We start from the raw sequence: 70180 nt of genomic DNA, 5'->3' as shown, positions 1-70180 counted from the left end.
TATATATATATATATATATATATATATATATGTATATGTATATGTATATGTATCAAGCATCAAATAAAATAATTATTCTCTGAACAAAATAATATAGGCATATGCATTATGTTTCAAATAAATTAGTAGTTTTTGTACATATCATACTCTGCATAAAATATTATTTTCTGCTTATTCATCTTTCTATAATAAAAATATTTGAAGCATGCATACAACAACGTGCATCTCTGCTTAGCCAAAGAATAGAGCTCTAGGTTCAGAAAACCCTACTGACAATAAAATAGTTCGCACCAAAACTAGTTACGGCCCAAAAGAGGCCAAGGTTCTAGAGACCTTTCCAGTACACAGTAGTGTGTAGGGCATACTTTCGTTATGGGATTGGCTCATGTACGAGCTTGAAATAAATTTACTCTCCAAGTGCGAAATAAATTTACTATCTGATAAATAAAACATGCCTACACACAAAACTTAAGATATTGATCTGCCACATTGGCGAAATGCTCGGATATTCAAAGCAATTACTGATTGGGTCGGGTACACATATAGGACTCTAGTTATTACTCGAAAATTGAGTACTTGGATTACTGAACTCTCATTTTGTCCTACACAGTGTAAGGCACTTAAAATAATTCATGTAATAAAGATAACCCTTATGACCCATTCTCTTCTAATCTCTACCTTAGACAAGGTAGATGGTACAACCCTGAGTGATTCTATTCTGATTTTTGTGAGTGAGGTGTCACAATAGTCTTCACTCACTCGTAGGTCTAAAGAGTCCAAGGATATCCACATGTCCTAGGTGATAGATCTTCAACTACTACAATATTCAAATATGCATCATACTTTTTGTTCTGCCTTAGCGGTAATTCTCTCGGTCACGGACCACTCGCTTTGGCTCTGCTACAGTCAGGTACCATGGATTAAAACATCTAAGAATAATACATCCCCAAAAATCTTCGACTGTTTGTGATGGTTTTCTCTCCACGTACCAGGGTGAATGGTTAATTATCGAAACAATGACCCATTGTAATCACAGTTTAAAATAAAAATAAGCCCTACTTATGCAAACAATTTTGTTTTGTATTTTGTCTTACTTTTCAGTAAAAGTGCTTTATATGAATTGACTGAATATGTTTAATATTCTAAATTACCGAAATTGGTTTAGACTTACTAGACTGTCAGAAATCTAACCTTTTAATGGGTTTTTGTTCAAGTATAGGTAAATGAATGCAGTGGGGTAGGAGCGACATCGAGGAACTAGTATTCTCCGGAGGATCCAGGGACCAGCTTGGAACTATCTGTATATCTTTTAAAAAATGATGTAAATAATATTTTGATTTTTCACTTTGATAATAACTTTGTCTTATTTAACCCATGTGACTCGCTCAAAATTTTCACTTGAAATGCTTAAAAAAGCATTGAGAATACAAAATAAAAAACACCAATTTATAATACAAGAGAGAAGAAAAGTGAATGGGGGCAACCCAACTAGTTATTGGGCTAGCCCCCAATGGTCATATATTTATGACCATTAGGAGCATCTCAATGACTAGTTGGGCTACCCAACAGCCATATTACAAAAATAAAATAAAATAAAAAAGAAAAAAACCATGCTTACTAGGTTGATACCTATTACATGAGTAAAAAGACTAAAATACCCTTGATGGGTATTTTAGTTTACATAGAACAATACACACACATATATTTGTAAACACATCTTAATTTAACAACTCCATGGTAATTTAAGTTTCGTGACTTATTTTACTAAGGTTGAACTTTAGTTCTTATATATTTAGTAGAAACTTGTTTAGTATGGATCGATCCTTGAAGATTATGTAGTTACTCAGAAAGGGATAAGTGTGAAATTAAATCATGGCTTCTTAGAAAGAAAATGATTTTCTCTTTTCTTCTAATAAACATTTTGAGTAATCTATTTCTTAGAATGAGTAGACAAAGAATTCATATGTTGAGTGAATTAGAAGAAACAATGATAAAATAAAGCAGAAATTAGATAAAACAAGGAGAACAAGCCAAAAAATTATTAGTTTGTTGAAACTATTATATTCAGGATATAGTAACCTGGTTGAAACTTAGAAATAGCTCTCAACATTGTGGCAATGGAGAACTGCCAACCACAAAATATCAATGACATCAATATGCTAAGAATAGAACTTTCTTTTCAAATAACATTTTCTTTTTGAGATTCACTAAATATTCCTGATTCCTTTTCTTATCTCCTTTGATCTAGAAAGTAAATCAATAGAAGAATATAAAGAACAACCATGTAGAACTATAAATAAGTATTAAGAATAAACAAGGAGATAAAGAATGAATAATGTGTTTGATTAAAAATGATTAAGTAGGAATCTAGGTTCATAATTAATTTACTTTGTAAGAAATTCAAAAAATGGCATCAAGATCTTTTTCAGTTGCATCATCTATTTCTTTTTTTCTTGGTAGAGAGAAAGAGTTGTCTCTGTTTATTTCGCTATTGTTTTTTTTATTTCCTTTCCATGTTGAACATAAACTATTGTGAAAAGCAAGAAGCTCATATATCTTTCTTACAGTTTTCTTTATTATGCTTTTATTGCTTTTTTCTACTATACATTAGGTCTTTGGAAAATGGAATGCAAGACTTACCCATATACACCATCATAAAACGTTATTTTGCCTTAAACCTATTCACCTTCCCTTCACTTTTAGTTTTACCCCAATATTAAACGAAAGAACAATGATTAATGTTAGAGTGAGAAGCACAAGCCTAGATAAGAGGAGAGGATCAGGATGGACAGAAGTGGAAAGTAAACACATTCATATACATGTCTGTTTATAAGTTAATTTTTGACATGTTAAAAATATAACTATATAAGAAAGAAGGCATGTTGGTAGCAGTTGAAAATACATGCAACAATAATTGGTCTTCTCAAAAAATTTACTGATATTAATAACTTGCAATCAGGCAAGTGATGAATTATGTAAATGGCCAACAACACAAGGGTACAAACATATATGTTTGTAAACAAATGCAGAGATAGTGCTCCTCTGCATTTATATTGATGGAATACCTTATTGAGAACCACTTTGACACTTGAAATTGCTCTTCCTAGAAATGCTCATTCTCCTCCTTGTTTACATCCACCATGTACTACAGTTTCTCTATTAACCAATTCATTGAACTTGCAAAAACAAAGGAGGACAACATCATAACACAATAGATCCAAATGTTGACTAGATAAGCATCATGTAGTAAGAGTAGTCGTTATGAACCCTGTAGATCATCCACATAGAGGTGATGAAGGGAGGTTCTCAATTGGTAGAAAAAACACACAACTCCATGGGGTGAGAGTACTAGAAGAATTTGCCCTTAGGCAACGCATATTTCAACCGCATTTTGATTGCACCAAATGTGTAATCATTGTTCTGGACATATTATAATGATACTTAATAAGAAGCAGTGCGGTGAGTGATGTGTAAGGCAGTTCATCTGGACTTGAACACAACAGGAGCAAAATTGGATGGATAATGGTACCACACATGGTTGTATCCTAGATCAGATGTCTTCCTTGATGCTCACAATATATACTTAGGTTGCATGAGATGTAAAGTTAGTGTTGTCTTTACTGTGATGAAACTGATTGGAAGCAAGTAATCAGTTACATGCTCCATCAAATGCCATCATCACTGGCTTAAAGATGGGGAGCACATGTACTAGCCCGATAACAGAACTCAAACCATCTACACAGTTTCATGGATGATCATAAAATTGAAATAACAAGTCAACTGACCTTGGGCGCATTACAGGCAAACTTTCCTGTACATAATAGATTTGTATCTCCCTATAAACATTTAAACCACATATATTTAAAACAAGATTTTTTGGTAATTTAAAGTCTATACAAAGAGGAATTTTCAATGAAAACCTTTATGCAAAATTACAAAACGTGCTCATGAATGAAATGTCAGGAAAAAAGTGGGATCCTAATATCATCACGTCATTGCGCCATCACCTATCGTACCAACCTAATCATCACTTGTACCCAATTAAATGAGCTAGACTTATGAAAATTTGGTAGGTGCATCGATATCAAACTTCAAAACAAAACTAACATATATGTTGTTTCTTTTATGATGTGCAGTTCACAATAAACAAAATGAGAATGATAATCTTGTTTTGATAATTACCTGTCTTGAGGGTATGCACAGAAAAAATATAAAAATAACTGAGACTATCTGGGGGTTTGTTATTCCATGTATTTTAATACCCCGGACAACTAGCTGAGTTCGCTCCTAAGGAGACAACCAATAACCGAGAAAGAATTCCCCAAAGACCATTTCTTCAAGGGGACGCATCCATACTTCTCTAGAAGTCATTGGGACCTACAACCTAGGATAATTTTTGGTAGTTTAGTCTCTTAACTCCGATGACTGAGAACACCGAGTCATTGCTACGCGAGGAGCGTAGTTGTTAACAACCTATTCATTGGAGTTTTTATACCATCTCATCATCTTTCTTGAAGGAACCAAAGAGACGAATGGGTATGTCAGATTATATTTTAATTGATGACTCATTCTACATGCTTTGGTCTTTCAAACCAAATCGAGCATCTTGCCTGTGAAGGCAATCATCACCATTTATGTGATTTTTCTTTAATCATTGTGCATTTTCATACTATGAGGTTACCATAAACCTCTCATCCAATCATCGTAGTACTAACATGTTATGCATGTCTGTTAGTACCACTATGATGAGAGAGATATCGATTTCTAAGAAAAAAACTCCAACATCATTTAGAAATTTTAAAGTCCCATGCTTTAGGCCAGGAAATATCCGAGTCATTTCAGATACCAAAATAATGGACCAAATGTATGTACCACTTAGGGCTACGTAGTTGAAGCCTTTCTGTTACGCAGATTTGAGAAAAAGTCTCAGTTGTGAATACGCAAGCACCAAATACTTATTTTTGCTTTTCAAGACAATGAATATTATAAGCTTTGAAATCTTGCAAATAAAAACCTTTTAAAAACAGAGACTTGGCGAGAATATGCCAATTTGCATCTTTAAATATACACATAATCTGAAGTAAGTAGGAGTAGATGTACCTTATAAAGTCATATATATATATATATAATAAAGCGTAAACCTATGCACATTGTAGCATAGTGGCAAAGTAATTCACATAAAGCAAGGCCCGATATGCAAAACCACATATTTAGCTAAATAAATTACGTAAGTAATGCACGATGTACGAAATCGTATATCGGTTAAATAAATTGTGTAAGCAATGCACGATGTATGAAACCGTACATTGGCTAAATAAATTGCATAAGCAGTAGTCTGTGCACATGACAGCGTGGCGGCAAAGTAAATGATATAATTCTAAATGAACAAGAATACGCAAAACTACGTCCTTGAGTTAAAAGCATATATATATATGTATAGGTTAGAATTATTCTGTCATTTGTCCTTGTATGTAACTTTTTCATACTACAGAGATGGTCGAACTCGTTGACGATTCTGAGCATAGGATTTTAAGCACTCATGCCTTGGTAAGCATGTCTGGTTCGTTACACCGATATGGTGCATTAAAAGTTATTTTATCATGTTGTAAAAAGCATGATGCAACAAACTTAATTTTGAAAAAATAAACAATGTTTGTGTCACAGAGGTCACACCTGAACCCAATTCAAGCTGACCGAACCGAGTCAGGCTCAGTGTAAGAAGTTGAGCTTGACTACCAGGCATAAAAAGGGTCAGTTTGGTTAGATAAGAAACTGAGTCAGACAACACACACGAGTCAACTCGAATTATGGAGCCGACTCAGATTACGCTCGGTGATAGTTGAGTTGGATCTAGCTCCCAAACAAGATAGGACCAAGCCTAGGCTCAGTCCTTCGACTAAGGGAACCGAGCTAAGGGTGGCAAAAAGAGGGGGAGGGAACACAGTGTTCTCAGCAACTCGTGGGACGATTGGCGCCTGATGTCAGTGAGTCGGGTCTAAGGGCGGTGACTCAGGCATGCAATAAGCCAGCACACAACTGAACAACAGAAACAAAAAAAAAACATAAGAGGGGAGAGGGGTTATTCGGGTGTTTATAGCATAATAGAAAAAGAAAGAGGGACCGACAGAGGTTGCATGCCTTCTCGCCTAATTGAAAGCAGAAGGACCAAGGCGTGGTCTGTTAGAGCTAGGCAAGCACGACTATTTCGGCAGGTGATGTTTGTAGTGAAGAAGCATGGTAGCTGAGGCAACTCACAGGCATTGGCTTTGGTGGAAGCCTCTGTAGAAACACTAGAAAGGGGGAAGAAGCTTGCCTGATAGAAGGGGCAACAGAGGAGCTGCCTCAGCCACCCTCTGTCGGTTGCCCCTACCATAGTAGCAACAGTAGCCTATGGCTGCTGCTGGAATAAAAAAAGGAAGGGGGGGGGGGGAATGCATGAGGGAAAAGAGAGGGAGCATTAGTCATTCGGTTGCTGTTGTCTTTGGAGAAACAGAGGAGGAAAAAGGGCACAGTGTAAAACCCATAAATTTTGATCATTTTGTTTGAAATCAATGGAATTAAACTTAAATCAAAATAAAGGTAATAATATGTCATTATTTGTAGGCATTGAGTCCAAATTAATAGACCCTGGATCTGAACCAAATCATGTGAAATCAGTAGATGGATCTGGATTTAGTAAATAGATTTGGACCCTGAATGGATCAAGAATCCAATTGAACCTCAAGAGGCCCAAATATTTTATACATATACATAAACCCAGTCAGGATCCAAGAAATATTTGAAAGGTTGTATAAACTCATAATATTTGGTAATTCAACCCAAAAACCCGAGATCCATTTGTGAGCCATATGTATATAAATAAAATTATATAGTGATAATCACAAAGAAAAAGTATAGTGGTGTTGTGGAGAGGTTCATTGCTTCTTGGGGAATCGATGCAAGTTCGAAACCCACCACACTCACATGCGGTTTTAATGAAGAGGAGCTATATTCTTTTTGACAAAAACACCTAACGCTTATACATGTTTAAGTAAATTAAAGAAGACTTTATTTGCAATGAAAAGAGTAATAGTGTAGTGGAGTGTTGTGTTGGCATACATAGATTTTCTTTTTGACAAAAGAATTGGAACTTTATGATAAGGTTACACGTTTCTAATTATGCAAGATATGGACCGGCCAAAAATCTCAAAATAAAAAACTTAACTAGGGTTTAAAATTTAAATCTTGAATTTTTACAACATGAAAGACATTTCCTATATAGCACATGTTTTTTCCTATGGGTTTTAAGATAGCATTTAAGAGGAATGGAAGGTTGAAAAACTTATTTGGGGAAAGTCATTTATTCCCTCTTCCATTTTCATGATTTGTATTGGTGGATTCAAAATGGTGGCCATGTATGCATAGTTGAAAAAAAAGGTAAAAGTGGAGAGAATAATGAGAAATGAGGAAAATGGGATATTTAAAGAAAAAAAATGGGCGTGAATTAAGAAAGATGAGGGGCAGTTTCAAAAAGTTTTGATTAGGGCAATAAACCAAAAGAAATAAAAAGAGGAATCCCTTGAGGTTGCCAAAACATACTACACTATTTTTTTTGTCTCACCTCTCTCTCTCTCTCTCAACCTTTCTTTCTCCCTCAAACCACCTACTACTAACACGATTTTGGATGTGGAGGCGGAAGTGAACGAGCGACTTATTGGGGGAAAAGCATTTTCAAACCTCGAAGAACCAACCGATAGTTCCGAAGAAGCGACGGTCATGACATCTTGTGGTTCAAGCTTGAAAAGTAGGTACCCACGATCTGTATGCATATATAACATGTTGGGTGTTCTCAGACACCTTCGATGCAGAAATATATATATTCGATACATATACGTGGTCACTGATAATATTCATGACTGGTTATGGGTCTGTCCAACCCCATTAAAAAAATAATAATACAACTTTGATTCAGTTACCTAACTATTTTTATCTACCTTGTTCAAATAGGTTTTTGAATAGTCCTATGTATAAAGAAACGTGTTCATGCAAATTTTTTTTTTCTATAGAAATCTTTGAATCAGTTTTGACAGATTGATGAAATTAGTGGTCATGCATATTGATTTGTTCACATGAAAAATATTTAATGGGTTTTGACAGATTGATGAAATTTGGGCTCACGCATAGTGATTTGTTCATGTTAGAAAACATGTTATTTTCTGGTTGTAAAAAAAATGCATGATTAGATGCTCATCGTGTTATAATACGTGCACTATCATGTTTCTAGTATGTAAGTTACTTAGATCTGGGCAAACAGAAAATAGAAATGCATGGTCAGATCTCATCGGGTTATAATATGTGCATTATCATATTATTAAGGCGTGAATAATTTTAGACCTGTGTAAATCGGAAACAAAAATGCATGATTAGATTTTTGTCATGTTTTAATATGTGCATTGTCATATTATTATGATGTGAAAAATTTTAGATCTGTGTAAATCGGAAACAAAAATGTATGATCATATTTTTAATATAATTTAATATGTGTATTATCCTATTATCATGTGGATTATTTTAGATCTGTGTAAAAAGTAAACATAAAAGATTGGATTAATTGTGATCTTATTAGACAACAAGTTCCTGTTGTTTATAAAAAAACAATGTGATCATATTAGAAAGTGTGTTATTTTCTTGTGTATAACAGGTACAACATGATTTTGAGACAAAATACTAAATTCTGGATATAAAGACACAATGTGTTCTTATGATAGCATGTTATTCCCTGTTTATATATATATATATATATATATATATACACCACACAATCTTATTAGATAGCATGTATTTTCTGTTTATAAAAAAAAATATACAACATGATCTGATTGGACATCATGTTATTTTCTGTTTAAAATATATATATATAGACACACACACACACACAACATGATCGTATTAGACATGTTATTTCCTGTTTATAAAAAAATACAATGTGATCTTATTCGAAAACATGTTATTTTGTGTTTTTAAAAAATGCAATGTGATGTTAATAGTCAGCATGTTTTGTTATCTAATATTGAGTTACCCTGGATCGACTTCTCCACTATAAATGGCTATTTAAAATTTGCCTATGTAAATCTGGTTGTCAACTGCATTCAAGTTTGAAAAAAAAAAGTTGGGTATCGGTGTTTTACGCCAAACCCACGAATATACACTTTTGTGACAGATCTATTTAGACCTTGTGCAAGTTTGGGTCCTGTACATGAATTAGCACTATTGTTAGTCGTAGTATTACTACAAAAACAAACACAAAATAGTTCAAATGGTTGGTTCAGTTGGGCATAGACTGTTCGGCTGTTGGGGTTTGCAGCAGCCAGCCGAACAGTCTGCAGCATGTCGACAGGTTGGGGGCTTGCATAATCCTCAGTCTACAGCTGAAGTTTTTTCCCTGTGCACATTGCAGTTCGGCCTGTTGTGTTGTGTTGATTAGGATGGACAGCGGCCGCTGCACCTGCTTAGGTGCAGTAGGTGGATGCATATCGAACCAGCTGAGTAAAGTGTAAAAAAAAGAAGTTACCAACAGAGCTTCACTAGTATAGCTAGAACAGTTAACTCACGACAGTTGTGCGAGACAAGTCGGGTTGCATATTTTACGGCAACTACGTAAGTAACAAAAATAATTAGAAAAAAAAATATGACTCAAGCAAAACAATATATATATCGATGTGCATGCCTTATAACAAAAAAATAAAAAACATAAGTAAATGGCCAAGTAAGATATCAGAAAGGATGTTCAAGTAAATGCACTATACTTAAGTTTTGATGGATGTCAAAAGAGGTTTTGGCACCCTAACCAATGATGCAGTGCAGGGCATTGTATACAAAATTGTGACACAACCTGAATCTTGTGAAACCGTTTGCCAAGATATGCTTTCTTGTTATTTGTATACATGCACGAGTTAGAAAGAAAATTGTGATGTCTTATGTACGCAGGGACATCTTATGTGACATGTCTAAAAGAGTTTTTTAAAATATTAAAGAATAATGACACACTCGTTTTACCTGGGTATGGGGATTCAAAAAATCTTTGGGGTTGCCATGACTGGCGCCAGGAAATTAATTAGAATAATACATGATCATATAACTTAAGATGTTTCGTTGAATATAACTGAAAGACGATAAATATTACCAGTTTTTTTTTGATATTTGGGTATGTCTGAAAGATGATATATGTTATCGGATGCGTGATCTACCTTGAAGATGGTAGATGGTACAAAGTCCGTGAGACATATTTGTTTCTTATAAGAGCAAGGCGTTTCAATCGGTCTTCGATCCTCGGAGTTAGTTGGGTCATGACTATTAATGCATCCTAGGTGGTAGATCCAAGTATTTTACAGAAATTTTGAGATGCATTTTATACTCTTGTTATGCTTTCAGAGAGTACTCTCTCGATCAAGGGTCATCCTTTTGAGGTATCCGTACAGTTAGTCGCACGGGATAAAAAAAATGAATGACATTGCATAATAAACTCCTGTGTGGTCTAGTCTACTACAATATCTTGTCTTGTGCGTACCCACCGGAATGGTTAACAAAGATAACGAAATAGATTTTAGTGAAATTAGATATCATGAGTGTTGTCATTTAATTCAAAAATATAAAATATGAGGAAATGTCTTGCTAAAAGAAAGAATGTTTCATTTTGTATGTCTATTAGATTAATTCTTAATTCATATAATTGTGCAAATTAACGATATTGAATGTTGCATGAGTAACCTTTGTTATACCATATAACTCGCCCAGCTATTTGACCAAATATGTTAACCAATGTTGCACTGTGATAAAAACAAATTCTAAATTTTTTAAGTCAAATCTTTGGAGCGTTAAACGCATTGGGGATGCGGCAGGGGCTGGCCCTATCGGGGCTGCCTCCAGCTAAGGGAAGGGGAGGCGGCAAGGGGTGCAACAGGGGCTGACCCTGTCGAGTACAACCCGAGGGGAAGAGGTCGGGGAAACCACCGTGGGTGGTGTCCAGTGACCACCACATAGGGAGGGAGGAACCCAAAAAAAGGGACAGGAGGGCCCTCCTGCCGGCAACAGGGAGAGAGAGCAGAGATTCATACTTGGGAGGGCTCCGACGAGCAGGGATCCCGATGGGGGTGAGGCATCTCGGGCTTCCAGGGTCCTCAGGGAAGAGCTGAGAGAAGGGGGGTTTCGGGGGAGAGTCAAGAGTGGGGGGTGGGGGGGCAGGGGCGGTCGGGGGTTTCGTGAGAGAGTCGATAAAGGGTCGGGTTGCGCCGGCGTGAGGAGGGGCTCTGGCGAGAGTCGGAAGGGGGCTCGGGGTTAGCAGAGGAGAGTTAGGAGGGGTCTCGATGTTTTTAATAAGGAAAAACCCCCTGTGGGAGGTTTAAATAGGGGGGGGATCCAAAACATTTTTTTTCTAAAAGCACGAGTCTTACAAAAGAACCAATGATTTGAAGGCTACACCATTTTTTTTCTACAGGTGTGGAAGCCCTGGGAACCCGATTTCTTTTACTACCCAAGACTTTCATACTTAGAAATCGAGAAATATTTACTGGAGCAAGCTCCATTAAATAACAATTTGCAAACTTGAATTTTTAAATCATTATAGATCATTCATTGGTAAGTTCGATTTTTATCAGTAGGTAGTTGGAGTGTTTTAGAGAACAGGAATGAAAAATGGATTGATTATTTATGCAAAAAGAATTTTCTATGAGAAGGAAACAGAACTATTAGCCTCACAGTCGTGAATAGTTGTCTGATAATGAGCTCTAGACAACAACTCTTCTAAAACCAAAATGTATGATTCTGTATATTTTTCACATATACGGGCTTTAACCATTCAATCACTGATGCTTTGCGGAGATTCATTATTAATGGGGGCTCTCTTTTACCTCCATATAACATATGTCTGGATTCAGGAAATAATTATATTCTTACATGCTCATCTAAATTGTTTCTTTGTTTATCTATTCTGTGATGTCATTCCCATGATCATTTTAGTGTCATAGTTAGATCATTCATCATGGTGAATTTGGTTGTATTACAGATATGGCCTTGGTTGGAGAGGTGGCAAATGGTATGCAACACGCAAATTCGCTAACGAGCAACTGAAATCGATCGGGGTGAACAAAATTCAGAAGTGGCAGTTCCTTAAAAGACCATTGTTGTCAAGGCCAGAATGGTTTCAGACACCAACAATATAAATGTTTCAGATGCCTTGCACAATGATTTTGTACCATTGACTTCTAAGCAAGCAGGTCATCAGATTTGTTAGTTTTGAGGATTAGCTTTGTTGGCTTGTGACTGTTGATATAATTCGATATATAAAAAAATGTGTAATTGCATGCTGGAGGACTTGGTTCCCTCCGAACTCATTAGTATTTAAGAAATGATATTACATTGAGTATATAATTCATTGCCGGAAGGTGGAACCCAATTCAATGGTTTATGTTTTAGCCAAGGTTGTTAATTGCGATGAGGCGAAGCGAGGCGTTGAAGCGTAAGCTTCATGATCAAAATAATAAAATATATAATGTTAAAAAAATAATGAAAATTTTAAAATAATGAAGATTGAGAAATCAAAGGCAAGGCAAGGGGATTGAACGTGCGAGAAATGGCGATAAATTAATTTTGAAAAAATAATACAATGTGTGACCGACCATGTGGGGCTAACAACCTGAACCTCATTGTCTGTAAGTCAAGGGTTAACAACAGTCGATTCCCAGAAGCACAGAGGATCGTTGGGTCGATGACAGAAGATCCAAAGGTTGAAGAGGGGGCTGACCTAAAAACATATTTGGAAGCCTTGTGGAAGCAGCGAGAACTATTAAGGATACGACAAGTAAGTGTGTGATGGATGAGAATCAAAGGGTGCAACATAGAAGGGAAGTCGGGGGAGGGTTTGTTCTGTTGGGATCATCTTCCATGCTGCAGTCACACAACAGAAAGGGTGTTCAAATGTGGCACCAGAAAGGAGGAGACGCTGTACATTCCAGTACGCTTCAGGTACTGAGTGTGCGCCTCAGTACCTTGAGTGTGCGCCTCGCCTCTGAGGCGTACGCCTCTCACAACACTGGTTTTAGCTACCTCAGTTTTTGACTATTTAAGATGTCACGTATCATTTTAAGAAATTGATCAGATAATTGCCTGAGTTACTTTTTCCCATTGAAATTATTTGCTTGCCCTTAAGGTTATGTTGGGGAGCCATGCATTGGAATGCAAATATGGTTTCCGGGTTTTGTCAAAACCGTGCAATGAAACTGTTGTGTTTTGTATCTTGTAAAATGATAGAAAATTCTGATTGATATTACGTGAAGTTCTTCTCAACATGGTATCAAAGCAATGAGCAATGCTTCATTTTTAATGGCCTTTGCTTTCAGCAAGTGCACTACAGTTTTCCCTTGTCTATTTTTCCTTTTTTATAGTTAAACGAGCTGAATTCAAGTAGATTTCATGGCCGACGATTCTACCAATACGTCACTAAATGGAGCAGGAAATGGTGAGCAAAACAATGATCCCTATTTCCTTCAGCTCTCGAACAATCCAAGTCAAATCCTAGTCTCAAACCCTTTGACTGGTGATAACTACCTGTCATATAAAGTTGAGCAGTGATAGTTCCCTTGTCAGCCAAGAATAAGATTGGCTTTGTTGATGGGTTTGTGATCAAACCCTGTTATCTCCCAAACTCACTGCATGGACCAGGTGCAATAATATGGTGCTTTCCTGGTTATTAATCTCCCTGACAACAGACGAGAGTGTTATATTTGGTGAGATGACACTAGATGTGTTGAATGATTTGAAAGAACGTTTCTCACCGGCCAATGGGCCACGAATCTTTCAGATCAAACACAATCTTGTGATGTTGCACCAAGAAAATTTATCAATAGCTGCATATTATATCAAGATGAAAGTTCTATGAGATGAGCTTGCAACTCACATTGTATTATTTACTTATACATATGGTGCATCAAAGGCGCTCATGAAACTGTATCATCAAAAAAAAATGATGCAGTTTATAATGGTGCTAAATGAATCCTATGTTGTGATACACAGTCAGTTCTTGATAATGGATCTCATTTCCACAGTAAGCAAGACCTATAGTTTATTGCTCTAAGAGGAACACCAAAGGGAACTTAAAGTCCCATCGAATCTTGAGGTCAACGTGGTTGCTGCGGTTGATAGCCAAGTGAATCAGACCACAAAATAAACCAACATGGTGGCGACGATTGATGGTCGGCCAACTCGTTTTATGAGAGATGGTTGGGGAAGAAGTCAATCTTTTTTAGAACAACCAAAATGTGAGCATTGTAGAAAACTTGGCCACACAAAAGAAAAATGCCATGAGTTGCATGGTTATCCTCCTAGAGTCAATGCTTCACAAAGAGGAGAAAGTTCAATGAGCAACACGGTACCTCGGTTGACCATGGAGCAATATTCACATATTATCTCTCTTGTACCGTCAAGTAAAATGTCTCTGATAGCAAATATGACAGGTAAATCTCTCTTAAACTCTATAACCCTTTTCTCTCAAATTTTTATTCTTGAATTGGGTGCAATCGACCACATGTGTTGTGATCCATCCATGTTTTTTTGCTTTGAATTTCATAAAATTTCAAAACCCGTCAAGCTTCCAGATGGATCCTGTAACCCCATCATTAACATCGAAAAGGTTCATGTGACCTAAAAAATCGAGCATGATAATGTTCTTTGAGTTCTATCGTTCAAATTCAACTTGATATCCATTGACAAACTCATTGTCTTTGAATTATCTTGTGACTTTTTATCTCTCTTATTATCATATTTAGGACTCTCACTCAGTGGAGATGATTGGAGCACTATATTATCTTGATTTGTAAAACAATAAGGTGGCAATGGTCTCCATCAATAGATCTAATGATAAATTGATCCATTTTAATATTTGGGGTTGGTATTCTATACCATCTCATTCAGGAACTCACTATTTTTCTCACGGTGGTTGATGACTATAGTAGAGAAACATGGGTTTTTTTAATGAGATTCAAATCCCAGACCAAGCAAATGATGCAATATTTTATCGTGATGGTAAAAAATCAATTCAATGTGCTAGTAAAAAGAATTAGATTGGATAATGGATTAGAATTCTTTTCACACAATGTTCAAATATTTTTGAAAGAGAATGGTATTTTTTATCAATATAGCTGCATTGCCACACCCCCAAAAAATGAAGTTGTGGAACACAAACACAAAAATTTGCTTGAAATAGCAAGAGCTTTGCTATTCCAAGCAAACTTGCCTCATGAATTCTGGGGAGAATGCATTCTCAAATGTGCATACCTCATCAATTGGATCACAACGACCTATTTTAAAAACAATTTAACACCTCATGAAGCACAAGGTCAGACAAACATATTGTCATTTAAAGGTTTTCGGTTGCTTGTGTTTTGCACACAATATACGTCACAAGCACAAATTTGATCCTCTTGCTCGTAATTGTATATATATTGGTTACCTATTAGGCCAAAAAGGATACAAAGTTTATGATCTTAAAAGAGAAAGAAATCTTCATTAGTAGAGATGTTGCCTTTCATGAAGAAATTTTTTTCTTACAAATCTGAAATCAAATCTCACAAAGAGTCTTGTTTTACCTATGTCTAACAACTCCATCAGTGATGCCATTTTCATTATGCCATTTTCTTTCATTCTCACAATTTTCTTCAAAACACAAAGCATTTTTCGTTTTCATGATGAGAAGTGGCGAGCTGCCATGCAAGCTGATATCCAAGCTCTCGAGCAAAATAAAACTTGGAGTCTTGAGAACCTCTCTCCCAAGAAAAAACCCATCAGATCCAAATGGGTATTCAAGATCAAATTAAACTCAGATTGGACTATTGAATGATACAAGGCCCGACTTTTTTTCAAAAAAGTATACTCAACAAGAGGGCCTTGACTACCATGATACTTTTGCCGAGGTTGCAAAACTTGTCACTATGTGATGCTTGTTATCTGTGGCAGCCAAATCAAACTGGCCATTTCATCAACTTGATGTCAACAACACCTTTCTTCACAGCGACCTTGACAAAAATTTCTCGCAAGAGGGGGAGACTCGTGTGTGTCGTTTACATAAATTCATATATGGATTGAAACAAGCATTAATGAATAGTTTTCCAATTTTTCAAATGCCCTAAATAAGGCTAATTTCAAGCAGTCCTTAGCCCACTACTCACTATTCTCTTTCATATTAGGTGACAAACGGGCGTTCGTTCTTGTTTATATTGATGATGTCATCATTAAGGGCAATGATGATGCCATGATACAAAATGTGAAACTATGTATGAATCAATGTTTCCTTATTAAAGACAGTGGAAAGTTAAAATATTTTTTTAGAATAGAGGTAGCCTGGTCCAAGAAAAGAACCTTCTTGAATCAACGAAAGTATACTCTTGAATTATTACAAGATGTTAGACTTCTAGGATCCAAGCCTAGTGAAATGCCTATGGAGCTAAATCATAAGCTTGATCATAGTGGTGAACTCGACGATTTACAAAAGACTTGTGGGACGTTCCATATATCTCACCATAACCGGGTCATACATTACATATGAGGTTCACATTCTCAACCAATTCATGCAAGAACAAGGCAATAACACTGGCAGGTTTCCATGAAGCTCATGAGATATTTAAAGAACACTCCTGGTGAAAGGATTTTACTTGAGCCCTAGAGCAAATTAAACTTGTCTTGTTATGTGGACTCTGACTGGGCAAGCTCTATGTTCACTAGAAGATCAACCACGTGATATTGTACCTAAAAGCAAGCAAAATATTGTGCCATAGCATCGGGGACTTGTGAAGTCACTTGGCTGAGATATCTATTAGAAAATCTTTGATTTTCACCAAAGGAACCAGCTCAAGTATTTTGTGATAATCAATCGAGTCAATCTTGTCTTTGATGAAAGGACGAAATATATAGAATTAGATTGCCATCTTGTGAGAGAAAGTTACATGACATTTTCACAAGGCAGTGATAAGTGATCAATTCATTTGGTTAAATGGCAAAATGAATATAATCCACACAGACTCATCTTGAGGGGAGTGTTGAACCAAATTCAAATGAATCCACCGATAAAGAATATCCAAAATGGAAACAACCTCAGCATATTAGTTCCTAAAAATAAGGGTTGAGATTTGTTACCTTGTTGTAGCTATAACCTTTTAGGATAGATAGAATTTGAATCTCTACAATTAATGGATTGGATACTTCACATCTAACTTCATATATATTGTGTTTTGTATCTTGTAAAAATGATAGAAAAATCTTATTGATATTACGTGAAGTTATGCTCAACAACTTCACGGAGTTACCAACTTCATACCTTGTTTGGGAGCTCTCCTTTGTTTTCAGGGGTTTTTAACATTTCAAAAAGTTGTTTTCTCCCAAACGAGTGTGACTTGCTTGAAGTAAAAAAGAGAAAAAAATGAAAAAAGAAAAACATGGAAGGATTTTGAAGCTGCCAAAACCCTCCCCATCACCCATGTTTGGTCCAATCCTAATTGTTGCTACAAATATGGAAGGATACAAATGTGGCATTCAACCATGTAAACATAAGGAAAAGTTAAAACTGTCATTTGAAAGGGTTAACTAGAGTCAAGTAACTTAGGTGGCTAAACCTAATTTGTCATATGTTAGACATCTATAAGTAAATTGCCCTGTAAAAAAAACATATGGCAACCATACCAACAGTCAAAGGTGTTCCAAGTGATATCCATTTGAAAAGGAAAAGATTTGAAATATAAAAAAGCTGGAAAACTGAAAAAACAAAAGTGAACTTGGTGAGCAAGGTGATATTTTCCCCGTTACCTGAAAGAAAGAAAATTTTATTGTAAACTTCAATTGGCCATTTTGCAACCATATAAATGTAAGAAGTGTACGGGTGCAGAAACCGGTGAACCCGAATGGAAGGCTGTACCTAGTTACGTAATAAATCGACATAGACAGATTTTTTGTTCACATCCTGTTGCCATTCACACTTGGTAGGCTGAGATTCTTAGATCTCATTTTTTTTTTCATATGTTCTAACATGGACTTGAAGATCCTTCTGTGATACTTGAACGGGGCTGGATTGGGACATGTTAATAGAGAAATGCTCATTCAATTCAAGGGTTGAATCCCTTGGATTCAAAGAGACTATATAACTATATATTAACATATATTGTTAACTTATGTTTATGTTCATTGTATGTCACTTATTAAACTTATTATATAGTCTCCAAAATCTTAGAAAACATGTAACCAATGGAGGTGTCCCTCCTTAACGATTATGTTATGGTCACATATTTTCAACATTTCTCACTTGATCATAAGGGGCAATTTGTATTACCAAGTTTGCTCTTACTTTTGATTTTTTCATTGGCACACTTTCTTGAGTTGTATTCTATTAACGTAATTCTTATAAACTTTATGCAATCCTCATTTTAAACTTATATTCAAATGAATGATATATAAATCAAACATACATGAATCTCATTGACTCATGTGTTTAGAGAAAACATCCTGTCATGTCACTTGATGGAACATAATTCATTGTATTTTTATTTTTTATAACTATGTCATGCACATCTTGATATTTGACCTCAATATACTTACTTTTAAAGATATTCACTCCTGTATGAATTAGATGTATGACAATTTTGTTATCATAATAAATTTAAACTGAATCTTTCAAAATATTCAATTTAAAATCAATTAAAAAGTGATTTATTCAAATATTAAATATAGCAGCCATGTTACAAGCTATATACAAGTATGGTGTGTTAAACATCTTTGCTTTTTGCATGACCATACTTCTAAAACAGATACATAGTCAAAGGTGGATCTTGCTTTATCTTTATCACTAGCAAAATCTACATCTAAATAACTCACAAGCTTTAGTTTATATGTTTCATAACATATCTTAAGTTCTTTTATGCCCTTTAGAAACCAAAATATTATTTTCATTGCTTCCTAATAAAAAAGACCAAGATTGCTCTAGTATCTACTTACTAGACTCAATGTAAGCTTAAATCAGTTTTAGTGCATAACATAGCATACATTAGGCTTTCAATTGTTTGTGCGCAAGGAACATTTAATTTTTCATCTATTTTGTGATCCATCATTTTTGCTTAATCTCAAACTTTTAATTACAAGAATTGACTTTACCTTGGAATTATCCATTCTAAATTTTCTTAAAATGTGGTCAAGATATTTTTCTTGACTTACCCTCAATAATAATGATTTCTATCTCTTTAGATTTTAATACTTAGGATATATGATGTTTCACTCATATCACGAGAACTCAGTTAAAACTTAGTTTTATTTATCGTCATTTTTTGCAATTAATATATCATCAAGAGACAAAATTCTAGATTTACTCTCATGGTTCTTGGCATATACATAGCGGTTTAATTTATTTGCTTTATAACCCAATTTGGTTATAGTTTATGAAAGATTAAATACCACGGACTAGGTGATTATTTAAACCCTACAATTTTGTCTAATTTGTGTTGAGGCGTTGTAGGTTTAAAACCCAATCGTATAGTTGTATTAGTGGTAGGGGTCTGCCTAACCCCAGCTGGACTATAAAAAAAAAAAACTGCAATGGAGGGAAGTGGCAGATGTCCAGTGATTTTTGTCTTTCGTTTCTAGTTTTAACATTAGAATGGTATCTCGTAGGGGCCCTACGATGGCCATGGGCTATATCTTGTTAATGTTCTATAGTCACTTGTAATTCTTTTATTTATTAATAGATTTTGTAACATAGTCTCCAGAGTTTCCTCTCAAAAATTAAAAAAAGTTCAGAGTTTCCTTTCAAAAAAAAATTGGGAGGTTCCTTACCCACGAAGCTAGTAAACATTAACCCTACTGTGTACATCTACATAGCAACATTTCCAAGAACTTTCCAAAGGAAGACTTGATTTTTCAAAATAGTACAAGATTTTCTCAAATGATAATATTCCAACAAGATCTGTGTCTATCTTTCGAAGTACGTGTTCAGCTAATCTTTGCCATGCAACCAACCCAAATTGACAATTATCGGGAGCATGTAATAACTGGTAGGGAACAATTCCAGGCTCATAATCAACACTTTTGTTTTGAAGTTAAATATGGTAGAAGTGGTATCAAAAAAGCCCAAGCACACCATCGGGAGCATGTAACATACATAATGAACTCTCGATGTCTACAGACTCCCCACCAAAACAAGGAACCCAGATCATAGCACCCACACATAGGGTGTGTTTCGGATCTTAAAGAGAACCGAGGTTTCGTAGATCGAGTCATGGGGACCACACTTTGATCCAACCTGGAGGATAACAAAATTTAGGCTTTGAGATCGTCATTTTAGGCCAAAACACACCTCTTCTCCCCAACCCCCACCCTCCCAAAAAAAAAACACGGGTTTTAAGTCGTCGGACTAGAGATCATCAGAGGTAATCAAACACACCCATAAAGAAGGCTGTGTCCATCTCTGAGATGGAGGGTGCCTGCAAAGAAGAGCCTGCTATACCACAACATGAATCCTGATTAATACCATAACTTAAAATCTCCAGTGAACATTATCCACAACTGAACAGAGCAGAAGGCACATATTGCTACTAATAAAATCAAACAAATATGTCCCTTCTCTGTTCTCATTTTGTAATCAACCCCAAAGAGCTGAGGCATAATTCTGTATTTCCTTATTCTGCCATTCATATACAACGCAGTCACTTGGGAAAAAATAAAATCCTGATAAATGTAGCTTTTATAACAACCGAAATTTACAAAACCACAAGAGGACAAGAGTTCAGTTACTCCAGCTATTGTGGATACAAGCAGCGTCCTTCGTCATGATGACAGCAGAAATCAACATTCGATGGAAGCGGTCCTGCAATTAACCCCATACATTCAGCTCTATGCATATGTGTGCGCACCAGTACATGCGCAAAATACTTGCCACAAAAAAATTTGCATGATTTGCATGAAACAGTAATGATTCGCATGTGGTAAGGCCCAAAACAACATGAGGACACGATTTTGTATCAAACTAAGAAATCGAATTGGAACAAGAAAGATGGATCAGACTGTGACCAATTGCAACTCAAGCACTTGAGCTAATCGGCTTAATGATCCAAACCAGCAGTGACCACTAACCAGTCACTTGGATCACTTGATGTTCAACCCACAGCCAGAGTCCAAGGATATCATATCGTGGGGTAATCTTATCATAAAAATTTGTTGGAAGACTAACAACCGTGCAAAAAGAGATGACGAAAGTTGAGTCTGAACCTTGTCAAGCTTTTCATATTTTTATCCAAGTCATCGATGTCATTTTGAAGGATTGCATTCGTTTTTGACTTCTCAACCGTCCCTGACTTTATGGTATCAGCTATATACTGAAGACCCTGATTTTTTTTTTAAATAATAAAAAAATCAACCACAAGTAACTTCAAGTATTTCACAAATTTACCTTCCACTTCAAGCAACAAGAACATCAGCTGTAAAATGTACACTTGGAGATGGGTGTGAAACAAACCTTGGCACCGAAACCGTGTGTGAATCCCAGCAGGCGCTTAGGAGTTTTCGGCTGTCCCTGCACATTAGCACAAGGCAACTGAGAGAGAGAGAGAGAGCACTCACAATCACGGAAGATGAAGGGCCAAAAAATATGAAAAGGTCTCAAGGCTGTTATAGTCAAAGTCTATCCAAAAGCATGGATTAGATTAATCTGCCTTTTAAAGCATTCCATGCTTCCTAAATAGGTACTGTTTTGTTTACTTGTCCAGATGAGCAAAGAAATACTTCTGTTAAAAAAGAGAAGTACAAAAATATGACGGATGAGGCATCACCATCACATAGAAGGAAAAATGGATTCTGAAGAAAGGGCCTGCGGGCTGTTACGCACAAAGTTGGCAAGAGCAGTATCAGCCACACATTAAAATCACTGAATAAATATGCTCCTTACCCTAGATGCAATTCTTGATTAATCAATAGGTCATTCTAAGGGTTTCTTTACTTTTGGAAGAAGAACAAGATACTTGTCCAAAGGACAAAAGTATAGAAAAAAGTTTAATGAGGCTTCACCATCCATATTAAAAAAGCAAAAAAGAAAGCCGCAAAGTCTTCCCCATGCTCATTCAATTTGTAAAATCCAACTATGTCCTTTCTGGAGCACTGGTCTCGTCAACAAAATCTAAACAGGCTCAGATATTACTCTACCAAAGCCTGCAGACAAATTACTGTAATATGTGTGTGTGTGTGTGTGTGTTTGTGATATGTATATATTTGCAATGTATTTTTCTTTTGTCTTTTTAATTTTTAATTTTATTTTTTGTTTCTTTTTTATTGTGGCTGCAACTAATCATTAGGAGTACCTAACGGCTCAGCTAGCTTTTAGGCACTCCTAAAGGTTAGTGCTTCATCTTCTTTGTCTATATATATGGCTTTGAGCCCTTCTTTTATTCCAAGGAATTATTGTGCACTTTATTTTTACCTGCAGAAATTCCGTCAATTTTCCATCCTTTGTGCCTCCAACAAACTGGCACAAGTACAAAACTCCAGCATTTGCAAAATCCTGAAAACCATGTTTAATTGGAAGCTCACAATGGTAAGTACCGAATAAAACAATAAGAGGACAAGTAACTACTTGCATTTTTAGTTTCATACAATTAACTATGAGAAGTTTGATCAGAGAGCAATAATTGTTCTGAATTAATGACAAACCTGAAGAAAAAGTTCACTGTGACAGGATGACCTCAAAATACTCAAAAAGAAACAAAACAAAATTGACTTAGAAACTACTCGTGGATGGTCATATAAAAGAGGAGGCAGTAGGACACTACAAATAACTACAAAGATATATTCATCTTTAATCAGGCTCAGGTCCCATCAGCAATCAGCATAACAACCTCACATTTCCATTCCTTCAAATATAAGGTTTCAGAACTACTTGTGAATTTGTGATTATGCTCATGAAACAAATTTTACAAGAGAGAAATAGGGAACAGTACAGAGAAAAGGCAATCAACATCCATCTTCGAATAGGCTCAGTCAGGTTGCACTAGCATTTGGACATGAAGTAGACAAATGTTTTAACAATCTCACATTCTATCAAGCATAAGATGTTTCATACCACAGGTTCAAGATCAGCAAGTTGAGAAATAAATAGGGAACTGTACAGAAAAAAGGCAATCAATCCATCACATAGGCTCGGTCAGACTGCACCATCATTTAAATATGACAAATGTTTTAACAATCTCACATTCTATCAAACATAAGATGTTTCAAGTCCTACTCTTACCCATGAATAAACATCAATTACATGCATGTTCATACTATCATTGTGAGACCTACTAATCAATCCAACCATTGATTTATGTTTAAAAAATATAAAAGTTAGGATTCCCAATATCTCATATAAAGCACTTTACAGTGTTTACACTACACAAAAGCTCAACTGTAAAGCTGAAACAAAATGTTATCCGCATGAAACTCTTGAAGTACTTGGTCGCCAGAGACCACCATATGGTTTTACTTTTACCACTTTCATATCTCATTCTTCTCCTCAATTCAAATTGCTGTGGAAAAACCGAAATACTGCAGCCAAACCACTACAAGCTGCAATAAGAAGATTTTAAGCCCCAAAATCGGAAGCAGATCAGGTCATGCTGAAAATGAGCGTTTTTTCTCATGCGGACATCGTGGCCATCCGATTTGCATTTTAAAAAGCTCAAAAGTCAACAAAACCATGTGGCATTCATCCAAAATGCAAACAGACGGCCAAGATGTCCGCATGAGCAAAAACGCTCATTTTCAGCATGACCTGATCTGCTTCCCCCAAAATCAGCTTTAACATTAAACTAAGCAAACCTTTTGTTGGTTGTTGTTAAAAAGGGAAGATTGGCCTTTAGATACAAAAATATTCATCAGCAGCATTTATTGGTCAGCTATCACTGTATCCTCCAGCTTTATAGCATACTATGAAGATCTTTTTGTGGGTTACTCAATACAGACCCGTCTTAGTCTTAACAACACTCTACAAAACTAAGTTGGTAGGAACCTCTTCGAGTCCAAATATTTGTCCACATGCCAGACTCTAATAGCAAGTGCAGATTTAGACTAGCCAACAGGTTTGTCTCGTTATTCCTTCACCAGGAATCAAATCCAGATTGCAAATAGTTCCTTGCTACACAATTTCACTTTTTGAATCTACAAGAAAGGTGACATCTGTGTGGTATAGTGATCATATACATTATTGAACACAACAAACCCAATATTAGATCACATACTAAACCGAATAATACATCACATACTTATAAATTAAGGCTATGGTTCTCATAATATTTGTCAGACTATAATTATAGCCTTAACGAACTTTAGAAAAAAAAGGTGAACTTAGAAAGTCATAGAAATTTCAATTTGTAAAGCAAACTATCTAGATCACCTGTTTATCCTCCAATGTACCGATCTTCCCACCCTGCAATACAAATTTTCGGATCTGTCAATAAGAATAAGACATAAAAAGAAACCACCAACATGAAGTTGATTTATGACAAACTCACCAATCCGCAAACCATTTTCTGTAAAACTTCTAAGTCGGTACCTATTTGAGAGACATCTGCTCGAACCTCACTGACCTGGTGATTAGTTTGTGCAGGTCAGACATCTTAACTAAAAAGGCAAAAGCAATTAAGAAAAATGCATTTGTACTCTCTCAGTTAGTTACTAAACTAGAAAGGAAAAGAACAAGTAATGCCCACCTCATTCTTCATTAGTTTTGTTAGTTCTTTTTGCTCATCCAATTTATCATCCAAGTTCTGAATCCTTTGTGTCAAATGCTTTTTTGTATCCTTACCACACAAATAGAAATCTCAAATTAGAAACACAAAAAGACTCCATACAAGGAGATCTTGGTACTAAATTGGATAAACAATAACTTGAAATTCATAATCTATGACTGAAAGTTTGGAGAATAAAGAAAATCACAGTGAGCCAGAATTAGATCCTTATACATTGACAGGGAAAGAAAGAACAGAAGATGCAATATTTTAGGTAAGGGAACATGAGCAACAACAAGATATTACAAACAAGAAATATCCAAAGTTTTTTTTTCTAATAAATCCAAAGCTTGTTAAAAACTTATAAAGCTATAAGAGCATCAAATGCAGCTCAGCCACCACAAGCAAAACAGACATAAATGTAGACATAGTAGAAAATTGAAAAAACATATTCTGGGCATAAATCTGAGATCAAGAAACAAACAGAAAATATCATCTAACACATAAAAAATCTAAATTATGCATGAGAACAATCAAACCAAGATCACGGTGGTTCCACCCCATTCTTCACACTAAACAATGGATTTATACGATAGAGAGTCTAGAGTCTAGATAAATTATTTCCATAGTTGCTTTAGCCATAAGAAAGAGATATAAAAGAAAAACAATGTCAAAGTACAAACTGCCTGAAAAAACTTTATTTATGTCCACTGATCACAAAAACAAAAGGTTAGAATCATTTCCTTTCTTTTCTCTGCATTTAAACATGTCCATAACATGATAAAGAAAATAATAACCAAACCCATATATGAGATGACTCCAACTTGTGAGAAAGGTGACACAAGCCTGAAAATGGGCCAGCTACAAGTACGAAGTGTATACAGGCCTAATAACCTATATGATGCAGAGCAAGATGGACCCAGATCCATACAGCAAGCAGAGTTCGTCTTGGGTCCGGGATCGGACCTGAGACCCGGATCCAGCTGAAGCCTTTAAAAGGCCCTCCTATGGTTGCGTGCAGGACAGAGATTATTCAACATTGCAGCAGCCGTTTTCTTCAGCAGTTTTCTTTCGTCATTTTTTTTATTTTTATCTTTTGCTAAGCTTTTCATTCCAGCCAGTTCGTTCCTTATTATTCTTTTATTTGCTCGTTTCTGTTTTTTGGTTAAGCCTTGTAACCCTTACTGAGTTCATATTAAACTTTTGATCGGATTGATTCATCCGTTGCCCTGCGTCATATTTCCATTGAGTATCTTGATGTTGCACGACTGTTTGTGCCTTGGAGAATTGGCATAACGTCAGCACCTTAGCCGACCACCGTCGATTCCTCCGCCGCAACAAAGAGCGTTAACGTGGCACCCATCAACGTGACAACTTCAAATCCCTCATTGCATCCACGAGTTCATTGTCAGTCCCCTGTGTGAAGGTGACGATTCCCATCTCACTGCATCAATAAGGTTGAGGTTTTCCCCTGTCATCACGTCTACCCATAGCATGACAGCATCGGTTCCTTCGTTGTTTTACGAGTAGCAACGTCGGCAACCTGATTGTGAAGTCTCGGTCTCTCTTTTGCTGCATCAAAGTGGTATCAAAGCCCAGGCATCCTCCTTTGGCAGCAGGATGGCTCAAGAGGCGAGGCATGATCCTACCGATGGAAAAGAGCGGAAGGAAACCGCCGTTAACGATCCGATGTTGCGGGTGCTTGACGCAGTAACCCAGATTCAGGAAAATCTACAACGCATCAGCAAAGAGGTCGTGGGTTTGTCGAGACGCGTGGACGGGATCAACGAACGGCTCGGGGCCGTCGAGTCATCCAAAGGTACGCGCATGACTTCAATGTTGAAAACAGGAGCAGATCTGGTGGACAACGCAGCAGATCAGGTGACTGCAACGTTCGCGGAAACAGGCCAGCCGACCCACTTTCTGACTGACTGTGTCATCAGCGCGCACCCGGTACCCCCTTTCCACCCCGATCCGGTAACAGTGGGCACGCGTCAGGCTTGTACGGGACCCCTGGCTGGAACTCCGCAGCACACGGGTGTGCCCCAGTCCAGGTTGTGACTCCCTGTGGGTGTGTCGCAGGCCGGGCCTGGTCTGCAGGATCCCAGCGACACGATGGGCCCTGCTGCAGGCCTGGGTGCGTCAACCTGACCCAGGAAGGAGTTGGTCCTTCCCCCTAATCCCTCGCGTGGAGGCCCTATGGCAGCAAACCTGCGGGCGGGAGCAGGGGGACCCGTGTGGATGGGTCCGGACCCAAGAGGGTCCAGACCCGAGTTCGTGAAAATGGGGCCTGGGTCTCGAGGACCATCCTTTGGGTCCTCAGGAGCGGGTCTGAGCTCCGAAAACCCCTACCCAGCCTACCCAGTTGGGTTTGGTTCGCGGGTTGCCCCGAAACAAACCCAACCCATTATGTTTGAACCCCAATATGGATCCAATGCCGACCAAAACCCATATCGGACCCGGACGGAGCTCCAGTTTGAATTTTAGCTGGGTCACAACCAGGCCCATAATCATATGGATCGTGGATAGAGTTCAAACCAAGCCTGTTATCCCCACAACTCGATCCCTGATCCAACCTACCCAAATTTGGGTCCAACGAGTAGCTTAGGACTGGACCCGATCCAGATCCAATCGGGCGAATCAACCCAATATTATACCAACCAGACCCAATTCCCGAACCAGAACCCACCCATTAACCCATTCCAGATCCAAAACCCAATATCATACCTGACCCAATACCACTGTCCTAACCCGATCCATAACCCAAACCCGTACTATCCAATTCCTACCCACCTAGAGCTCGAGACACGACCAGCCCTTCCACCTATCGCAGGATCACCTGTCATACTGGTGCCACAACGCAGGTCGCAGATGACGCCCCCTCACGGGCGAGCTAGACAGAGACAAATTCCTGTGCAGATTCAGCAGAGACTGGCGCGACCAGAGCGCCGACCACAGGTCATCGGAGTTCGTCAATATCAATTACCAGTAGAGCAGTATCGTGGTGAAGGAGATGAGATCGTGATGGATGATGATGCCTTCTGGAATGAATACCCCGCAGGCATGGTGGAGGCCCGTCAGCAGAGAGCACAAGAGCACCCCTCCACGTACGGGGTGAAGCTGGAGCTTCCAGAGTTCGCAGGCCGGTTCGATGCGGAGCAGTTCTTCGACTGGTCTTATGCAGTCCAGTTCTTCTTCGACTACCACGACGTCGTTGAGCACCGTCGTGTCTCCCTAGCCTCTACTTGGTTGAGAGGCCTAGCGCAGACATAGTGGGTTGAGCTGCTGAGGTCGAAGGAGCGGCAGGGACTAGAGCGCATACAGACTTGGGAGGAGATGTAGCGGTTGATGCAGTCTAAGTTCGTGCCGTCAGATCACGCTGAGAAGGCCTACAAGGAGTACTTGACCCTGCGTTAAGGCACCAGTACTATAGCGGAGTACACTGCTGAGTTCCATCGTCTTTCCCTACTAGTGCAGATCGAGGAGACCGTCCGCCAGCAGGTCACGAGGTATATTTCTGGTCTCTGTCTTGCTATTTCTGACGACTTCAGTTGTATCACAGTCGAATCATTAAATCAGGCAAGTAGTTATGCCATGAATGTGGAGAAAAAATTGAAAAGGAGGCAGGAACATAGGACATCCCATAATGATCAGTCCAGTCAACCCAAGTTAAGTTTCTCAACAATGGGAGCTCGACTGGGAAAGAAGACTCAAAGTCCACCCCTAGAGTCGACCCTAGCAAGCCCGATCAGTCCGGACCCGCGTACCACAGTAGATCCAAAGGTAAGCCCAGTGAGTCTACCATTTGTTGTTTTAGGTGCCAAGAGTTAGGTCATGTTGCGTCCAAGTGCCCCACTATGAGCAAGAACACTCATCTCGCAGAGGACATTGTTGAGTCAGTGTCCGATAGTGAGAGCGAGGGTGAGTCGCTTGTTGAGGGGGATGACGAGATGAAAGTCGTAGAGTTCGACAGCAGCATCAAAAATTTGTTAACCATCCGTCATGTTTTGACCACATCCCGAGAGTCAGCCCCGACAAAATGGTTGCGGAATAATATTTTTAGAACCCAGTGCAACTGTGAGGGGCGCGCGTGTGATGCTATCATTGATACTGAGGCGTGCGAGAATATGGTGTCCGAAAATGTCGTGTCCACCTTGAACCTAAAAACAAAAAACTGTCTCAACTTTATAAGATGGCATGGTTCAAGAAAGGGAACGAGGTACCTATCACCCTGCGTTGTCTAGTTCGGTTCTCCATGGGGGAGCATTACCACGATGAAGTGTGGTGTGATGTGGCCCCTATGAATGCGTGTCACATCCTTTTGGGACGTCCCTGGCAGTTGACCATAAGACAATCCATGATGGTCGTAGGAACATTCCCACCAAGGAGACCGGGTTTCCCCGACTCGCGGGCCTATTTTACCGGTCTTACCTCCTTGAACTGCCCGAAAATTGACACTTTTCTCTTATATTTAATGTGTCTAATCTAAATGCTTACTGTGGAGACAACAAGTCGTTAGAGTCGACTTCTTCCCAACCAGGGGAGAATGATGCAGAGCATGATGGACCCAGATCCATACAGCAAGCAAAGTTTGTCTCGGGTCCGAGACCGGACCCGAGACCTGGATCCAGTTGAAGCCTTTAAAAGACCCTCCTAAGGTTGCGTGCAGGACAGAGATTATTCAACACTACAACAGCCATTTTCTTCAACAGTTTTCTTTCGTTATTTTTTTTTATTTTTATCTTTTGCTAAGTTTTTCATTACAACCAGTTTGTTCCTTATTATTCTTTTATTTGCTCATTTTTGTTTTTTGGTTAAGCCTTGTAACCCTTACTGAGTTCATATTAAACTTTTGATCGGATTGATTCATCTGTTGCCCTGTGTCATATTTCCATTGAGTATCTTGATGTTGCACGATTTTTTGTGCCTTGGAGAATTGACATAACGTCAGCACCTTAGCCGACCACCGTCGATTCCTCCGCCGCAGCAAAGAGCGTTAACGTGGTACCCATCAACGTGACAACTTCAAATCCCTCACTACATCCACGAGTTCATCGTCAGTCCCCTGTGTGAAGGTGACGATTCCCATCTCGCTGCATCGATAAGGTTGAGGTTTTCCCTTGTCATCACGTCTACACATAGCGTGACAGCATCGGTTCCTTCGTTGTTTTACGAGTAGCAACGTCGGCAACCTGGTCGTGAAGTCTCGGTCTCTCTTTCGCTGCATCACTATATCACAAAGACAAGGATATGGGCATGTGTCCCGATGTGGTTTGCAAAATTCGGACATGGGGACACGTCGACACTATGTGTGTGTGTGTGCATTTAAAATTTAATCTATAGCAATAAATCATATGGCCTTCTACTCAAATTCTTGAACAACAATTATAAATCATTATGATTAAAAATATATTAAAGAATAAACCTAAGTTGAAAAGTGAAATATGATGTAATCAATGACAAACTCAAAGAAAAACACAAACACAAAATAAACAATCAAGATGACAGTAACAAAATTTAAGGACACAATGTTGACTGTGTATGGCAGAAGTTTGACCGTGTCCATTTAGGGTGTGTTTGATTGTTTGTCCAAGATTGGACAGAGCACATGCGCTATCAGTTTTGCAACAATTGTTCTTCATCCAGCGTTTGTTTTGACTCAAATAGAAAATCATATTTTTTCTATTTTAAAATAAATAAACTGCAAGAAAATAAATCATAAATAAACCAAAAAACACTAAGCTACAAGGAAAATAAACCATAAATAAACTATAAAATCAAAGAAACTATAAATAAACAATAAAATTAAATATAAAAGGGGCTAATTCAAACCCTAACCAAAGAAAATAAAAGAAAAAAAGCCCTAATCAAAACGAAGAACAAAAACCCTAATTAAAGAAACTTGATTCAAAGACCCAATCAAAGAAATTTCTTATTTTTTATATTTAAATTTTAATTCAAACCATAAAATTAAATCAAAGAAAATCTCTAATTTGAAACCCTAAATCAAAAAGCTCTAATAGAGAGAGAAAGAGAGAGAAGAAGAGAGGAACAAAGAAGGAGAGAGAGAGACATCAGAGCTCTATGCTTTGCCGTCGCCAGAGGTCCTCTCCTCTCATCGCTGCCGCTGGAGAGGTCGAGGGTGCCTCATCCAGCGTTAGGCGTGACAGCCCATGCAAAGCGCAGAACGCGCAATCAAACACACCCTTAGTGTCATCGTGTGACCAAGTATTGTGTTGTGTCGACACAGGATACACATGATATGTGAAGTGTGTGTGATATGCGAACATGTGCCATCTGATTCTCAACTTCTATAGCATGGACCAAAGAGGGAACCAAGACCAACATCCATCTGTTTTCCGCATAAAATCTTTACCAGTATTGAAGCCCCTATAAAAATTAACTTGAGATTCTAAATGAAATCATGACTAATAACTACACTTAGAACATGTTAAATCATAAAAAATGACCCATATGACATTTCATTGAATAGAAGCTCAATTTAACTCGTGGGCTGACTCTCACTAGAAGCAGTATCGCTATAAATAATAATCTGTACACAGCCAAAGAGATTCACACACAAAGATACTCAGTGGGCTGACTCTCACTGTAATACAACCAATTCTGTGAATTTTTATTTCTTGCAAGGGAAGATGAGCTCAACATCAGATATGCCTCAGAGTCTCAAATCATTAAAACATGGAAAGCTGAATTACAAATCTAAATATCAAAACTGTAGGGCATGACTCCCATTACCATGCCAATTACACATAGGGATGGCAGTGGACCGGGGGAAAGCGGAGCCCCGCCTCACCCCGTTTGGACCGGGATGAAGGGCATGAAACGGGGATGAAGGTTAAAATCCATCCCCGTGCGGGGATAGAGGCGGGGATGGACTTACGCTTTCCCCCGCCCCGCTTCGTCCCCGTCCCGATCCCCCCCTTGCCCCCGCCCTGCCACGCTCCATCCTTCTAAGGGATGACAATAGACCGAGGGGAAACGGGGCCCTGCCCCGCCTCACCCCCGTTTGGACCAGGGATGGAGGACATGAAACGGGGATGGAGGCGGGGGTGGAGGTTAAAATCCATCCTCGTGCGGGGATGGAGGTTCGGATTTTGAGATGGGGCAGAGGTGGAGACCTTGTCCGCCGCCCTGGTCCATTGTCATCCCTAATTACACATGAACAAGAATTTGCAGAATATAGGCAACTGCGTATTCGCACACTGAAAATTATGGTGAACCAGTGGCTATCCAATGACAACATTGCTTCCATCCAATCTCCATATACAAAAGACAATCCATACATAGAGTGGTCAAAGAATGTGTACCGCAAGATAAGCAGAGACTTGCTCTAAATGTTTTGTCATACTTGTAACAGCGTTTGCCATGTTGTGCTTGGTGACGTACATGAGATCAGAAAAGGACAACCCCTGAAGAATTTCAAGAAACAGTTACCCATCATATTTATATAAGTATGACCTCTCTATTAAAGAAAAAGTATAAGTTCAACAATACATATTTGATAAGAGAATACAAACCAGAACATCACAAAGGTTTACAGTAATGCTCCGGGAGCACCTACACCCACCTAGTATAGAAACCATAGATGTAGGTTGCAACTTCTCTATCAGGCTTCATAGATTTATTCAGCATAGTTTATTTGATAAGAACCATGCCTTGGATCAGGTCTTTCAGATACAAAAAATAAGACTTTTTAAATCATGAAATTTTGGAACATTGTGGGTCGTCCATGTTTGAATATCTTAAAAACCCTACATGTGTGTCACAATCACAAGATCCAAAACTTGTTTTCTACTAAAAAATGCATGGAGATCATATCTATGTGGACTCATCAAGAAAAAAACTTATGAAATTTGAAAAACTAAAACTTCCATTAGGTGGGAGAGCACCCTATCATTACTAATATATATATATATATATATATATATATATAGGAAAATGGAAACATACAAAATGGGCACGGTGCTAAATGAAACATGTTATTGGATCTCCGGTGTTTTTTCGAAACATGATTATATATAGAGAGAGAGAGAAGGTGAAAGCTGCTAACCACTTTTCTAACTAACCGCCGTGCTAACCGGGTTTTAGAAGGGTTTTCCCCATGTATTACTTAAATCTGACTGTACAGATGTATTCCGCATAGTCAAATTACTAGGAAACAACACTTGGTTCATGTTTCTTCAATGAAAAACATGATTTTTTAAGCCTTGAATATTTAGGAAAATCTTAGGCCAACGATTTTTTCAACCTTATAAAATCTTAGGCCGTTGGATGATCCAAGCGCTATGTCACATAGGCGTGCGTGCGGGTACTGTGATGCGGCACTTTAAAAAAGCTTGGGTGCGGGAGGGTGTATATATATATATATATATATATAAAAAAATTCAGACAAACTTGGCTCTGTATACCCAGACTGATTCAAACCTGGGCTTACTTTGACCCAGGTCTATGAGTCAAAGCAAACCCAACAGACCCGATCCAATTCAAACCTAGGTCTGCTTTGATGCAAGACTGAGTCTGACTTGGGTCAGAATAGGTCCAGGTCCAATTCAGATCTGGTCCCAGTTAGCACAACAGTTAGCTAGAAAAGTAGTTAGCATCTACCACTTTCTCATATACATGTGTGTGTGTGTTGCCATTACCTACAAACGTCTCTTTTTATTTTTAAATATTTTTTGTTGTTTTTCATGAAACCAATCTTACAGATCTGATCTACATGTTTTGTTTAGTGGGAATCAGCTTTTGAATCATCTTATTGTGACACGTAGGCAGTTTTTTATAAGGCTTCAAAAATCAACAGCCTACAATGTGAGATACTTTCTTGGGTCATAAAATCGTGTTTTTTCATCAAAAAACATGATCCAAAAGTTGATTCCCACTAATTTGAACATGTTGAATCCAACCATGAAGTCGGATTGGATCAAAACAACCCACACCATAGAGATCCAAAGGTGTTTGTACTTAATGGCACCATTACTAAATTAATACTATATAGAGAGAGATGAAAACATGCTAAATGAGTTTTTCAACTTTTATGGTGCTTTTTCATGATTATAACACCATAGATGTGTTTGTCATGATCAATTTACTAGGAATCAACACCTTAATCATGTGTTTTCAATGAAAAAAAGATATTTGGAGCCTCAAAATTTTACAAAGATTTTGGACCGTCGATTTTTCGAACCTTATAAAATCCCACCCATGTGTTAGAATCGAACTCTCTCCAAGAGCTGATCTGTATAAAATCAAGTACATAAACCACATCTGTAGAGTCAAAATTTAAAAATAAAACAAAAAAAACTTGAAAACCCGTTTAGCATGTTTGTATCTCTCTCTATATATATGTGTGTGTGTGGATGATATTTGGTCGTAACGCACTTCATCGAAAAAACATGATCCAAAAGCCGGTTCCCACTATTTTGAACATGTTGAATCCAACCATGAGGCCAGATTGGATCAAAACAACCCACACCATAGGGATCCAGTGGTGTTTGTACTTAATGACACCATTACTAAAACAGTACTATACTATATAGATAGATAGATAGTAATGAAAACATGCTAAATGGGTTTTTCAACATTTCTGGTGCTTTTTCATGATTCCGATCCCCACAGATGTGTTCATCATGGTTAATTTACTAGGAATCAACACTTTAATCATGTGTTTTAGATGAAAAAAATATATTTGGAGCCTCAAAAATTTACAAAGATTTTGGACCATTGATTTTACGAAACTTATAAAAACTCACCCATGTGTCGGAGACGAACTATCTCCGAGAGCTGATCCCTATAAAAATCAAGTACATAAACCACATCTGTACAGTCAAAATTTAGAAATAAAAAGAAAAACGCCTGAAAACCCATTTAGCATGTTTGTATCTCTCTATATATATATAAGGATAATATATGGTCATAGAGCACAACAGCATAATGAGTCGAAAATATATATATATTACCTTTTTTTTATTTTTGTAGATTGAATCCAAAGATGTGATCTACAAAGTTCTTTTAGCAGTTAACGGGCTCTTCATTGTGCGATTGTATAACTACGCTTTTGATGGCTTGAAAAATCAAAGGCTCACAACTATGCCCCAGAGATACAGCAGCTGCTATGGGGATAGGCTATTTTTACAAAGTTTCCACATGACCAATATATAAGGGCATATAATATGTGAAAGCTTCATGGCCCAATAAAAACACAAACCGAGGTGTGATCACCATGAAACAAACCATGCTGAAATCTGAATGCATACATGAGGTTGGATCAGAGTTGACAGTCAAGGAAGCGGGAGCGGGAAGCAGAAGCAGAAAGTGAGGGACTTTCAAAATTTTAGGAAGTAGGAAGCGTGGGATGACTTAGAAGCGAACCAGGAATCATCTCGGAACCGACCTAGGAAGCGAACCGGAAGCAAGGGGGAAGCGAAAAAAGAGAAAAAAAAATAAATAAATAAATAAAAATACAAAAAAAATGAAAAAAAGGAGGAAAGCGGAAGGGAAGGGAACTTCCCCAAAATGGGAAGCACGCTTCCCATTTTTTGAGTGCGCTTTCCAGCATGTTTCAGAAGCACGATGTTTCGTGCTTCTGAAACACGCTTCAGGGAAGCGTGATTCCCCACTCCCAAGGGCACTTCCGGTAACTCTAGGTTGGATTAAGCTGATACAGCAGCTCACACCCACAATTTGTAGCAATACTCCATCTATCTATCTATCTATCTATATATATATATATGGACGCACAAACACACACGTAAATAGCTATACCTTCCACCACATGTAGCCATATCCCAAAGCCCCTAAGGCAGCAGCTGGCACCAGAAGAGATGTCATATTACCTGGAAAGAAAAGACAAACTCAAAAAATCTAGTGCCACTCAAGCAAAAACAGAACCTTCCCAGCAGGATAGCCCTTTAGAATGAATACTTTGACAAAGCTCCATATTAAGAGTTTTAATTGAAAGCAACGCTTTATCATGAAAGAAAAATAACATAGGCTACATATCTGAAAGAGAAGCAACCAAACTTTCCTCTCCTGAAAAACTGGAGGTGTAATTGAAGACAAAAAAACCATAGATTTGATGGTGAATAAGAGACAGCACTTTTATATCTATAAAGATGCCCTAGTTGTCCTGCTATAGAAACGTAAATGAACTTTCATGATATGGTGAGAAGGATACCCATTTGACCAGAATCTCCATTGACAACAGTTATCTGTCGTGCAGAGGCTAGCCGCCGCAACTCCGTTGCTAATTGACGGACCTAGATGAACATAAAATAAAATGATAGGTACCATAGTTTGAATTTAGTGATGAAAGATACTATTACTATTGTCAACAAACATCCACCATTTCTAAAGAAAATTTTCAGCTTAACAAGGAAATATTATTGCAACATGTCAGTAAGACATCCAATAACACATGGCCCAATGGAATCAGATGCCAAGATTAGGACGCTCCAAGATTGGAAAATATCCCCACAGACCCACCCCACCAGGCTTGCTCCACTTTGTCCATCACACGTGCAGACAGTAGGCAGTATTTCTCCAAACCCACACATCATCACCTAATCTAAAAGTACCTCATCTTTAAATGTCAGTACAACTTTCCCACCATAGTAATTCAAAAATTAAAATACACTTAATGTTTCCACTTCCAATAAACAACCTTATTATAGTCTAGATTTTGTGCAAAGTAGACATTTGCTCAAGGGTTCAATGATCGTCACTAACAAACAGTCAAAAGGAAAAAGGTTGGCACTCATTCAAGTTTCCTATCTAAGGGAAAACTCCGACACCGAATTACAAACATCTGCAGAAATAAACACTTGACTCTCTTCCTCAATATGATACAAAAGATCTGTTACCTGCGAAGCAAGAGCTTCTGAGTGGTCAGACTCAGCACCAGATGACTCTCCAGATTTATCCAAACCCTTCAGTAATGCCTGTGCCAATAAAAAGGAATAAAAACCCAAAGTCTACCAGAATAGGTAAACGACATAGAGAACTTCCTACACTAGCAAAATAACAAAGAAATGCTCCAAAATCAACCACATCTTGCAGTCAAATGTCATAAAATGATTCCGAAAAAGCCCCAGTGCAATTTTTTTACCTTCCAAAAAAAAAAAGGAAACTACTACACGTGGTACTAATGGGCATGAAATAGGAAAAAGGAATCATAAAGGCAAAGGTTTGGCAAATGATAAATTCAAGCTTCAGTATGACAAAACGAGTTTGCTGTAATTGCAATAGTTGTTCATCCCAGCAAATATCCACAGTTAAATGATCTCCACCTATGTCACATGGGTGCGGGTGCGGGTGCGGGTGCGACAAGGGTGCGGCGCAATTCCAAAAAATTTGGACACGGGGACTCGGCTATATATATATATATATATATATATATATATTAAAAAATATATATTATAAATATATATATTTTAAATATTATAATTATATATATATAACAATAAATTAACACATAAAGATTGTAAATTTTAAAGCAAAAAAAAACAATTCTTAACAACACAAACTTACCAAAATATAACACATAAAGAAGCTTGTGAGTGTGATAAACAACAAAACTTATCATAAATCTGCCTCATCGTCTGAATTAGAAGGAAGAACAGGATCGAGGTAGTCCATGTTGAGAGTATGTAAATTATGTTCTCCCTCCAAGTCAAAATCTTCTGGATTTACATCCCAATTCTTGGATGGTCCACAAATGCATCAAAAAATCACTATATTAGTATCTAACTTAAAACTTTGAATACAAATATAAAATATTTAAATACAAACTTTGAATACAAAGAAAAAAAAGTAAAGTACCTATACTCTTCTTTGGTGCGGCGAGAAATTAATCGTAGATTTGAGTGAACATATACCAAATCCTCTGCTCTTTTACTAGTGAGTTTGTTTCTTTTAATGTTGTGAATTTGAGCATATGTACTCCAATTTCTTTCACAACAAGATGATGTAGCAGGTTGTGATAACAACTTCATTGCAAGACGTTGCAGATTTGGTGTCTCTGATCCATATGTTGCCCACCAATTAAGGGGATCTTCCTCGTCCCTTGCCACAAGTGCTGCTAAAGAATCAAATCTTCCAGTAGAAAACTTGCCAAACTCACTATTTACAACCTTAAACATGTGAGGATCATTAAAAACTCTTCCCAAATATATCATTCTATTTCTTGATATCTCAGGATCTTCATTTGGAGAAACACGACCAACACCTGCTGTCAACCATTCTTTTGCATAGTATTTTGGATTGAGAGAGTGTGCCATGCAATGCAAAGGTGTATTGCTTTTATCCCATCTTCTCACTAAAACTGAATGTACATGATTGTAAAATTCTGAATCATCAAGTGCAATATCTTTCTTCTCATGTTTAAAAATGATACTTTGAACTTTTTCAATCATATTGTCCCACATTTCAAACATTCTATGAAGCATGGGTACATCTCTGTCAACTTCTCTCAGCATTTCCCAAATAGGCTCTGTAAATTCAACAAAATATGTAATTTTATCCCACCAAAAATCATCACAGATGCATTTTTTGATAGCTTGAGCCTTGACATCATCTTCAGTACGATAAAAATCCCAATCTTGATCAGCCACCATCATCATCAATGCATTCTTGAGTTGCTTAATTCTTTTTATCATAACAATTAGAGAAGCAAAACGAGTTTCAGCAACTTTCAGTAACTTGAGATCAGAATGCCTATTAAATATAGAAAGGGCATGATGATGGTTTACAACAAAATTTCTAATATTTTGAACATCATGCTCTATTTCCTCAATCCATAAGCACATTTCATGTGCATGTGCATCATCTTTTGATGGATTGCATATACTCTTAAGTGCCAAATTTAAACTGTGTGCTGCACAAGAAGTCCAAAAAATATGTGAATATGTATCTTCACTTGCCAAATTCATTCCTGCATGACTGCAAACTGGAGCATTGTCAGTAATGATTTGCACCACACTTTCTTCACCCACTTCTTTTATCACTTCAACAAATAATCTCTTTAAATATTCAGCATCTTTATACTCTCCAGATGCATCAACAGTCTTCAAAAAGATTGGCCCATTTAGTGAGTAAGCAATGAAGTTTATCAGTGGTCGCCTTTGTATATCAGTCCACCCATCAGAAACAATCGACACTCCATGTCGTTTCCATGCAAATTTTTGGGTCTCTAGCAAGTCTTCAATTCTATTTTTTTCCTCTGCAAGAATGACTGTTCTTAGTTTTTCTGAACTAGGAGGCACATAACCACTCAAATTGCAATTAGCCAAAGATGTAATCATATCTTTCCAGTATGGACTTCTAGCTACATTAAAAGGAATTGAGCTTGAGTAAAAGAATCGACCAATCTTTTTATCAATTTCTGCTCTTGCCATGTTTTTGAATGACGCTTGTATTGTTTTATTGCTTTCCATCTTTCTTTTCTTTAAAAGCTCTTCTTGTGTATCACTAGCAGTAGGAAAAAACAAATTAATCGAATCGCTTTTCATCTCTGCAATTTTCTTCTTTTCAGCTTCCTCTTGTTCTTTTTTTAATTGCTTTAACATGTCTTTGTCAACCCCAGAACATGCCCTAATTCCTTGACCACGAATATGCAAAAGATGTGCTTTCACACGCGTATAAGAACCTGTGAAAACAGTCTTACATAGATTACAATGAAACTGCACATTCCCACCACCACCACTACTAGCTTTTATCCCTTTTGTCACAAGCCTCCAAAGTGGTTGAGAAACATCTAATTCAGGGTTAGAACTTGAACCAAATGTATTGACACTACCGCTAGAACTCGCCATTATATCTGAAAAGTGAAAACTGAAAAGAAAATAATTAAATAAGTAAATAAAATAAAGTTAATAAAACAGGAAATATTGGAGGGGTCGAGCCCCTCTTCTGCGAGCAGAGGGTGCAGGGAGGGGGGCCGAGCCCCTCCTCTGCGAGCAGAGGGTGCAGGGAGGGGCCGAACCCCTCCCCTGCGAGCAGAGGGTGCAGGGAGGGGGGATGAGCCCCTCTTCTGCGTGCAAAGGGTGCAGGGAGGGGGGCCGAGCCCCTCCTCTGCGAGCAGAGGGTGCAGGGAGGGGCCGAGCCCCTCCCCTGCGAGCAGAGGGAGCAGGGAGGGGGGGCGAGCCCCTCCTCTGCGAGCAGAGGGTGCAGGGAGGGGGGTCGAGCCCCTCCCCTGCGAGCAGAGGGTGCAGGGAGGGGGGCCGAGCCCCTCCCCTGCGAACCGAGGGTGCAGGGAGGGGGGCCGAGCCCCTCCCCTGCGAGCAGAGGGTGCAGGGAGGGGCCGAGCCCCTCCCCTGCGAGCAGAGGGTGCAGGGAGGGGGGCTGAGCCCCTCCCTTGCGTGCAAAGGGTGCAGGGAGGGGGGTCGAGCCCCTCTTCTGCGTGCAAAGGGTGCAGGGAGGGGGGCCGAGCCCCTCCTCTGAGAGCAGAGGGTGCAGGGAGGGGCCGAGCCCCTCCCCTGCGAGCAGAGGGTGCAGGGAGGGGCCGAGCCCCTCCCCTGCGAGCAGAGGGTGCAGGGAGGGGCCGAGCCCCTCCCCTGCGAGCAGAGGGTGCAGGGAGGGAGGCTACGAGCAGGGTCGACATACCTGACGGAGGGGGAGACGGTGGCTGCCTGTCGCCGGAGTTCGGATCGCCGGCGTGGTTGCAGGAGAAAGCTGCAGGGGCTGAGGGGGAGAGGCAAAATCGAGAGGGTAAGCCCCTCTCCCTGTCGATAAACCCCTTTTAGGGTTCGGCTGCCAAAAAAATTGGATCTGGGTCGGGTTTGGACCCGACCCGACCCGGATCCAAAACAAAATTTAAAACTCGAACTGGACAATTTTGGACTCGGTCAAAGTTGACCGAGTCCAAAATGTGGTCGGACTCGGCCCGGACTCGTTGACCGAGTCCGACTCGGAGTTGACCGAGTCCGGGCCGAGTCCAAAGCCGCACCCGAGTCCGTGCGTGTCGACGCGGGTGCGGCAACCCTTTAGCCGAGTCTGTGTGACATAGATCTCCACGTTTGGAGGGGGAAAAAACTGAAAGGAAAATATATAGCTGAATGTGACAATAGCTTTGATGAAAGCTACAACAATACAAACATAGTAACAAAGCCAAGTCATCAATTTATGAGCTCTAAGGGCATGCTCAGTTCGATCACATGAGAATCACTCTCTCATTTGAATGAGAGAGTGATTCTCATATGCCCCCAAATCTCATGTTCAACCAAACATGAGATTTGGGGCTAAAGTGATTTCGAATCTCATGAAATCTCACGGGTGAGAGTGTAATTTCAAATAACATGATTCAAAATCACATTTACGTGTTTCACGGGTTATGATAAAACGTGCGGAGGTGAATGTCATTCATCTTCTCCTCTCTACCTTATATGAAGAAGAACACAAAAGAGGGGGAAAAGCTCCATCTGCTTGCCAGAGAAGGGGGAAAAATCAGGTAACTCGCTGGAGAATGACTATTTCCCCTCCCTCTCTCTATTTGGTGGTGATTCAGAGAAACACCCATTTCTCTGAATTGTAGTTTTGCCGCCCAGAGTTGCTAGTCGGGGAAGCGGGAGCAAGAAGCGAGGCACTTTCAAATTTTTAGGAAGACAGAAAGCGTGGAAAGACTTAGAAGTGAACCAAGAATCGTCTCGGAAGCGACCTAGGAAGCAAGGGAGAAGCAAAAAAAGAGAAAAATAAAAGAAAAATAAAAATAAAAACACAAAAAAAAAAATGAAAAAATAACGAGAAGTGTGCTTCCCACCATGTTTCGTGCTTCGGAGAAGCGTGCTTCCCCATGCCCTATGGCGCTTCCGGTAACCCTGGTTTTGCCTTTCTATTTCCTCACCAAAGAAGGGAAAAAAATCAAGTAAAATTGAGGTGGAAAAAAAAAACTAACATGAAACTTTTTTTCCTTTTTCTAATTGAGGGGTGGGAGAGCTCGCCGGAGAGGGAAAACTCGTCAAAAAAAAAAATTAGGTCACCTGTTTTTTTTTCTAGTTGAGGTAACCAAACATGAGAATCCATTTCACGTGATTTTGAATCTCATGATATTTACTTTCACATGTATAAAAAGCAACCAAACATACCCTAAATTTCTCGATGAAAGATTTTCCAAATTCTTACCCTTTTTCTCTGAAAAAATCCACGAGTGAGAGATCAATCACATGTTTGGTGCATTACATACAAAATCATCTAACATATATATAAAACTAAGAAGAATAAATGACACAATTGCAATTAACATGATTGGATTTCTCGGTGAGTCAACTTGTGACTCGGCCAAGTCACACCGGATCGGTGCCTTACCGAGTGAAAAACACAGGTAAACTCTGAATGAACCAAAAACCAACCGATTCGCATGGAAACTCGGGTGAGTCACGAGTCACTCAGCCAAGTTCAGTCCAAAAACAGTGCAATGAACTGGGCACAAAAGAGACAGTTTAAACTTGAATCAACTAAATTGGGCCTCGGATAAGATTTAGCTGATGCACTTACCATTCACAAATCAAACGCAAAAAAAAAAATGAAAGAGGTTGTAAGTCAAAACCCTACCCCTCTTTCGACCTCTCCTCTCGCTCTCCAACCGTCAAGCCTCCTCCTCAACCCACTGCAGTTCCATAGTCGGATTTTCTAGCAATGGAAAGCTTAGGGAGTTGGCGAAGCGAAGCTGTGACTCTCACCCTATCTCAGTTACTCTATTTGTTATGCCTTTGGCCCTACGCAGCTCTGGTTCTTTGACTACCGATAGTTTCTGTCCCGTCAGTGGTGTGCCGGCTACCCGTGAAGGAGGGTTCCTCTCTCTCTCTCTCTCTCTCTCTCTCTCTCTCTCTCTCTCTCTCTCTCTCTCTCTCTCTCTCTCTCCAGTGCTGTTGAGGAAGCCCTTTTTGACCAGGCTACTATGTGAAGTAAAAAAGCTTTAGTTTTTATGCCATGTTTGTGGTCACTTTTGGTAACATATTCTTGTGGTTAGAGGTGATTTGAAAATCAGTACTTAAATTTGCTATTGCTAATCCTAAATTACGAATGATAAGCAATATTTTTGTTATTTATGACAATTTGTTTGTTTCTTGTTGATAAGACTACTCGATGCATTCGACAAGAATGTCTTGGAATGAATGCAATGATGCTTGTTCATAGTCTATTCTGTCAGACTACATCATTGATTGGTAACAGCATACTTTTTGCTATGGGCACTATTGTTTTGTGACCTATTTAGCCTGTGGAATCGAAAGTAGAAGGAAATTGGATTTTTCCTTTCCAACTTTTGTCTAAGTTATGTTCCACAGGGAAATAGATTGATATGAAATGTTTTAGATGATGGTCTCTAAGAAAAATTTTGTTTTTTTATGGTTATGATTTGTTTAGGACATTAGGCTATGTAATTTTTATAGTATGAAACTATAACATGTAATATTATTATTTATTTTTTATAAATTAAATAAAAACCTTGAGTCGCCTGAGTCAACGAGTTGCTTGTGACCGAGTTCCCGAAAATGCCAACCATGGCAATCAATACATAGGAAAAAAGAAAAACAAGGAAGAGAGAGGGATAGATAATCCAGAAAACGAACATACCTTGTTATATTACACATACATTGACACACTCAATACCAGAATTAAATCAAATTCATAATAATTTTATTGTGAACTATATCAGATTTCAAGCAATGGAAATTACATAACAAATCAAAACATTAAAAACAAATATAATCACTTTCATTCAACCGCACGAAGCAGAATCATAAACCAAAACAGGCTTGTTCAAACTTCAAACCGATCACGCGGAAGATCCCGCAGTTCGAGCACGGGTTTCATGATCACAATTTTTTAGACAAAAAAAAAAGTATCAATCAAAACCTAATCCATTGCATGCTTGCAGAACTCAAAAAAGAAAAAAGAAAAAAAAAACTCCAAATTCAGTGAAGCAGTGGAATCTAACTTGAAGTTCCCCAAATATATCCGACAACTTGCCGTTCCTTAGAACGATCGATCCCGTGTACCCTGAAACCGCAAAAACACCATTTACAACAAGGGAACCCTAAAAAAGGGACAATCAAACTCAATCCCTAACTCATACAAAAACTCGACAGAGAGAGAGAGAGAGGTACCCGCTCCGACGAGGATGAGAATCTTCGAGAACCCTATTCCCGACTGCAACGCCATGGCCGATTCTGCTCAGAGCGATCAGCAAAGCCTTTAGAACTCCTCTTCGGATCGACGACCAAGAGAGAAGAACCCACCGTATTCGAACCAGTAAACCCTAGTTAGGCTTAGGGTTTGGAGCTCCCGTCAAGCAGAAGGGGGGAGAGAAGGAAGAGGGGAGAAAGGGTCCCGCCTTGATTCACTCTCTAACTAAGAAGAATAGAAACCTTCACAGTTATCCCACCTCACGGTGGGAGGCCACAACACAAGCAGTTTATGACGAAAAGACCCTTAAGCTTTCTACAAAATACCAAATGACTGCCGTTAACCCTGTTTACATGATCCAGTTAAGAAGCCCGATCCGGTAGTTTTTTCTTTCTATTTTTTATTTTGTTGTATACTTACAGGTAGAAACCAATGCTGTCAGCAACGGGTCCGATTTACCCCGACCAAACCTTATAGGATTCGGGTATACTGACAAATAAGAAGACTAGATTAAGACCCGGGTCTAGACCCAAAGGTTCGATTAATTAATACATGGACCTGGTTATAGTTTGTGAAAATTTATACCAGACCGAGACTCGACCCGAGTTTCTATTACGACCCATAATTTTTTAATGTAAAAATAATAATAAAATATTATTTTACCATGTGTGGTTCATGTAGCTTTTATTAGGTCCGGGTATGGTTTCTCTTATAGAGAGACCTCATAACATACCCAAAAATCTAGTTCAAGTCCTGGGTCTAAACCAAACCTGACCCGTTGACATACCTAGTTGTCAATATAGGTATCGGCCTTGTATCCTTTTGTCAACAATTTAGGTGAATCAGCCGATACTCAAATCAATCATTCTAAATCAGCCAAAAAAATATTTAAAAAATATTATGTGTCAAATATGATAGTTAATTTATAGAATGCTATTAACATAGCAATCAAATATCATAAAGTTCATGATTACCACAATATCAATCATAAGCATATAAGCATTTACAACATACCATCATTATCCTTAAGCAAGACATCTTCATCCACACCATTAGTAATCAAAATCACATCACAAGTACATAACTAACATATGCATATAATACAAATCCTAGATGCAATGCATCAATATTCATCACTTAAATAATTGTGAACCTCATTTAATGCATTATTATATTGTTACTCTTTCACTGTCCTTTAAATATACACTCTTATAAACTTAGCTTTAACAAAACAATCACATAAGGTGTTTATTATGCCATATATTTTAATTTTCTCATAGATTCCAAAAGTATACAAAACACCTACTAGAGAAATGTGTAACCGAGAGAACACACAGTATTCTATACAAAATCGATTTTTACTCTACAGGAATTATGAACTTGCTTACCTAGGCCTCTTTGGCAGCTCGAGTTCTCTACGATCGCTAACTGGAGACTAAAGAGACGCATTCCCCTCAAAGTAAATATAATTGTTAGTCGATCGTGTATATATCATACACTTCTTAAGGTAGACCTGTGTTCAAATGGGATACTAGGTGTTATGACATTGGCTCATTACAATATTGGGTATAATTGGTACTAGTCTCTTTAGCCCTAAGCTCTACTTTGGGTAGCTTAACGCATTGCCTCACAAGGCATTAACCTCATATCAATGAACTTTTATGAGGTGCAACTAGATATAGTTCATTCAAACAGGTCAGGGTACATAGTCCCCCTTAGGGGGCATCAAAGAGCAATGCATTTTTAAAGCAAAGGAGTGTGTTTCAGTATGTTTAACATTATTCATAACCAATGGTGCAACTACAATTAAATGGTTTCACCAAACTCGGGCTCGCCTGTGAGCCAATGTATGCATGTCTTACATGACTTACAACAACAAAATCACACTACGCAACACTCTTAACATGATGCATAAAACATAACATGAACCATAAAAATAAATAACAACACATATATGTTTTTGTACACTAACATGATTCATCTATCATGTCAATCACCTAAGCCAATCATGCCATCATGTATCAACTATAACCATACTTGAATACATTATATCATACATCATATGTGTTGATAACACATGCATATTATTGCAAAAATATAAGCAGACAATACTAAATGCAAGTTTACACAACTAGGAATTATACATAAAAAAAATTTTATCTACTGATTATGACTTTGTAGGGTTGTACACAAAATAAAACCAAAACCACAAAAATTCATGATCACACTCAATGTTAGCTTTCAAGTCCAATTAACAAACCGTTAAAAACTGTCTCTATTTTATTTTAATAAATCATGAACGAAAACCCATTTTTTTGCTTTAACAGAACATGGCAAAAATTAGTTCTCCAACAAAAATGTCATCAACCTCAATTTAAGAGAAGTTTCAGCCTCCCAAAATTTTGAGTGATAGCTACGTGTGTTACCTTTCAAAAGAACCTATTTTTCATTGGAAAACTTTTCAGCGTGATTTTTGTAAATATTCTAGACCAGACCTTGTCTAAGACAATCTAGACCCATATTTCCTGCACAACCGATAAACTCACCCGTCTTTAGTGAACTTCCAAGATTCGCAGGTAAGGAATATAATTTTTTAATTATTTTTCATAGACCCATTCATATGTTCTCACAACATATCCAAAAATCAGTCAAATAAACTAAATTCTCGATTTATTGTTTTTTTTTTGCACTGCATGGGACACCCTCTACATGTCTACAAGGTTTTGGTAAAAAGGTTTCATCATAAACCAACCATTTTGAGTCATATAATATTTCTATTGGAACCATGTGGTTAGGAAGAACAAAAAAAACAACTATATTTAATTATAAATTACATCAATATCACACGATTTACATTAAAACACATGCAATAACATGTCCATCAGAATTACAATCATGCAAGAACATTAAAAACACTTTCAACTCAACAAAGATTCATACAAACATGCCCTTTTAATGAAAATCTAGCATCAAATGCAAATATGACACTAGATCCAAACATGCTTTTTCTAAAACTATATTTAAACCAAAAATTTACCTTGAAACATCATTAAAATACATTTTAGATCTCATAAATCACTTCACACGGCTTGTACAATAGTCACAATATATTAAACATGCTGAAAAAATACAGAGATCTACCAAAACAATAATCAGATCTTACATAGGATCTGAAACTATACGATTTTCGCTATTTGATTACCTAAAATAAGGCACTTGGGCATAGTTTTGCCAAAAATAGTTTTTTTTTCAAAACCTTTAAAAACATGACCAAAGTTTAAAACATTTATTAAAACTCCTTTCCTAGGGTTCATGGTCTGATTCACCCATGGATCATGTCGAAGAACCAACAATATGCATGATCTATGCACTTGTATCCGATATATGTATAATTGCAAAGCAGATTTTGCCTTTATCGTCTTTTCGATCAGGTTGAGGCCTTTGTCGCTCATCGTGATACCTCGGTGCAGTTTCAATAGCTGCACTGGAACACATACCTAAGTGTGAGAAAGGATGGAGAAGAGAGTGAATTCAAAAATGAGGAATATATATATATATAGGTGGGCGTTGGGATAAGAGAGAGAAAAGATAGATTAGAGGGAGATCCCTCTTAACAAAGAAAGGTGGTTTCCCAAACCGCCTCCCTCTTTCTCTAATGTGGGCCCTACCGGGGAGGGGCGTTCAACCCAATCCCCAAAAAATCATCTCTCATCTCTATCCTTGTGTGCCCCACTAGGGGTCGACCTCCTATTTTCTCCCTTCATATTTATTTTCTAACCTCAACTAACCTAATTAACAATGTAACTATCATAGTTACCATGTGAAGTCCATTAGAGGGTGTCCCACCCTTTTTTGGAATCCTCTATTAAAATTAATTTATTTATTTATTAAATTTTATTTACCTACATAGTAAAAGAGAAAGTTACCAAACTCTAGTAACTTCTCTATTTTTACTAAATATCCCGATTCTCTTTATTTAAATAATCATTATAAATTAAAATGTTATGGGACCCACCTAAAAAATATCTATACATTATGGACTCGCCACTTGGTGTAGAAAAGGTGTAAAATATCACTATACCCCTGACCACCTTCACACTCTCTGTGGGCCCCACATTGACACATGACACCCCATTGGACTGAGAGCGATCCACTGGCCCTCATATGCCACATTTGGCATCTTACAAGGACTCTTGGTTGGGTCAAAAAATACATTATGATAATTTTGTTTCAATTATATTTCTTGATCCAATCAAAGTTTAAAATAAGGGTGGGCATTGGACCGACTCGCTAATTGACTAAGCTGGCCTCTTTACTAACGGGCAGGGTTTTGACCCGGACCTTAATAGGCTCGATTTTGAAGAGAAGCCCATGGCCTGACCGGCCCATTAGCCCAACGGGACAATGTGAAGTGGTTCAGGTCCAGTCCAAAACTATTTGTAAGTTATTTTTTAATAAAATTAATACATTAATTCTTATAATTCCAAAGAAAATTTGAATTAAATGAGAATATATATAAAATAAATAACTAGTAATAACTACTCATTTTTAAATTTAACAAAAATTAATTAAATGTAATAGTTAATTTATAAAAAATTCATATTATTAAAAAATATAATAAATAACTGAGGCCCATCCGGTCGGCCAGGTAGTCCATGGGCCGGGTCGAGATCGACCCACTTATATAATGGGCCGGGTACCTAATAGGCCTAAGCCTAAAATCATGGCCCATGACGGGTGGAGTCGGCTTGGCCCATTGGACAGGTTGTCCACCCCTACTTGAAATGAATTAAAATGGATGCCAATCTATTTTAAGAAATACATTTTGGTAATTTTGATCCCTTACGAGATTCATGACTCATTTTGAATATAACTAAGATCCAAATTAATTTTAACTTCGTGAATTTCACTTGGATTTAACTTGATTTAAATCTTGAATTTCGCTTTCACTTTTCATTGACTTAGGCACTAATTCAACTTTAATTTATACCTTAAATTAATCAAAATTGCTCAATTAAATCTTACATTAAATCATGATAGACGAATAACTCATTTCAAGTCATAATTTCACATAAATTTATTTTTAATTTATTTATAAATCATCAAAAAATTATGAGCATTAAGTAGAAGAGGAGGAGGGTGAGGGTGATGGTGGGAGGTGGTGAGATGAATAGATGGATAGTGGAGGTGAGATGGTGTTGGAGAGTATTTCAACAACAACAACAACTACGCCTTCATCCCCAGACAATTGGGGTCGGCGATATGAACCAAAAAAGAAAACCATTTTGGGTCTTCCACATGAATCCTTCTCCTTCAATAATTTCTATCCAATGTCATGTCCTTGGTGAGGTTCAAAGCATTCATATACTTTCCTATCATCTCCATCCAAGTCTTCTTAGGCCTACCCCAACCTCTTTTAACTAATATATTTTCCCATTTCTCCATCCTTCTAACTGGAGAATCATTAGGCCTTCGCCGAATATGTCCAAACCACTGTAAATGATTCTCTCTCATCTTATTTTCAATGGATGCAATGCTTACCTTTTTACGTATCTCCTTGTTTTGAATCTTATCTTTTATTGTATTTCCACACATCCATCTAAGCATACACATCTCCGCTATACTCTTTTTTTGAATATGATGTCTCTTGGCAACCCAACATTTCGTACCATATAGTAAAGCGGGCCTAATTGTCGTCCTATAAAACTTTTCCTTCAATCGCAATGTCATTCTAAGATCGCACAACACTCCAGTTGCACTTTTCCATTTCATCCACCCAACCTTTATCCTATGATTTACATATTCATCAATTTCTTCATACTTTTGAATGATAGATCCCAAATATTTGAAACAGTCATCCACTGATATTTCTTGCTCACCAAGCTTCACTACACTCCCATCACTATTTTGTTGCTTACTAAACCGACATTCCATATATTCTGTCTTACTCTTACTCAACTTAAAACCTCTTGCTTCCAATGTCTGTCTCCATAATTCTAACTTAGCATTATCCCCAACTCTAGACTCATAAATAAAAACAATATCATTAACAAACAACATACATCACAACACATTTTCTTGAATTGATCTCGTAAGTTCATCCATCACTATAGCAAATAGGAAAGGGCTTAATGCAGATCCTTGATGTAACCCAGCCGTTATAGGAAAATTGGTTGTCACCCCTTTACAAGTGCAGACATTGGTTACTACTCATTTGTACATATCTTTAATTATACTAATGTACTTGAGAGAAACACTTTTCTTCATCATTGTCCACCAGAGAATATCCCTAGGCACTCTATCGTATGCCTTCTCCAAATCAATAAAAAACATATGCAAATCTTTGTTCCTCTCTCTATATCTCTCAATAAGATGTCTATGAAGATGTATACTTCCATAGTTGATTTTCCAGGCATAAAACCAAATTGATTCTCCGATATCATGACAACCTTCCTCAACCTATACTCAATCACCCTCTCCCAAAGTTTTATAGCATGACTCATGAGTTTTATACTACGATAGTTTGTGCAATCTTGTATATCACCCGTATTCTTATATAGAAGCACCAAAGTACTCTTCCTCCACTCATTATTCATCTTATTTGTCCGCCAAATCTTATTAAAAAGATTTGTCAACCATTTTAAACATTTCTCACCCAAGCATTTTCAAGCCTCGATAGGTATACCATCTGGGCCAACTGCTCTTCTTAATTTTATTTTCTTCAAAGCCTCTGCAATTTCTTTTTTTGAATCTTGCGCATGAAGTCACGATTCATCTCATAAAAAGGAATGAAGAAGTCTCAAAGATCTTGAGTATGACTTTTATTAAATAGCTCATCAAAATAATCTTTTCATCTCTCCTTAATCTCCTCATCTTTGACTAAAACCCTTTGTGTTCCATCTTTGATACATCTAACCATACCCAGATCCCTCGATTTTATATCTCTCATATTTGCAAGCCTATAAATATCCTTCTCGTCCTCTTTGGTATCCAACTTGTCATAAACCTCCTTATATACCTTATCCCTCGCATTTCGAACTACTTTTTTAGCTTCCTTCTTTGTTACCGTATACTTCTCTAAATTTTCATTATCACGACTCTTAGATTTCTATAACACTCTCTTTTAACCTTAATAGCTAATTTGACATCCTCGTTACACCATGATGTATCATTACCCTGCGGTGCACCGCCTTTAGACTCACCCAATATCGCCTTAGCCACCTTTCTCATGCCACCCGCTATCTTAGTTCACATTGATTTTGAATCCTCCTCGAGACACCAATCAACTTCCTTAACTACCTGCTCTACAAACATTCCTTGTTTAGTTTCTTTCAGTGTCCACCACTTAATTCTATGATCTATCCCATGTCTATCCCTTTTGCGGCATTTTCTAATTCTAAGATCTAAAATTAAGACTCTGTGTTATATAGCTACACTTTTTCCCGGTATAACCTTATGATCGTTGCAACAACTCCTATCTCTCTTTCTAAGTAGGAAAAAATCTATCTGACTCGTATTAACCCCACTTTTAAATGTTACTAGGTGAGACTCTATGTCTCTTTCTAAGTTGGAGAGTGTAAAAATAAAAAATTTCCTTCACCCTTTTCATTGACAAAATGTTTCCTATAAAAATGTGTAGTTTAAAAAAAAAAACTCTCTAAAAAGTTTATTTTAAAAGGATAAAAAAAACTTTTTTTAGTTTGCATCACTTTTTTTACGTCTTTCTTATTCAAACGTGCCCTGAAAAACCTACCTCATAATCATGGACCTAGCCGCGCTTACTCCGCCCGCCGTAGTTTGTGGTGGCTGTCTTGGCAAACCCCAAAGAGTCGTCACGTTAGCTTGCACAAGAGATGACGCCCATGGGATCTTGAAATGTGCATATTGAAAGATATCCATACTCGGTCCGATTCCAATTACTAATAAGTTTTCGTTCCTTTTCTCTTTTATCTAAAACCGGATCTTGTTGGGTTGGGAAATTAAAGTTGCCTTTCTTCTTCCGCAAGAAAGTTTCGAGTTTGGGAGAATATGGGTAAAAGCGGGAACTCGGAGCCCGGGAACAGTAGCGACAGGAGGAGGAAGAAGGAGAAGGGAGTTGGGATGGAGATGGAAGGGTACCCGGTGGAGGGGCTGTCGATCGGAGGCCAGGAGACGTGCGTCATCTTCCCCACTCTCAAGATCGTCTTCGACATCGGGCGGTGCCCACAACGCGCCATCGCCCAGGAGTTCCTCTTCATCTCCCACGGCCACATGGATCACATCGTGAGCTCTCCCTATCTCTCTATCTCTCGTCGTTGTCATCATCACCACCGTCTCGAAAAGAATTGCTTTTTCGAGGTTTTCTTTTTTCACTGCTTTTCCAGATAATTGTGGAGCGATCATCCGGTTCCGTCGCTAACCGGTGATCGGCCAAGTCGGGACGACTTGTTTTGAGTAGAGGGTAAGTGATGCAGGAACGGAGTATGACAGATCTGGGTCTACTTATTCTTGTTAGGTCCCATTTTCTATTTAAGCATTTAGTTTTATTTGAATTTTGGTTTTGAATAATCTTGTTAGACCCATATTATGAAAGGATAAGTTTTAAAAGGTTTATCAAGATTAGGCAGAGTTGTAATATGAGAAGATTTCTAGTTTTATTAAATTTTTTAATGGTTTCTCATTTATTCTTATATTGATATAGTGACTTGGGAAAAACGTTCCTGAAACTTACAGATTTGATACCCAAAGCTAAAGCTAGGTTATCTAAGATTATCTAAGAATAAACAGAAATAAAAAAAATGCAAGAAATAATTGAAAATAATGAGAAACTCAGTAAATTAAAAGATTTCTCATATTCCAATTCCATCTAATCTTGATTGACCTTCTAAAATTTATCACAATATGGATCTAACAAGATGATTCAAAACCAAAATATAAGTAGAACCAAATCAGAAAATGAAAAATAAGACTCAACTAGACTAGGTGGACTCGATCCTGTCTCGGTGGACTCCGGAATCAGTAGGACTGGAAAACAATCTGATCTGTTTGTGGTTCGGCTCATGTTCGGTTTGTAAAATGCTCGTTCAAACTCGTAAAAAAGTTTCAGCAAGTTGAATATAAAATATAGGTACTTGGCTCGGCTCGTATAAGCTGTAGCAAGAAATATATTTTGCATGTATTTTTTTGTAATTGATGCAGAGCATCCTGAAGATCCGAGCTTTGAAGACAAATTGGATTCAAATCCAATTCGCAAGATCCAATCCAAGATACGATCCATGGCCGATCCAATCGTGTAGGACTATTTGGGTCCAATTGGATATCTGCCAACGCAAATCCACGTTAAATATCATATGTCAAATTCTGAGATATTTTGCATTTATCTTCTCAGAGATTATAATTTTGTTTTTCGATTCCATTTTGTCATATTCAGGAATCATATTAAGTATATATATTTTTAGGTGTCAGATTTTATGGATTCGGATAGTTCTAGTGCCTTGAAGGATCTTTTGTAGTACTAGAGGGTGTACGTGGTAATTTGGTAGTTATATTTTTATTTTTTACAATTTTGATGTTGGATCCAGAGTAATATGTGTGTAAAGATCCAATTTGAGTTTGGATCTTGTAACAAGATCTAATACCACCAACTGGATCCATATTGGTGCCCTAGAGCTGGACCAATATAGACTTGGGGTCAATGATATTCAAACTTCCCTTGACCAGCCACATCAGCCCATCTTCATTGGGCGTGATTGAGGTGCCGCCCAACTGGTCCAATTAATTCAAAAGGGGGTTGTGCCATTGGGCCAACTTGAGGTGCAATGAGAGTTAGAACTTGTTTGAATTAAGCTCTCTCATTGGCCTAAAGGGAGGCCGCCCTCATTGGCCTCAATGGAAGCTGCCCTCATTGGCCTCAAGGGAGACTACCTCTCACGTGGCCAATGAGAGAACTTGCTCTCTTTGTGCCCTTTAAATTCCAACAGAAAAATTAGGTCGGGGCCTTTTGCTCCTCTTTGAAAAAAAGTTGACTTTTGATATGGTGGACACTCTCCAAAGAAAAAATCGATCTTGGTGGTGAAGGTGACTGTGGTTCTTCGTTGCTGAGAAATTTCGGTGGAAGTTTGTGTCTTCCTGGTGCATTTGAACTCGTGGTGGAGGCTCCTCCTCCTCAATTGCTCATTCCTTTGGCTTCAATCAGATAAGATCGTTCAATCTTGAGCTTCATTGTGTTGTTGCTTTCTTTTATTTTGTTTATGGTTAAACTGTATGCAAGAACTGTTGTTTAAAGTTCATGAATGAAATTTCTGAGGTTTTTTTATGTTAATGGTTGATCTCGAACTGGTTTTAAATTCCTGAAGTCTTGGTTTGCTTATACTCGGTTTTTGTTGAGAAACAAGTTGTCCTGTTCTCGAGTTGTCTAAGACAACTCTAGAGAATCGACCGTATCGGCCTGGATACTGGTCGAATTATGGTGTTCTTTAGCTTGCTGGAAAGCTAAGACTCATACCGTCAATATTGTTGTTGAAGCTTTTACATGATTCATACTCCTGTGTCCTCAAAATTCGTTGTTAAGTCTCGGATGGCCATAATCCATCTGAGTCCTGTCCTGTACAAAACACTTTTGGATAGTGTTCCGTATTTCTTATTTCTCAAACTGCCTGCCTGCCGAATCCGGAGAGTCTGTTGAAGGCCAGTCTTACTGGTCCAGTCTTGCGTTTGTGGATCAGACAGTACAACTCCAATTTCTGTGATTTCGGATCCGTTAGAAAGGTGTGCACGTCATGCAACTTTCTCGTTTGGGCCACTTCTGTCAAAACAGAGTGCTTGGGCCCCAAATTTCCGATTTCCAGAGTCCTGCGCAGACTCGCCTGCATATTAATGGCTTCCACGCGTATCGAGATCCAATTGGATCTTAGATCGTGGATCAGCTCCTATGCTGAGTCCGCATCATTGGGTATCAGAGCGTATCGTCGGCTTGTTGCCGCGAGCATTTACATCAATAATCCTCTTTCTCCCAGCTTTAAAACAATGTATTTCTCCTATAAACAAGTCGACTTGAACTCGGCTCGTCTAACTCAGTCTGATTGTGGACTCGCCACATGAATGAGCCAAGCTTGAACACTTCAAACTCACCTCGTTTAGCTTGTTTACTAGCCCTAGTTGAGCATGGAGACGGTAGTCATATGGACCGTGACACTGTCTCCCGTATTTTGACATGAAGCTAACCGAGACTCAGGTGACCGGATCGAGTCAGATCAAAGCTAATGAAACAGATCCTATTAGGATAAAATTCCCATTTTAGTCGCATCTTGGACCCTGCCGTTCGTACTGCTTAGGATGTAGTGGCAGTAAGTAGAGAGGTCAGACCAAGTCCCATGTTTGGCCCTAAGCTTTTGATTGGGAAGGTCACTCTCAGAGCACTACATTGGTCTTCGTCTCTAAGCTTTCCACTGGGATCAACTTGTACTTGTAGATAACCAACCAGCTATTATCCTTTAAATGCAAATAGAAGGAAAAAAAGAAAAGAAAACTCCTTTATGTAGAGAATTGCTTTTTACCAATTAGTTATTGTTATTAGTGTGATATAGATCTTAATTGTATGTAGTTATTGAATGTTATGGTTATCGATGGCATGCCTATTTGCTTTTCAGACTAATGAAGTTGAATAAATTTCAATTTGTTGTTAATTAATTTCATCACTTTTATGGGAATCAGAGGGAAATGAAAGCAAGAATGTTATGTTTCATATGATATAAGAGCTTTAGATGGCTACCCCACACAAAGAAATTCTGTATAATGAAGTGGGGATTGTGTTTAATGAATCTTGATGGGAGGCATTGCTGTGACCCACGTCAAACAGACTATGGGATTCGATTTCCATCCATTCTTATTTCAAGCAGCTGGACTGGAGTTATGGATGAATTGGCAATGATAGGCCTAATTAATCAATGAGTTGCGGTATATTCTCTACACCCATGAATGGAATTTTTATTTGGCCACATCACCCACCTTCGTAACCGGATGAGAAAACAATTGTGTTGGTGTAAAAATAATGACCTCACTGCTAAAATTCTGTGGAGGGTAAAGGAGCTTTACCAACCTGTTTTTTAGATTGAAAGAAGGCTGTTGGTAAACCATCTAGAACCTAGGCAGCATCATTATGCACTAGGAGTGACTGAGCACTTTCATCTTTTGGGCCTCTCTAGGACATGATAGAAAAATATCACCCGGTAATTTGTTAAATGAATTAGATGGATGGGAGCATCCATTTTAGGCAGGGTATAAACGTCCATGTCACTGAATGCCAAAAGACACATTATGGTATGTATTTCACATACAAGAAATGGCTGGCTACATGAAGAGATCTTGGTTTTCAATATTGCCTTTGTATTTTTGGTCCTTAATGCTGTGTGCTTGTTTACTTGTTTCAGTTTGTTAAGTTATGTTACGGCCCTACATACATAGTGCTACTTGCTACTCTACCCAGGACGGCCGAGATGAGTAGCCTTCTTGATTTGGAACTCACAACCTTTTTGTTTAAATTTTCGGGGAAGATGATTATAATAATAACATGCCATGCATGTTTGTCCATGTTGGGCTAATTCACAAGGATTGAACAGGAGAAAGAATGCATTGGTTTTAATTTTCTGACATTTCCTTTATCTTTTTTCATTTTATCACTAATAGAAGTTTGTATATTTTTCCAAAAAATTCTATACACCATATTATTCTACCTTTGGTCTGCATACAGGGTGAGACTTGAGAGAGATGGTCCAGGATGCTGAGTGTTTTCCCCCCTTCCCTTTTTCAAATTTAGTCAACTATTAGCATTCTATCTCTCTTTTATTGTAGGGTCAAGCTTAATAAATGGCTATCACTGTTGAATTTATCTTAATGTACATATTTGTGGATGCCTATTTTTTTGCCTGATGAAGACGTGGTTTAATTGTTTTTTTCAGTGATTAAACTTTCTTTTTATGTTAGGGAGGACTGCCGATGTATGTTGCAACTCGTGGCTTGTATAGCATGAAGCCCCCAACTATTTTTGTTCCCAGATCTATAAAAGACAGTGTACAGAAGCTATTTGAAATTCACAAGGAAATGGATCGGTCAGAACTTAAACACACGCTTATAGATTTAGAAGTTGGTAAAGCTCCTAGATTTTCTTAGTCGTATAGCTCAGATTTTTTTTTAAGCTTCTTGCGATTAACTGCATCCAACCACAGGAGAGGAGTTTCAGTTTCGAAGGGACCTTGTGGTTAGACCTTTCAGGACATACCATGTTATACCAAGTCAAGTAAGTGAGGCTTTGGTTGTCTCTTTGGTTGCTTCATCTCCTGTATATTTTTTAGTGTGCTTATTTTTGTAATTATAAATTTGATGCAGGGTTATGTAATTTATTCTGTAAAACAGAAACTGAAGCTGGAGTTTCTTGGACTTTCTGGAAATGAGATTAAGAACCTGAAACTATCAGGTGTGGAGGTCTGTTTAAGCAGGCAACCAGTAAACCTAGTCCTCTGCTCCTCTCTTATTCAGCAATTATTTATTTGAATGTAACATGGCAGGTTACCAACACAGTCAGATCACCTGAAATTGCATTCACAGGCGACACCATGTCTGATTTCATTGTTGACCCAGATAATAGTGATGTTTTACAAGCAAGAATTCTTGTTATGGAGGTATTGCATTGTGTCTACTTAATACCTTGAACTTCCAATTAAGAATTCATCAGGGTAACCAAGTATTGTGATATTTTGAGTTTGTTGTGTTTTCAAAGCTTAATAATAATAATAAAAACTTCAAATGTTATGAAAATTAAAAAACTCTAAAATGAAAATATCACATTAGATCACAATAACATCATGATATTTTATGAGAAATTTAGTTATTTTTATTTTTTTAGTTATTGTTATACATTTTGATTTTTGAAGATTTCCATGATTTTCTTGAGAAACCTCACTGATATTAATGTGAACACAATACTGGTGACTGTTTTATCATTCTCTCTCTCTCTCAATTCGACTTACCTGCTGAGATTTAAAGCATTTTTTGTGCCTCCATAGATTGACTCTTTTGTCATACTACCAGGTTGATAGAATTATTGGTGAAGGGACTATGTAGTTTATGGCACTTAAAACAAAATTACCCTCATCAATTCATCATCCACCACTGCAATGAAGTTTAGATTGTGTTGTTGGAAGGAGAAAAATTTGTGTGCTGTCCTTGTCTTTGTTCTAGCTTGCTGTCAGCATTCAGGATAGCAGTACATCAACATGGTTCACCTGGTCAGAAACACTTTGGACTAGTGATATTGCTGGAGAACTCTGCCATAAAAGCTGACAAGCTTTGACTGCAAGCTAATATCAAAAAATTCTTCATATAAGAAATTTCCATAAAAATTTCTATTACAGTTATTTGAGCCTATTTGGTGTTATTTTTTCTAATAAGAACTACTTAAATGCTATGTCACATGGATATGGCCGTGGATGCAGGGAACATCCCTTTTAGGAAGTTTCCAATATGACTTGCATATAATGGGATACAAAATATGAGTCAAAATTGAGTATCTGTGTGGCATAGCTTAAATGCATGTCAGCTCTGACATGTATTTAACTTTCATGATTATCTAGGCTGGATACGTGCCTCCATTTTACCATCATGCTTCATAGGTTTTTTATTCAATAGACATCACTGTGCTTGTGCTAATTAGTGATTAAAAAAAATCTATGATGCTGTAGCTTCCAGTATTGCTGGAAGTTTCTTCTATTTGCTTCTGTGAGAATAAATGCTGTGAATGATTGGTAAAATATGCAGAGAAGCACTTTCCCTACATCCTTTAGCATGAATCAGCAAGATTTTGCCTTCATTTTACATTGCCTTGTGAATTTTCACAGCTTGATCAATAAAAAGTTCAAAATTGACAGGGAGCTTTTCTGGATCCTCTGTTGAGTTGCTTCATAAGATCAATTCCTTATCAAAAGTCTCATTCACAGATTCAATCCTTGAGCAGTTGTGTCACCTCAGCTGTCATTTTGATCCTGCTTCGTTATATGATAAATTGTATAAAATTGGCACTAGATTATCGTGAATGGAATATGACACTATTCTCTCATCTTGTTGGTCAACATGAGGGATAGAGTACTGTATGTTGCAAACTTGCAAGCTAATCAAAGAACAGCAGTGACTGACTCATTTTATCCTGAATGTAGGGCATCAAAACTTGTTGACCACTGTTGGAGACATTCACTACCTTAAAAATAGTGATAACTATATCATGTATTGAGTTAGAAGTGTGACTGTCCTTGTGTCCTTATCCCTCCCACATTACAATTTTTACAACATTGTGTTTGTCTGAAGCCATGCTTTCATTACTCTGTCTGTCTAGTTATCCTTTTGTGTATTGATTAGAAGATCTTTAATAGTTTTTTGCCCAACTCAGATGTCAGCATTTAGGATACCTGACTCAACCTCTCTATGTGAATAGTTATGTTGAACCCCACACAAAACATCATCTATGTAAGGACTTAAAGTTTCAATGATGATGCTTTATTTGCTATAATTCTTATATGTACATGTACCTGAGTAACTATAAGGGGTTTTGAGCCTCAACTGTTGCTTGCCTGTAGTATGAGCACCTGAGTCTACTTGATACTCACCTTCACTTCAAATATTTCTAATGTTCTCTTTTGCTTGTGCAGAGCACATTCTTAGATAATGCAATAAAGATAGAGCATGCAAGAGACTACGGTCATACTCATCTGTCTGAGGTGATACTAATGTATATGTTAAACTACGATCTCCGGGTATTAAAGAGACATTCATTTTGTATTACACCATAGATCACTCTTCTGGCAAATTCTTCTTGTTTGCAGATTGTGAACTATGCAGACAGGTTCCAGAACAGAGCAATTCTTCTTATCCATTTTTCAGCTCGTTACACAAAAGATGTGAGCTTTTAGGTCGTCTTCTTATAGTATGACTTTTCTAATTTAAGCTATCCTCTTTAGAAGGACCTGTGAATGTGACTTAGAATTTCAGCGGCATGGCATATTTGAGCCTGCGTGTAATCTGGCCTATGTTGGGTCTGATCTCCTCTTATTTGGTTTGAAAAGAGACAACCCCATGTTGGGGCATAGTCATACTTGAATATTGGGGCATGTCCATAATTTTTAACTTATATCACAGGGATACTCCAGCTTACCTCCATGTCATGTCCTCTTGCATATTATTCTTAATGGAAAATTACAGAAGAATAGTGAATCCCATGTCCTTTTAGTCGTGTCCATGTGACAGTTTTGAACTGTTGTTTTGTTTTCAGGAAATTGAAGCTGCAGTGTCTCACTTGCCTCCAAATTTGGTTGACAAAGTTTTCACTCTCACGGAAGGAATTTGAGCAGAAAACCACAACATATGAGCATGTCGACCGAGCCAAAGAATTCAGCACTTCAATACTAATAGGCTCGCATTTTGCTTTTGAATCCATCAGCTAGCTACCAAAAAGTTGGTTTCCTTGATTAGTGCTTCCATTGGAAAGAAGAAAGAAAATGGTATTCAACATCATGATGATGAAGACTCTGAAGGTGATCAGATTTAAGAGCCAAAAGCAGCACAATGTAAAAGGTTCTGTAGATTGGTTTTGCATGCAAGTGTCAACTAGCAGTTTGGAATTCATCTGCAAAGCTGGTCTGTGATTTCAAAGCTACTTCTAGTTTGATGGGAAGAACAAGGATTTAAAGTTTTCCCTTTTAAGTTTCTTATGGTAACAAGCTTGTCTATGCTGAGAATACTGACTGGCCATCTTTGTTTCTCCATTCGCCAGCTTCTCACTATAGAATCAGGCAATGAGCTCCACAGCCCACACCCATACACAGACTGTGGTCATCAAGCTTAGGAATGTCAAGCTGGTCTTTGAAAACACAACCTGGTTAGGGATGTAAATTTTTCTTTTTTTTTCCATGCGGGAATGTGGAAACTGCCCCTGGAATCAGAGACCCTTTTTCTTTTGACGAAGCAAGCTGGGGTTAGGCCGACCCCCACCAGTTATACAACTCTTACCATTGGGTTTTAAACTTGCAACGTCCCAACACAAGGTGACTTGCACTAACTGCTCCTACCAAACGAGTTTGGTGGTGTAAACCCGTGGCACAACCCTTCCCCCAAGAGAGTTGCCCTGCTTTGGCCCTTTCGCAAGGGGTAGCACCTGCAGGAGTTGAACCCTGATAGCCGAGACCCATTCCAACTAGGCTAACCCCTTTGGGGCGGTTAGGGATCTGGGTCAAACATCCAATGCCGTCTGTATATGATTAGTCAGATTTGCTAAAGCAGGCGTCATCTGATTAGTAATCGGTTTCAAATTCGTTATGCAGCTTTGCATCTATTTTTTTTCAAATTTCGATTGACCTGATTACATGTAACACATACCTCATCAGGGGAGCTGATCGGGTTGACATTGCTAATGTGACCCAGCAGCCAGAACGCAACTAGTAGGGGTGCACAACGAGCCGAGCTAGCTCGAGCTTGACTCAATTAAGCTCAGCTTAGACTTGTGGGGTAAGTAAATGAGCTGAGCTTGAAAGCTCGGGCTTGTTAAATATAAATGAGCCGAGCTTGATCAAGCTTTAAAACTTGATTAAGCTGGTCAAGTTCGGTTAATGCAGTTATCATGAAAAGTTTTACTATATGTATAATTTTTATTCCATTTAATTCACTTAAGTTGGCTTCACCGAAGTTGTTAGGGTGTAAATGTGTTTTTCTTTGAGGGGATGAATTCAATTCCCAACGTTTTACACGCTTGTTTCAATTTTTTTTACAAACCTTTTTTTAAATGAGCCCAGCTTTTTGAGCCTAAGCTTGGCTCGAGCCTGGCTCGTGTGCACCCCTAGCAACACGTGTCCTGGCTGGGTCCCACCATTGTGCTAACCCGACCCGTCGTTTCCCCTCCGTCTCTCTCTTGGTGGTGGTTGCAGATGTGGGTGGTAGAGTAGAGGAGGGCACGGGTGGTGTTGGCCAAGAGTTGAGGGAGGGATCGGGGACCGGGCGTAGGGGGAGGGGGGCTATTTTATCAGGAGACTTTCGGAACCAAGTTTAATCCTTTGAAAACCATGTTATTTTCAAAATATTGCCTATTTTTAAATTATCATGTTTTTTATTGCAATATTATCTTGATACTTATTTTTATAGTTTTGTTAGTGTTTCTTATATTTTTATGTATTTTCTTATACGCATTTTAAATTAAAATATACCATTATTTTCTGAGATTCGTTGAAAAAAAAAAACCCAACTTTTTTAATTTATCACAAGATTTTCCTTTGGTGAGAAATGTTGATTTTGAGATTTGTGACAATGTTTGCACATGGGCCTGAAGCAGTTCAGAGTTCTTATCAGCACCTGTTCTACGTTCTTTCTGATCTGTGCTCATCCTAGATTCAAAATGTAAATCATATAATGTGGGGGTATTACATCTGGATCTCGATGAGAGAGAGAGAAATTTGTAAAAAAAAGTATCATAATCTATCAAAAAATGAAAATAGAAACAAAACATAGAAGTCCATTGATATGACAATACAATCATGATCCATTGAAATCTAAATGTCATTTTCAGTTTAATGCGATAAAAACTAAATAGACTCAGAATATTGATGACACTTGTAATATCAAAGGTTTAAGGAAGCCTAGGTCTCAAGCCAAGGCGTATTAAGTACATTGCTTTCTAACTTTTCTTTTTTTTTTTCATAGGCAAGCTGAGGTTAGACAGACTCGCACCAGTTGTACCACCATACCATTGGGATTTGAACTTGCAACGTCCCAACGTATGCACTAAGTACTCCTTTATTTTCTTCTTTTCTCTTTTTTTTTTTTGAAAGGCAAGCCAGGGTTACCAGTTATTATTCAACGTACCACTGGGTTTTGAACCTGCAACCTCCCACCACCTGCACTGACAGCTCCTAACAACCACTCGGAGCACATCTGCAGTACCATATCCTTTCAGTACAATAAAGATCCGACGATGAAGGTGGTTCATCTTGAAAACTGCAAGTTCTAGATACACAGTGTGCATGCCTTGCCAGAGCGGATCAGGTCCAAGTGACCTTGGACAAAAAATTGTCCAAGGTGCCTTGGATGCCATTCATCATCAAGATTAACAGAACCCAAAAGTTGTCAAAAAAGATGGACCCAACCTAGATGGGTCTCACCAACAGGGGGCTCCGCTTGTCTGGCAGGAGCAGTTACTGCAAGTCACCATGTGTTGGACGTTGCAAGTTCAAATCTCAATGGTATAGTTGTATTACTGGTAGGGTCTGCTTAACCCCATCTTCCTCTGTCTAAAAAAAAAAAAATTAGATGGGTCCCACAAAAATTTTGGATGCCGTTGGCATCAGTGGTGAACGGCTGAGATTCACTTTAAACAAGAAACTTCGGATGGCTCTTAGCTGCCATTCGTTTTGATGATGGACGGTATCCAAGGTCTCTTGGACCTGATCTGCTCTCCCATGTCACAAGGGGAGATGCCATTTTGACTGGGCGTTCTTGGTGACATGATTAGACACATGAGGATACACTGATACAAACACTAACAAGCCCGATGTCTACACTTGATCGGATTCGGGTTTTAATCTGATTCGAATTGGGATTTCAATACAAAATTAGCACCGAAATCCGAATCCCAGTTTTAATCCGATCCGGAATTGACTATCAAATCCGACTAATAGAATTTGGATTCGAGTCGGATATCGGGTTACATTCGATCCGTTGACTGAAGAACTCTTCTTTATGTTTATCGAACGGTCCAAAATCATGCTCACCTAAAGTAGTGCATGGGCACTTCGCCCATTCATTACTCTTCAATAATTGAGGCCGACCCACATTTCAACGCGACCTGCCCACTACTCAACTACACTCATCGGTGAATCAATGCTCTTTTAATTGCCCGGCACCCACTCATTGAAGTAAAAGCCAAATGTCGTGTGGACACGTCTGCAAAGAAGCCAAAGCATGCTAATTTATAAATCGCACAAATCAAGTCTCCAATGGCCTATTGCCACGTTTACCAATTTGACAGGTCCCGCTGGATTTTTACAAAACCCGGAAGCGAGCTTGTTTCTTTCATTCACTTATATAGTTACGTGGAGTTCGAGTCTAGGAGGCAGAGTGGAACCTATCACGTCCCTATGGCCTGGACACGCCTTGTCCTATTATGATAATTTAGTAGATTTGAAAAAAAATAAAAATAAATCTTTTTTTTTTGATGGGGTAAAATAAGAAAAAGAATTCTTATATTATTCACATCATGGTAGCTTTAACTTCTCGGCAACTTTCACAATCAAACAGCTACCTAATATTTATATTAAATTGGAAGTGGTGAAAGAAAAAAATGGGTGGAATGGACCGGGTTGGCCCGGTTCTTAACGGGTCAGGTTTGAAGAGAAGCCCATGGCCTCGAGCCAATGTGACTCAATCTTAAAATGCATAAATGCTTGACTGAAATTATGAGTTAACCAAAAAATATCAAGTTCTCATCTAACTAATTCTTAATTAGTGTAACTAATTAGATAAATAATAATAATTAACAAATAACAAGTTCTCATGCAACCGATAAGGTGAATAGTAATAGTTATCCAAGTTATTATGTGATAGTTAATTTAAATTTTTTTTATATTATTAAATAAATTAATAAATAACTCATGCTCATCGAGCTGGTTGAAGCCCAGCCCACGTATATAATGGGCCGGGTTTTGGCCTGGTACCTAACGGGTCCATGCCTAAAATCAAAACCCAAACTCGGCCATGACGGTCCGGATTGGCTTGGCCCATCGGGCTGCCGGCCGGTTGCCCAGGGGAAGACGCTTAGAGGTTATTTTGAAAACCAAGGGTATATTTAAGCATTTGTAAATTACCCGAAAATAAACATTTTTTCTCACCTAAACCCTCTGCCTCCCTGTATAAGAAGAGCACCAGCGCTCCCCGGATCTCTCCATCTCAAGAGCAGTCTCATCGTGTTGATTGCACCCTTCCATGAGCTCATGCCCGGGTTGATCTCTGCCGTCGATGGGCTCTTCGCAGGAGCTGCAGGTTCTCCTCGGCTTCATCAGGGAGGATGAGGACCGGGCAAGTAGGAGCTTCACGGCGCGACCATGCGACGCCCTCCATCTCAACGTTATCCGTGAGCTGGCGGAGGGATCTGACGGTGGCGGGGAGACAGCGGATTGGTGTCTCTCGGATCTGGCCGCGATCGTACAATGCCGAAAGGCCGTCAACATCCTTCCCCTTTCCTACTGCGTCGTCCCTTTTTCCGACGTCCGGCGCCAGAACGGACGCTTCGAACCGGCGTTTTGGATCCATGAGATCCGATCCGAAGAGGAGGTGAGGGCGTGGAGGGAGATCGACGGCTGCGTCTTCTCGGGCGCCGACGATGAAGGGTGCGTCTCTCTCTCTCTCTCTCATGAGTTGGCAACCACCAAGGTTGGACCTGAACAGATCCAACCCGGTGATGTACGGTAGGCTCCGCTGGAGTTCAGCACCGTCTTGCTGAGGTGGGTTTCGCAAATAGCGTCAAAGGCAGTTATTTTGCCGTTAAATTCTAGTAAGATTGTGAAGCTTTTCGAAAATTTCACCTTTTTTTATGGGGAAAATCTCAGTAAAATAAAATATCTAGAAAATAACAATCAATTTTAGTAGAAAAGACTAAAGATCTGTGTAATGAAAAATCGTAATATTTTCATATGCAATTTTATAGTGATATTTTCAAAAACTTGTGCATCCCTGAAAAAACCTGAAAAACGCCATAGTTTTTTCAAAATATCGTGTTTTAATCATGAAATCTGCTCGATAAGGACACTTTTTTTTTTATTTTATGTTTTCCTTTACAGTTGTATATAATTTTTATTGCTTTTTATTCCTGCCGATACTTTATCGGGAATTTCCTGAAAAACCTTTTTTTTAACTTGCCATAGGATCTTCTTTGTCGAGGTTTGATTTCACAGAATATATGAAAGTTAAAATAACATTTTTCTATATTTTGCCGATAAAAAGTAAATATCACAATAAATTTATAATATTTTTATTTAAACAATAGTATCGCAATATTTTTATCGCTTAGAACGGCTCTTAAAGTTTGATTTTGTTTTTATCATATTTTCAACAAATCGTCAATAATTGTCCACCAATGTCCGCAAAGGTCTATCGGGTTTGGTTTCGGATATGGGAATCTTACTAGATCCGGATTTCATGGCTGCTATGCCCTGAGTTGGGTTTCTTGTTCGGATACTATATCCGACGCTTTATACAATCGGGTCGCTGATGACCAGGGCCCTGTTCAAACAACTATTGGGTCTGAGTGAGGCTCAGGTCTATCCGGGTCCTACCCAGATCCAATATAGACATTGTTTAATTTGTTTTTTAGGTTAACTTATCCAGGTCCAATTCAGACCCACATCCTACGCAGATTGGGAGTAATGGATCGGTGCTAAACCCATTTGGTGCTAAATAGCGTGCCAAATGGGTTTTTGGGGCTTTTTTCATTTTATTTTTAAATTATGACCTCTTGAAGCCTTTGATTCCAACACAGGGGTGGGTTTTTATAAAGTTCTAAAAAACAACGGTCCAAAATATTTGTAAATTTCCCAGGCTCCTAACATCATTTTTTTTTAATCTAAAACACATGAACCAAGTGTCGATTCTTAGTAAATCCACCATGCCCAATACATTTATAGGACAAAAACAGCGTAAAAAGCACCCGAGAAGCTGAAAAACCATTTAGCACGCTGTTTAGCACCAAATGGGTTTAGCACTGACCCATTTTGGCCCAGGTTAGTTTTACTACCTGTGGACTAAGAAACAGAAAAAATGATATATTTTGGCAAGTAGATGAATTTTGAAAGAGGGATGTGGCCTATGCTTGTGGATACTGCATGCAATATGGAAGTGATTCTCTTAGCACTAATGCGTAAAGCATTTGACACAATTTATTTAGAAAAATGTCCGTATATCTTATGGTGATATTACTGATGCATGTTCTTTGTTGTGTTTGTTGTAAAAACCAGCAGGCATGAGGACAAGACAGTACAATTGATTATCAAGTGGGTTTTAAGCAAGTTCAGCGAGGCTACGGTAGATGCTGTTGATGACCTTGTCGGAATTGATCCTCACAAAACAGATATAATGAAATTTTTAAGAGTTAAAGCGAAAGATAATCAAGTAATTGAGATTGATGGTATGAGTGGATTAGGAAAATATCATTGCTAAGGTAGTATATTACTGAACATCAAAATTTTTTGATGTTATTAGCTTCATCTCGGATGTCATCAAAATAATGCAAAGGGCTGATTTCTTTACAAAAAAGCTTATTTTTGAGATTTTAATATATAATTTTTAAAATCAAAGACATCGGTTAAGGTCTCAAAAAATTTAAATAAAGATTTTACGAAAAATGAGTCCTTATTATTCTTGATGATGTTGATCATAAAAACAACTTGTTATGTTAGTTAGTAGACAAGAAGTGAATCATTATCACAAGTGTATTTGAAGTGAGTAAACATGAAAATTTCCAATTTAATAAATTGAATCATATCCATTCACTTCAACTATTCATTTATCATCCTTATTAAAGCTTACATGAAGCTCTTTGTATGGATGGTTGGTGGACTACCATTAGCTCTTGAAGTAATTGGATCAATTTAGTGAATTGAATCATTTCCAAAATCTTCAACTTTTTAGTCAAAAAGACCAACACATTAAAGTTTGTGTGAAGTTCTTTGAAAATTTGTGTAGATGATAAGTATTCTACCCTTAGCTCTTGAAGTATTTGGATCATTTTTTGTCCGAGAAGAAAATTGGAAAAAATTGACTACATTTTGTTTAACAACTTGGAATTAGTTCTCTTCTATAAGGCTGAAAATAAGTTATGATAAACTTGATGATGAAGATAAATTTATACTTCTTAGCATTGCGTGGCTTTTTATTGGTATGATAAAAGAAAATGCGATTAATATGAAGCAATGAGGTAATATCTTTCCAAGGATGGAAAGCCCTTTGGATATTCAATTACTTCAACTCTTTAATTATTATTGTTTTTAGAAGAGACCAACAAATTACAGTTTACGTGGAGTTCTTTGAAAAGTTGTGTAGATGATCAGTGTACTACTACCCTTAGCTCTTGAAGTATTTGGAAAAGATTGAATACATTTGTTGGACCGATTGAAATTAGTTCTCTTCTACGTGGCTGAAAATAAGTTACGATGAACTTGATGATGAAGAGAAAATGATACTTCTTGGCATTTCATGACTTTTAATTGGTGTGGAAAAAGAAAATGCAACTACCATGAAGCAATGAGGTGACTTCTTTCCAAGGATAGAAATCCAATTCTTGTTTGCACAGGCCTCTCATTACAATTGACAGAAACAGAAAACTACATGCATGATAAGCGTTGCAAAATGGACTGAGGTATTATTCAAGAAGGGCTCCCTTTTGACCCTGGCAAGCATAGTAAATTATGCTCTCAAGAAGTACTGGACAATCAAAAGGCAAGCACTACACTACTACAAGTGAGTTTCTTAACCCTTCCCCCCCCCCCCCCCCCCCCCCCCCCTTTTTTTTTTACTTAAAGTTGCATGTTGTTTACTTAACTAGCATTGCTGACCAGGGAACAGTAATTTTGAAGGCACTGGCATCGATTTCAAAGCAGAACCTGGTAGAGATTCTGACATTGAATCTTTGGCCCAATTGTCCAACTCCAATCTAAGGTTACTTCATGCCAACTTTTCAAACTTTGTGGGTCAATTCAAGTATATGCCCATATACCTAAGAAGGTTAGGATGGCATGGGTTTTTTCCCCAGTGAAGTTACTACAAGATTATTTTAATATTGAGAAATTGCAGTTCTTGACTTGCCCAAGAGCATAATTGTCTAAGTATGAAGCAAGAAGACTTTCTTAGATGACAAGGTTGGTTTTAGTATCTAGTACATCTATGTTTAGTACCTTATATGTTAATAGTGCTTACTGTTTTCTCATGCAAGTTCTTGGATTGACAGGTTTTCAAAGGACTGGCTGTTCTTACTCTTGCTCATTGTGAGCACCTTGAAAAGATTCCTGATTTTTCTAGTTTCCAAATTTGGACAAATTGACTATGGAGGGCTGGAAAGAGTTGGTTGTGGTTCATGAATCTGCTAAATCTCAAGGGATTGGCTTTCTTAGCATATTGGAATGCCCTAAGCTAAGGAAACTTCCATTCCACATGACTCTTAAAGAACTTCCATCAGGTTTCTTTGTGTGGGTGCAAGGATTTGAAAGACCTAAGATTCAGTCAAAAGCTTGACAATCCTGAGAAGTTAAACTTCAACCGTTGTAAGGCATTAAGAAAATTGCCTGATTCTATAGGCAGTATGAAAGATGTAGTTGACCTTTTTTCTGAATGGCACTAGTATTGGATCCTTTGAGAAGTTACATAATTTGTTTTTGCTTGACCGTGAAAAGCTGAGACGTCTGCCATGTGCAATAATGAGATTGATTAATCTTGAGAAAATGAACTTGCAAGAACATTTACGATTATAGTTTGTGATTATTCATAGTTTGTGAGAATATCACAAAGAAACTTTAATTGTGGCTTGTGATTATGCACGTTTCTTTTGTTGAATTAATGCCCGGGGTCATTAGCATTAATGAATTAAAACAGATAAACAATTGAGTTTAAACTCTGGACAGACAATACTGTACACTTCTGCACTTCACCAGTTGTTGGTAATGCCAAGTCAAATAGGCTCTGTTTGGGAGCTGGTGTTGGAGATGAGATGAGATGAGAGGGGTGATGGGGGATGAGGCTGGATTTCTCAACTACATCCTTGTGAGGATATAGTTGAAAATCACTCAGCTGCACTCTCAACACCATTCTCATTTCTCAAAACAGGTTTCCTCGGCACCTGTATGGGTAGGTGGTACTAATTACACCATTAAATACCATCTCCGGCTCCCAAACAGGGCCTAATCGGCAAGGTGGTGCTCTTGAGCAAGCACCCCTGCTAGTTTGTTGCCCAGCCATTGCTAGATGACAGACTATGACCTAAATCCATACTCATACCCATATTCGACGTTTCTTTCCAAACCATAGTCACAATATCTTTTAACATGTCAATACTACTTTTTTGTAGTTTTTCATGGCCTCATATTTATTTCAAAAATTTAGATCATAAATACAAATGTTTTCTCGTGGCTTTCACAAAGTTATAGCTAGATTTTTCCTGCCAAGAGAATACAAATGCCAAGTTGAACGTGGGGGCTGTCAATGGGTTGGGTTTGACCCACACCTGACTTGTATTG

General features: G+C 38.1%; 3 protein-coding genes across 5 annotated transcripts; 2 read left to right on the top strand and 1 right to left on the bottom strand.

Moving 5' to 3' along the window:
• Positions 1-20507: 20507 nt before the first annotated feature.
• LOC149833722 (uncharacterized) lies at positions 20508-44122 on the bottom strand. Of its 2 annotated transcripts, XM_090010974.1 has the most exons (13): positions 43877-44122; positions 43708-43769; positions 36638-36715; positions 35953-36034; positions 35541-35611; positions 32087-32188; positions 24741-24830; positions 24543-24617; positions 24425-24457; positions 22475-22555; positions 21518-21574; positions 21271-21386; positions 20508-20869 (listed from the first exon to the last, which is right to left on the bottom strand). In XM_090010974.1, exons 1-13 carry the CDS (start codon positions 43929-43931, stop codon positions 20848-20850), a joined length of 924 nt encoding a protein of 307 aa, XP_089867100.1. In that variant the 5' UTR covers positions 43932-44122; the 3' UTR covers positions 20508-20847. The 2 variants fall into 2 exon arrangements, with proteins under 2 accessions (XP_089867100.1, XP_089867101.1); XM_090010975.1 differs by lacking the exon at positions 21271-21386 and having other exon boundaries at positions 20576-20869; positions 43877-44118.
• A 7800-nt stretch (positions 44123-51922) lies between these two features.
• Positions 51923-60643, top strand: TRZ1 (tRNAse Z1). Its single transcript, XM_090010973.1, has 8 exons — positions 51923-52157; positions 56856-57018; positions 57098-57168; positions 57258-57353; positions 57437-57550; positions 59570-59638; positions 59744-59818; positions 60190-60643. The coding sequence occupies exons 1-8, from the start codon at positions 51924-51926 to the stop codon at positions 60262-60264; spliced, it is 897 nt and encodes a 298-aa protein (XP_089867099.1). The 5' UTR covers position 51923; the 3' UTR covers positions 60265-60643.
• Positions 60644-64842: 4199 nt separating this feature from the next.
• LOC149833720 (disease resistance protein RML1B-like) lies at positions 64843-69389 on the top strand. Of its 2 annotated transcripts, none has more exons than XM_090010971.1 (4): positions 64843-65287; positions 66914-68411; positions 68528-68809; positions 68899-69389. In XM_090010971.1, exons 1-2 carry the CDS (start codon positions 64917-64919, stop codon positions 67110-67112), a joined length of 570 nt encoding a protein of 189 aa, XP_089867097.1. In that variant the 5' UTR covers positions 64843-64916; the 3' UTR covers positions 67113-68411; positions 68528-68809; positions 68899-69389. The 2 variants fall into 2 exon arrangements, with proteins under 2 accessions (XP_089867097.1, XP_089867096.1); XM_090010970.1 differs by having other exon boundaries at positions 68510-68809.
• Positions 69390-70180: the final 791 nt, after the last annotated feature.

This window comes from Nuphar pumila, chromosome 6 (assembly GCF_984573655.1).
Source record: "Nuphar pumila chromosome 6, dmNupPumi1.hap1.1, whole genome shotgun sequence".
Lineage (NCBI taxonomy): Eukaryota > Viridiplantae > Streptophyta > Magnoliopsida > Nymphaeales > Nymphaeaceae > Nuphar > Nuphar pumila.
Note: the sequence above shows the minus strand (reverse complement) of the source record. Positions and strands in the feature narration are given on the sequence as shown.

Coding starts and splice junctions, on each gene's coding strand:
- LOC149833722 (XM_090010974.1), bottom strand. CDS start 43,931: ATGGCGTTGCAGTCGGGAATAGGGTTCTCGAAGATTCTCATCCTCGTC. Junction 36,035..36,637: donor CAGAAGCTCTTGCTTCGCAG/GTAACAGATCTT, acceptor ATGTTCATCTAG/GTCCGTCAATTAGCAACGGA. Junction 24,831..32,086: donor AAGTCTCTGCTTATCTTGCG/GTACACATTCTT, acceptor TTGTGTGGTAAG/GATACAAAAAAGCATTTGAC.
- LOC149833720 (XM_090010971.1), top strand. CDS start 64,917: ATGGGCTCTTCGCAGGAGCTGCAGGTTCTCCTCGGCTTCATCAGGGAG. Junction 65,288..66,913: donor TCGGGCGCCGACGATGAAGG/GTGCGTCTCTCT, acceptor AAAAACCAGCAG/GCATGAGGACAAGACAGTAC.
- TRZ1 (XM_090010973.1), top strand. CDS start 51,924: ATGGGTAAAAGCGGGAACTCGGAGCCCGGGAACAGTAGCGACAGGAGG. Junction 59,639..59,743: donor GTCATACTCATCTGTCTGAG/GTGATACTAATG, acceptor TCTTGTTTGCAG/ATTGTGAACTATGCAGACAG. Junction 59,819..60,189: donor CAGCTCGTTACACAAAAGAT/GTGAGCTTTTAG, acceptor TTTTGTTTTCAG/GAAATTGAAGCTGCAGTGTC.